At 44.9% G+C, this 69,542-nt stretch overlaps 4 protein-coding genes and 1 long non-coding RNA gene across 13 annotated transcripts in view; 2 read left to right on the plus strand and 3 right to left on the minus strand.

The window, feature by feature from the left end:
• Positions 1–15,557, plus strand: part of LOC146688699 (chloride anion exchanger-like) — a 17,651-nt gene extending 2,094 nt beyond the window's left edge. The window contains exons 2-20 of the mRNA XM_085436270.1: positions 868–1,007; positions 1,497–1,607; positions 1,691–1,851; positions 3,283–3,447; positions 3,520–3,672; positions 3,965–4,047; positions 4,905–5,052; positions 5,135–5,248; positions 5,839–5,916; positions 5,992–6,087; positions 6,195–6,301; positions 6,547–6,616; positions 8,097–8,189; positions 8,373–8,468; positions 13,436–13,663; positions 13,734–13,788; positions 13,910–14,055; positions 14,248–14,307; positions 15,245–15,557. Coding sequence (XP_085292396.1) covers positions 868–1,007; positions 1,497–1,607; positions 1,691–1,851; positions 3,283–3,447; positions 3,520–3,672; positions 3,965–4,047; positions 4,905–5,052; positions 5,135–5,248; positions 5,839–5,916; positions 5,992–6,087; positions 6,195–6,301; positions 6,547–6,616; positions 8,097–8,189; positions 8,373–8,468; positions 13,436–13,663; positions 13,734–13,788; positions 13,910–14,055; positions 14,248–14,307; positions 15,245–15,271 — 2,131 coding nt within the window. The 3' untranslated portion in view covers positions 15,272–15,557. The remainder of the gene's footprint in view (positions 1–867; positions 1,008–1,496; positions 1,608–1,690; positions 1,852–3,282; positions 3,448–3,519; positions 3,673–3,964; positions 4,048–4,904; positions 5,053–5,134; positions 5,249–5,838; positions 5,917–5,991; positions 6,088–6,194; positions 6,302–6,546; positions 6,617–8,096; positions 8,190–8,372; positions 8,469–13,435; positions 13,664–13,733; positions 13,789–13,909; positions 14,056–14,247; positions 14,308–15,244) is intronic.
• LOC146688700 (uncharacterized) lies at positions 4,435–8,100 on the minus strand. The gene is made up of 3 exons (XR_014915932.1): positions 7,861–8,100; positions 6,186–6,588; positions 4,435–6,060 (listed from the first exon to the last, which is right to left on the minus strand). It is a non-coding gene; the product is annotated as an uncharacterized LOC146688700 (long non-coding RNA).
• Positions 15,558–29,657: 14,100 nt separating the features above from the next.
• cbll1 (Cbl proto-oncogene-like 1, E3 ubiquitin protein ligase) lies at positions 29,658–38,697 on the minus strand. Of its 2 annotated transcripts, none has more exons than XM_085435879.1 (7): positions 38,302–38,697; positions 36,737–36,901; positions 34,707–34,739; positions 34,402–34,508; positions 34,153–34,236; positions 33,997–34,070; positions 29,658–31,109 (listed from the first exon to the last, which is right to left on the minus strand). In XM_085435879.1, the coding sequence occupies exons 1-7, from the start codon at positions 38,312–38,314 to the stop codon at positions 30,101–30,103; spliced, it is 1,485 nt and encodes a 494-aa protein (XP_085292005.1). In that variant the 5' UTR covers positions 38,315–38,697; the 3' UTR covers positions 29,658–30,100. The 2 variants fall into 2 exon arrangements, with proteins under 2 accessions (XP_085292005.1, XP_085292004.1); XM_085435878.1 differs by lacking the exon at positions 38,302–38,697 and adding an exon at positions 37,278–37,823.
• Positions 38,698–38,822: 125 nt separating this feature from the next.
• Positions 38,823–60,005, plus strand: ppp6r2a (protein phosphatase 6, regulatory subunit 2a). 4 transcript variants are annotated; one of them, XM_085435876.1, is made up of 25 exons: positions 38,823–38,876; positions 40,431–40,490; positions 44,962–45,131; positions 45,688–45,942; positions 46,508–46,694; positions 47,012–47,149; positions 47,237–47,302; positions 47,409–47,521; positions 47,879–47,992; positions 48,175–48,301; positions 48,765–48,917; positions 49,212–49,436; positions 49,521–49,585; positions 49,678–49,793; positions 49,873–49,958; positions 51,584–51,664; positions 51,770–51,867; positions 52,138–52,195; positions 52,370–52,497; positions 52,598–52,722; positions 52,803–52,947; positions 53,028–53,116; positions 53,254–53,425; positions 53,995–54,102; positions 58,647–60,005. In XM_085435876.1, exons 4-25 carry the CDS (start codon positions 45,716–45,718, stop codon positions 58,693–58,695), a joined length of 2,670 nt encoding a protein of 889 aa, XP_085292002.1. In that variant the 5' UTR covers positions 38,823–38,876; positions 40,431–40,490; positions 44,962–45,131; positions 45,688–45,715; the 3' UTR covers positions 58,696–60,005. The 4 variants fall into 4 exon arrangements, with proteins under 4 accessions (XP_085292002.1, XP_085292001.1, XP_085292000.1 ...); XM_085435875.1 differs by lacking the exon at positions 38,823–38,876 and having other exon boundaries at positions 39,815–40,490; XM_085435874.1 differs by lacking the exons at positions 38,823–38,876; positions 40,431–40,490 and adding an exon at positions 41,226–41,668.
• Positions 60,006–67,321: 7,316 nt separating this feature from the next.
• The window catches only part of sbf1 (SET binding factor 1), a 47,969-nt gene continuing 45,748 nt past the window's right edge, over positions 67,322–69,542 (minus strand). For all 5 annotated transcript variants that reach the window (XM_085435870.1, XM_085435869.1, XM_085435872.1 and 2 more), the window contains 4 exons: positions 68,247–68,452; positions 68,015–68,102; positions 67,806–67,937; positions 67,322–67,429 (listed from right to left, as the gene is read on the minus strand). In XM_085435870.1, coding sequence (XP_085291996.1) covers positions 67,331–67,429; positions 67,806–67,937; positions 68,015–68,102; positions 68,247–68,452 — 525 coding nt within the window. In that variant the 3' untranslated portion in view covers positions 67,322–67,330. The remainder of the gene's footprint in view (positions 67,430–67,805; positions 67,938–68,014; positions 68,103–68,246; positions 68,453–69,542) is intronic.

A 69,542-nucleotide genomic window follows, 5' to 3' on the forward strand; every position in this document is an offset into this window, starting at 1 on the left:
TTTTGAAAAATCCAGATTCTTATTATTTTGACCCTACACGCACACGCACAGGCAGCGTTAGTCCAGTTTCATCACCGACACCGGATTGGCTAATCGAGCCTCTTACCGCAGCCGGGCCCTCCCCTCTGTGCGCACACACGAGAGGCGAGAAAGTTGAGCAGAAAAGCAAAGAGAGAAAAACTAAGTAAAAATAGATAAAGCAGAATGTGTGAGATTACCGGACATGTCAGCTGTCGGTGCTGCTGCACCAGCAACACGCAGCCCTCGCAGCCTCTGGTTGACAGCACGAGTTTTAAACAGAGTTACATCCGTACATGATGCATCCATGACAGTCTCTCACTCCCTTTATATAGAAATACATTATGTGTTTATTGGGTGATCACGTCGGGCCAGTCGGACCAAATATGTCACGGTCGATGTTTTTGTCCCAGTCCAGCCGCGACGCAGATCAGCACTCGTCTGACATTAAGATTGTCACTGATGTCTAAAACGTTAAAAATGAGATGTAGCGGGTGTTTTGGTGAAACGCTGGCAGGCCTGTGCTTTCTACAGGATAATGTGGGTGTAACTATGTGGATGGATTTATCTTAAGACAGCGCAGATCTAAATAAAAATAATGTGTTCACTTTATATAGTTATTAGTATTTCTGTGATATTAACTAATTCAAAAGTCGTAATTGGGCAGGGTGGAGCTCATTGAAGACGTTTCTCCTGCTGTGCAGAATATATTTTTCATATCTTTAAAAAGAACAAACAAACGCAGGACTTAAACTGATCGATGTTTGTACACTTTAATCAGTTTAAATAATCTTGTGAAGCATAAATGTAAAAAGTGGTTGCTCTGGTTTTGGTTCATTATCGTTTCAGATGTGACGCGAAACGAGCCAAGAGCACGGCTCTGTCTCTTCTCCCAGTCATCGGCTGGATGAAAGCGTACCGATTCAAAGAATGGCTGCTGGGTGACATCGTGTCCGGTGTCAGCACTGGACTGGTGGCTGTGCTGCAAGGTGAGTATCACAGAAAGTTACAGCCTCTGAACTCTGTGAAGTAATGATAACAATAATGACTGTGCAGCTTGGGCCCTATCTGACTAACTGTGATAACCTGTGATAACAGACAGCTGTGAGAACCTCTGCGCTCTTATCTGAGCTGTTTAAACGATAGTGAGTGTGCTTAACAGCAGCTTGGAAATGAGGAAATAACCATTTCATCGCTTGATGATTTTGCTCATTTTAATGGAGACACAATATCATCTAAAACATTCAGAAAAAGGAAAACATTAAATTTATAGATCAATTTGCATGTTGGTGCAGCCCTTTGAAACCTTTAGCAGCTTTCTTTTAATTGGCTGCTCCTCAGCAGCAGGTGAGTGGAGGTGACATCGTAACAGTATAGATGTAAAAAGAAATTAGGAGGACGGGTTCTTTAACCTTTGTGTACTTTACTTACTTATTGAGAGCCCAGAGATTTACTCAACTGGTGTTTCTGTCTTGCAGGGCTGGCCTACTGTTTGTTGGCCTCTCTGCCACCCTGGTATGGGCTCTTCTCCGCCTTCTTCCCTGTTATCATCTACTTTTTCCTCGGCACCTCCAGACACATCTCAGTGGGTAAGGCCATCGTCCATTTCTATGTAGCTGCTCTCTAAATGTTAGAGTGTAAGTATATCTGCCATCCTCCTGTCTCCCCGAAGGTCCGTTTCCAGTGCTCTGTCTGATGATTGGCTCGGCGGTCACCAGGCTGGTCCCAGACGAGGGGCCGGCGTTCAACATCACGGGGTTTGAAGGCCTGACCAGAGACGAGCAGAGAGTGCTGGTGGCCTCTTCTGTCACCTTCCTTGCCGGCGTCATGCAGGTGAATCGGCTCGCCACAGCCAATAAGTTGCTCTAGTCGACACTGAGTCACCTTGTCAACAAGCATGCTTTCTGAGGATCAAACACAAACCTGTAGGATCTCAAACATACGTTTGTGATGTGGAAACAACAAAAAGCTTTGTGTCCTTGACAGAAAACAGATGTTGTGTTTCGTCCTTCTTAATAAGGCTCCTTGAGAGCCGTTCATCACAACTTCATTTGTGAGCTCTGGCTTTCAAAGGAGCACACTTCGCTCCATCTTTCCATCAAAAAATACTATTGAGCAGCAAATGTAGCATAATAGTGTTAGCATGAAAACACTGACGGACTGAAAAGTAGGTTGACATTTTAAAAGTCATGAGAATATTGACTGTACTCTCACATTTATCCGTTTAAGGCGAAGGTTAGCTGGACGCACCAAGAAGGCTGTGCTCTTTTTTTGGAATAGGTGAAACAAACCTAAATCCCAGTCAGTGAGCATGAGAGGCGCTCATAGATGGACTTACTACGTTTGGGTTTGTTAGCTTTGGACTGAGGTGGGATAAGATGAGCTCCATACAAGAGCAGTTATTACCTGCAGCGAGAGTCACAGAGCAATGAGGATATATGATCATGTCATATTTGACCTAGAATCTCACTCTTACATTTCACGTCCGCCTTTCTTTCAAGTCTTTAGAGAAAGTGATGGCAGGAACAATAAGCAGCCCAGTTACAGTAGTTAGAAAGTAGTTATGTAATAAACTCAAGTTATTCATGTTACTCCTGCGCAACAATTGTGTAATCAAAGACAGGATCTGTCATGCTACACAAAATCAGATTTTTCACTGCACTACAAACTACAGTTATAAATGAAAAATACAGCATTATTCTCTTGAAAGCAAACTGCCCAGAGAGTGAGCAGGCAGAGGCTCGCACTCCCTCGCTGTTTCCTGCTGTGTGCTCTGACAGCTGTGCTTTAGGGAAAGTTATATGTAAAGTATGATGCTTAGTAGATCACTTCATCAATTATGTGATTTACAGAAAACTGGCAGTTGCTTTTATAACTGTTGAGAGGACTGCAGTTGACAATGTAAACATTCATTGGTCCCACGTGGACTCTTATCGGTACTTTAAGGGTATTTTTGTAATACTAATCACACAGAGAGGTACTTTTACTGTGTTTAGCTATTTATGTTATGGATGTGAATACCAGATCATGACATATATGCTGCTGTCTGCTAATCAAAGCAGCACATTCAGATGAACAGCTGTTGTTAACCTTGATGTAGTCGTACACAGAGGGACGTCACAGGGTTTTCATTCCTAAAAGAAATTCAAAAAACCGTTTTTCTTTTTCTGGTAACTCGCAGTTTAATAATACACTATTTTGTTTATCATGTTGGGTTTTTCAGCCTCAATGACTGAATCTGTTTGTGACTCCTGTCTCTGGCAGCTTGCGATGGGCGTTCTGCAGGTGGGCTTCGTTGTCATGTACCTTTCCGACACACTTGTGTCAGGTTTCACCACAGCTGCTGCGATCCACATTCTGGTGTCGCAGCTCAAGTTTGTGTTGGGGCTGGAAGTTCCAGGGATCAGCGGGCCTCTGTCACTCATATATGTAAGTACAGGCCAGCTTGAAGCTTGCTCTGTTCATCCAACAGGTTGTTCATCTGCTGGTTTCATTCTTCAGACCTTGGAGATCATCTTTAACAAGATCACCTCCACCAATGTGTGTGATGTGGTGATCTCCATCGTGATCATGGTGGTGGTGTTCATCGTAAAGGAGATAAATGAGCGATTTAAATCCAAGCTGCCTGTGCCGATCCCCATAGAGGTCGTCATGGTGAGCAACACTGCACGACTCCTGACATTTTTGCATCTCTTTGAAGGCTTGTTGGTTCCACAAACAACAACACTGATATTTATTAGGCTGGTTTTGGCTCTTCACTGTAACGACTGCACTCAGCAGGTGAATAACACTCATTAAAGTGAGTAATGTTCATTTATGGGCCGGAAAAATATTTCAGCGAGAGATACTGGTCACAGGTTGACACCTGCAGTTAATAAATGCTCTCTGACTTTTGTATTTAAAAGAGTAAATAGCTGTGAATAATCATTTGTCATTTCTTTCACAGACTGTTATTGCATGTGGAGTTTCATATGCATTCGACTTTAAGACAAGATATGGCATTGATGTTGTTGGTTATATACCAAAAGGGTAAGAATACATCAAGCTCACAGTGAAACCTGTCGATTGTTTTATCTTTGCTGGAAAAGAGTCAGAACATCAGCAGCAGGAGTTATCAATGACAAACTTCCCCTGTAATATTATACTGTGGTTTTAATATCCTGACACTGTGCATAACTCACAAGTACATAAGACGTTTATAAGGTGATAATAGCTAAAAGCTAACAGTTTGTTTTGGAGCCTGTAAAAGTGTGAAATCAGAAAGGCAGTCAAAGAGAGGTCAAACCACTTCCACAACATCATAGTTCTAAAATGCAACATGCAAACTTTACACGTGTTATGTCTCTTTCTGCTTTGGCCAAAGTTAAATATGTTTTTGATTTGAGGACCCAAACGCAGACTCGTGGAGGCGAGACAGAAACTCAACAGGTAGCTTTATTGCTGAACATCAGAAAATACAAAAATAACTAAACTTGTAATGGAACTAAACAGGCTTAAACACACAGCACAACGTCCAGAGAAGAGGAAACACACAGTGAACACAGCCGAGACAAGTCAGACATGAACACGAGAGAGAGACACAGAGGACAAAGACACAAGGGGAACCGAATAGTCTGAGAACTAAACAAGAACACTCAGAATAACTACGACCATGAATGACCCTGAACATCAGCCATAATACAAAATATTACCAGAATACAAGAAGGTCAAAATGCTGGGTCACAGTGACCCAGAACCATCAGCCTGTATTTTGAAACAGTAACATAATGTTACGCTTTAGCTAAGGGTTCTGGCTCTGAATTGTTCCTCTTATCACTTGTGGCTGATCCACCTGAGCGTGTCCATGTTTAGAGGCACAATGATCTGACAGACTTGTACCGTTTCAGGTACGAGGCGCCAGTCGCCCCAAACCCGCAGATCTTCCAAGAAACGGCAGTGGAAGCGTTTCCTATAGCCATCGTGGGTTTTGCTGTGGCCTTCTCTGTGGCCAAGGTTTATTCTATAAAACACGATTACACCATAGATGGAAACCAGGTGGGTAACAACTCAGCCACATGTAGGTTAACGTCGCGTCAGGACGTCAGTGTGATTTCTTATCTCTGTGACCCGGCTACAGGAGCTGATAGCCTTTGGAGTCAGCAACATCTTTGGAGCTTCCTTCAGGTCTTTTGCAGCGAGTACAGCTCTTTCTAGGAGTGCAGTTCAGGAGAGCACAGGAGGGAAAACTCAGGTAAACTAAGCTGATCCCGGATCTGTCCATGTCAGGCAGGGTTTTCTGTATTATTGTAGGGTCGACCTTACAGTACAAAGCACCGTGAGGTGACTGTTGTTGTGATTTGGTGCTGTATAAATAAAGCTGTATTGAATAATATTGAAACTGAAGTCCAGTTTCGTGACACAAACGTTTGAAGTATCTTTACAATGAAAATCTTTATAATGAAATCTTTGCTTTTTCACTACAATTCATTTGTTGAATCCCTGGAAAACATTTAAATATGACCAACTGCATGAGATCCGGTCACAGAATCTGTCATTCTCTTCTGTTTATACACGTTCATAGAGACTCTGTGATTAACTGCAAATGAATTGACAGCAGTTCCTGTGACACTGCGGCTCGTCGCTCTGACATACAGTCGCACAAATGCATTAAATTCACAGCGAGTGACCAATAGAAAGGCCAGCCAACAGTGACCTCTAGTGTTTAGAGGAGAAAGTGTATCAATCAACTGATCTGATAAAGTCCTTTTTAAATCAGCACAAACAGAATCTGATTTCCATCATGTTGGTTTTTCAATCCTCTGCCTCTTCTGTCGTTTCCAGGTAGCTGGTTTACTGTCAGCTGTCATAGTGATGATCGTCACATTGGCTATTGGATTCCTACTGGAGCCCCTACCAAAGGTATGTACCCCTCCCTGTGCCTCTGACATGCTGTCTATACTCTGAAAGCCGATCTCTGGCCCTCTGCTTTAACAGTCCGTGCTGGGCGCCGTGATCATCGTCAACCTGAAGGGCAGTCTGATGCAGTTCAGAGAGATCCCATATCTGTGGAGGAGGGACAAAGCCGACTGTGTAAGACCTCACAAACTTTCAGTACTCTTAAAGACCATGTTTATATGTTGTAAGAAAGGACACGTGGCCTCCTTGTTAGTAAACAACATGTTTCTTACCACAACAAGGTGGTGTGGCTGGCTAGCTGCATCGGTGCCTTCTTGCTGGGGCTGGATCTGGGACTGGCTGTCGGCCTCGGTGTGGAGCTGATCAGTGTCATCCTCAGGACTCAGTTGTGAGTATTTGGTGTACAATGTGATCATGTAACTGATTACTGTTGTTCTTTCATCACGCTATTGTCACGAGGTTCAAAGTGATGGCTTTTCTTCTGTCAGCTGTTAGATAAATGACCCCGACAGCGAGTACAAACACGTGACGCTGATTCTTGTAAATGATACAGTAGTTTACATCAAACCTGTCATCGTTGTATCATCATCATTGTGAGCGTGTTAGCATGTCATGTTTGCTTGTTTGCTTCAGTCCTCGCTGCAGTCTGCTGGCCAACATCAGGGGCACCGATATCTACAAAGACCGAAAGGACTACATCAGCGTGAGTTAGCGTGTGGCCCCTCAGGTGGCTTCAGTTTACCTTTCAAATATTTACACAGCTGTTGGGATATTATCTCAGGCATTTGGATTAGTTCTACAGGCCACAACAAAATGTATGGTTTTGTAATTATACAAATTAAAATAATGATCAAACTAGAGGTGAAAACCTGTGACCAGGTCTTTTAAGTAGGCTATTAAAGAATAAAATACAGAGGGTCATGATTTTATGATGAACACAGTGAGTCCTTCCTTACTCTGAATGAATGTTTATGTAAAGGACAAATGCACATTTGTAATGTGCAAAGGCTTTTATTAGAGGCTATGATGCACGTAGAGCAATCAGCTCACTTACAAAATGTACATACTCAGCAAGTTTCATGTGATTTCAAGATCTATAAGAGTCAGAGAAAGCAGTGGCGATTAAAGGTGCTGAGAGAGACTTTACCCTCATTTACACTGTATCTGTGAATGAGTGTTGTTTTTAAATATAACGTAAAGGATACGTAATAACTAAGCACTTGACTGTCTTGAAAATGACCAATACAAAAGCAGCGGTATTACTAATTACAACTAAAAAACAACAAACTTTTCACAGGAAGTGCTTATGCCTTATTATCTCATAGCCAGCCTGCTAGGAGACATTGCAGTTACATTCCCTCAGAGTGTGTCAGGGCCAGGCAGGCCGGCGTGTTTGCGGTGTGGAGCCAAAAGCAGGCACGGGAGAGAGAACGAGCTGTAACAAAAGGCGAGGCTTTTATTGAGGCTGATAGCCAAAACAGAAAACAAGGCAAAGCAAAACTAAACTCAATGAAACACCTGACCTGACAAGATAAACAGACGACCCGACAATGAACACAGAGAGACAGAGGACTTAAATACACAGAAGGGTAATGAGGGAAGTAGAAACACCTGGAAACACAGCTGAACGCCACAGGAAGACTAAACTAAACACACTGAACATGGAACACAAGACTAAATAAAACAGGAACAAGGAAAGGACGTACACCTGACAACACGGAGCACCAGGAGAACCTACATAGACAGTAATGACCCATAAAGGAAACACAAACCTGACTAAAAACTCAACCAAGAGAAACTAATAATCATACTAGAACTTAACACATCTCACAAGTAATACAAAATAAGTCAACTACACCCTTAACTTTAAAATGACACATGAGTTTAACATGAGTTTAACATAGGAAAGCAACCTCACCAAATAAACTCAAAGATGCTGGGACCCACCTGACCGAGTGCAGAGCGCCCCGATCGAAAAATCCATGGAGTCCCCCTTCATCTGCTCTTGCTCTTGAGTATTTCCAAGTTTGGATATTTATGTCCTCCAATAATGCAGAAGCAAGGTCTTTTTGTGGATGCTTTGATACTAAATGTACCTGACAGTTTACCAGCTGATTTTCAAATTGAGATTTGAACAACTAGTCATTGATTTTGATTTTGCAGTACTTTAAAACTCTTTGCAGATATACGAGCCAGAAGGAGTGAAGATCTTCAGGATCCCATCTCCAATCTTCTTTGCCAACATTGAGTTCTTCAGGAACAAGCTGGTGGAAGCTGTAAGTCACATCTGCCTTTAATGGAGCTGTTAAAGAATAAAAGCATCAGTTTGGATAATTTAGTTTTTAAAAAGCATCATATTCTTCACAGGACAATAAAATAGATGGAGTAAAATCTCATCTCTGATACTATCTCCTATGATTACTTGTGATAAATGACACACTTACTGTATGTCTTCCCAGGTCGGCTTTAACCCATTACGGGTGTTGAGAAAGAGAAATAAAGCAGTGAGGATGATACGGAAACTTCTGAAGAAGGGCAAGTTGCAGTGGACATCTGTGAGTATCTGAGCTTGGTTTGATAGTAACGGCACAAATGTTGCCTGTGTCGACACATTAACAAGGCAACGAAGCCTCATTTACTCATTTTTAATATTAACATTTGCTTCTTGCTCATCTCTTTCAACTCAATTTAGGTAAACACTGTAAATCTGCATGTTTAGAAATGTACAGAAAACAGCAGCTCTCATTTCTAGAAATATAGACACATTTATTAAACCCCCCAAAATATGAGTATCCAGAGTTGGGACCAGGAAGCAGAGTTGCAGTCTTACACGCCTCTCTGCAGCTTCTCTCCTCCTGCTACCCCCCCAAAAATCCATCTCCATAGAGACTGTGTCAGCTTCCAAACAGACAAAAAACAAACTAAAAACCAGCAACAAAACGATTTAGAGCAGGAACACGGATTCTGCACAAAGACGTAAACACAAAGTGCGGAGCCAACGCATCCGAATCAGCGAGCTCACCCGACGGCACGGACACGGTCGGGGCTGAAAGCCGACAGCTCGCTGATTCTGAAGCGTCAGTGGGCGCTTTGTGTTTACGTCCTTTTTGCGCTGATTCTGAAGCTGCAGGTTTGATCTCTTTCCAAACAATATTGACCGAACCAGCAGCCAAAGACGATCCAAACTAGCTTCACATTTCGCTTCACATGAACATTGTCACGAATTTCCTCTGACTTTTGCTGTTTTGCTTCCACCACGATAAAAATCACACTTCATGTAGAGCTCTCTCTAAATCAATAATCAAAACCCACCCCTGCTTATTACCCAGCAGTCTACGGTGTCGGCCGCTGTTTTTGTTTTTAGTTTTTTTTTTTACTTACTTCTGACAAGAAAGCCTCATTTCTGCTGTTCAATACTGAACAAATTTAAACTTTTTGAAATTATGCAAAATTGCAAAATGCTGTGTCTCTAATCAAAGCTCAGTAACTTTGCTCTGCTTCACTTCGTTTTTGACTGCACAATATTTTTAAGGTCATCTGCTATAAAAACCCAGACCAGGAAAATCACCGTCACATTTTTCTGTGTTTTATCTTCAGCTACTTTGACACAAAGGCACCTGCTGTGATGCTCACACCTTTGATAAAGTCTCACAAGTGTCAGGTTTCTTTAATAGATATAAAAATATAGATATATGTACTGATAAGTGATCAGAATTATAATATTTCTGACTGTCTGAGGCAAAAATTTCCCCGATTCAAATCTAATCGTAATCAAATCGATTCTAGAAATCAGTGACGATACCCAGCCCTACAATACAGCATCCACATCTGAACCACAGAGTAAAACAGTGAAATGTGGATTATTAAATATTAGGTCTCTCTCCTCCAAGTCTCTGTTAGTACATGACTTAATAATTGATCAACAAATTGATTTACTCTGCCTTACAGAAACCTGGTTGCAGCAGGATGATTATGTTAGTTTAAATGAATCAACACCCCCGAGTCATTCTAACTACCAGAAACCTCGAAGCACAGGCCGAGGGGGAGGTGTGGCAGCCATTTTTCACACCAGCCTATTAATCAACCAAAGACCCAGACAGACTTTTAATTCATTTGAAAGCCTGATGCTTAGCCTCGTCCACCCCAGCTGTAAAACTCAGAAACCAGTCTTACTTGTTATCATCTACCTGACTCCGTGGTATAATTCCCAAACACGTACCCTAAAGCAGATGACTCGTAATCTGGAGAGGAAATGGCGTGTCACAAATTTAGAGGATCATCATTTAGCCTGGAGAAATAGTTTGCTGCTTTATAAGAAAGCCCTCCGCAAAGCCAGAACATCTTACTATTCATCACTGATTGAAGAAAATAAGAACAACCCCAGGTTTCTCTTCAGCTCTGTAGCCAGGCTGACAAACAGTCAGAGCTCTTGTGAGCCAACCATCCCTTTAACGTTAACTAGTAATGACTTCATGAACTTCTTCACAAATAAAATTTTTATCATTAGAGAAAAAATTACCAGTAATCATCCCACAGATGTAATATCAGAGGTGGGACCAAGTCATTGTTTTGCAAGTCTCAAGTAAGTCTCAAGTCTTTATCCTCAAGTCTCAAGTCAAGTCTCAAGTAATGTCAGGCAAGTCAGAGTCGAGTCTCAAGTCACTGGTGTAAAAGTCCGAGTCAAGTCACAAGTCTGAAACTTTGAATTTCAAGTCCTTTCGAGTCTTTAAAAAAAAAAAAACCGAAAAAATAATGTTGCAGTTATGCTAAATGTAAATATTAGACCATGTAATTTTTTAATCTGTGTTTTTCTCAACACATACAAAATAGTGAACTTAGAAAATATACACAAATTGTGAAATTGCACCTCTTTAAAATGCAGCTCAATTAAACCTAGCTCCAAGAATAATTTTCACCGACAGTTCTGAGATAAGCTGCATGTTATTCTTGGATGCGGTTGTAGGACCGGCTTTAAAATCACATGACAAAAATATCATACATATTAAAAAAAACTGCATCACCAACGTAGCCTGGACAACATTTGCTAGTTAGATGAAGTCAGCTATCTCATCGTAGCATATTTATATGCATATTTATAATCATACGGTTCTTGGAGTGAGTGCATACACTCATGAAGTTTAGTAACTTCAGGTCACTGCAACAAGCCCAGGTACAGTTTACCGACGGATGGGTACAGGACCTTGAAATGCACCGTGTAGAACGAAAGACCATCGTACGTATCATAAGTTTACCAGTCTCACAAATCGTCGTCATAAATACAGATTTGTTAACCGTTTATTAATAGGACCTTTGAGCTCAACGGTAATTAATTAGTAGTGGAAATAATTTCTGGTAGCATCACAGAAATGTAGCAGTGACAATAATACTGTATGCTGTAATCGTACTGGGCAATTAGTGATACAAAAAACCTGTTTTATCCTGTGAATAAAAGTATATGTTTTTGTCAATGTACCATAATAACAGAAGCGAAACACAATATTGTGTCAGGACAATTCACTATTTATGCACAATAAACAAAGGAGCATAGCGCGACAATTTCTGTTCAGCGCCAGACTTGCTTGTAACCTATATCACCAATTATGTTATGAAAATGACGCATTAACTACAACAGCAGACTGACCTTCGTGTAAATGCTTGGAGCAGACTAACCTGTGAGCTGGAGTGTTCTGGGACGTTATATTTGATCTTTGAATGGCTGCAATCCAGTCGCCTCTTTGTTACTTCGGAAACATGGCTCGAACAATTTCTGTTCAACGACGTAATCCGATAACAACCGATCTCTTTACTCGTCGGCTTCCCGTGGCTGTCATGCGACCGGCTATTGCAGTTAATAATACAACAGCTTCTTGACATTTTTGTGTTTCTTTTTATTGCTGTATAACTGATTTTAATTGAAAGCCTGCGTGCGCTAGTACCGCTTGCCACGAGTTCCCAGAATCCTTTGCGGTTCTACCCGTGAATGACGTCACATTTTCAATCTCTATATAATATGCATGTTAAATTTTATATTTGGGGTGAAATATCAAGTCTTTTCAAGTAAACCGGTTCAAGTCCAATTCAAGTCCCAAGTCATTGGTGTAAAAGTCCAAGTCAAGTCACAAGTCTTAGAACATTTTTTCAAGTCAAGTCTAAAGTCATAAAATTTATGACTCGAGTCTGACTCGAGTCCAAGTCATGTGACTCGAGTCCACACCTCTGTGTAATATTATCTACAGCTACTCTTAGTACCATTGATGTTAAGTTAGACTCTTTTTCTCCAATTGATCTTTCTGAGTTAACTTCAATAATTACTTCCTCCAAACCATCAACGTGTCTTTTAGACCCCATTCCTACAAAACTGCTCAAAGAAGTCCTGCCATTAATTAATTCTTCGATCTTAAATATGATCAACCTATCTCTAATGATCAGCTATGTACCACAGGCCTTCAAGCTAGCTGTAGTTAAACCTTTACTCAAAAAGCATCTCTAGACCCAGCAGTCTTAGCTAATTATAGGCCAATCTCCAACCTTCCTTTATATCAAACATCCTTGAAAGAGTAGTTGTCAAACAGCTAACAGATCATCTGCAGAGGTTTATTTGAAGAGTTTCAGTCAGGTTTCAGAGCTCAGCACAGCACAGAAACAGCTTTAGTGAAGGTTACAAATGATCTTCTTATGGCCTCTGACAGTGGACTCATCTCTGTGCTTGTCCTGCTAGACCTCAGTGCAGCGTTCGATACTGTCGACCATAATATCCTATTAGAGCGATTAGAACATGCTGTAGGTATTACAGGTACTGCACTGCAGTGGTTTGTATCATATCTATCTAATAGACTCCAGTTTGTGCATGTAAATGGAGAGTCCTCTTCACACACTGAGGTATTAAAGGACTGTTGTATTGGCAGTGGTATGATATAAAATTGGTGGAGAAAAATGACAGTGTCATTTGTACAACAAACAGTACAAGGTCCAGCATCACTTATCTGAGACATGAGCGATTGCATGAATATGATACGAGGTAGAGCCTGGTGATAAAACAATAAAAATGAATATTGTGCAAAAACGTTCCTCGACTGTGATATAAAATATGTTCAATATAAAGTCAGTAAGCTCATTGCATCCATGTTTCGACGGACAACATGAAAGGCAACAACAATTATACTGAACCAATCGTGTGGTTGGAAGGAGCATAGGAGGAGGAGCTGACAGCAGCACATGCTCTTGCTACACACTATACGTAGGAGTGCGAACGAAAGATAAAACGACGACAAAAATTGTTAACGAAAACTCGACAAACAGCATTAACAAACGAAACAGCCCAGTGGACACAGCGTGTTTAATATTTATACGGCTTTGTAATGTGTGAGTTTGTCTCTGGTTTAAAGCGCGTCTACAACTTCGCTCGATCAGTCACAACATGAGAGTCTTGTGCGAGAGCAGAAAGGCTCATTATGGATTCATCATCTGGAATGTGTTCCCGTGTGGTGAAGTCTGACATAGAAAACATATTTCGCTGTTACAGATCGGCCTCCTGAATACCTCGTGTGGACCCATAAATGAATCAGAGGACGAGAGCAACATGGAAGAGCTGGACCAACTGACTGACTTCAAAGACTTTCCTGCCCGGATCGACTGGAACGCCGAGCTTCCGGCCAACATTGCGGTTCCCAGAGTTGAGATTCACAGCCTGGTCCTGGACTTTGCCGCCGTCTCCTTCTTAGACATCTCTGGACTGAAGGGACTCAGAGCAGTGCGTTTGTATTCATGCAGCAGCAGCAGATGTTTCGCTCTGGCTCTGTTTAATTCATTTCTCTTTGCAGCTGCTGAAAGAGCTGATCCGAGTTGAGGTTGAGGTCTACATTGTGGCCTGTGACCGTAAGTACTAGCGTATTGTCTGTATTAGTTTAGTAATCATGTTAGCCTACCATGCTAACCTAAACACCTGCCACATACTCAGCTGTATGTTTGTCTACCATATTTGGACCTTCTGCTGCAGCTTACATCCTGGAGAAACTCCATGATTGTAGCTTCTTTGATGATGAAGTTCAGTCTTCAATGTTCTACCTGACACTGCATGACGCCATGCTGCACATCCTAGAGAAACATCCGGAGCCTATTCCAAAAAAGTCTGATTATGAGAAGGTAAAGAAGAGCAACAAACACAATATTCAGGGAGTATTTGACATCTTACTGTTGGAAATATGTACACAATACTATTACACACATGTAGGGTTTTTACAGCATAAAGCACCTTGAGGCGACTGTGCTGTGACCATAAATACATTTTAAAAAAGAAACTAAATTGAATCTGACGTTCTTTATGTTGTTTTACAGATAATGACAGGAGTCACTATTCATCATCTGCCCGGCAATTTGAGGAGCAGAGACAGAAATGTAGGTATCAGTCTCAAACTGTGCTTTTCAGTGTTTGTGGTTTTTGAGAAATAACTTTCATCTATTTTACTGGTTACAATACAGAAGCCAAAAGCAGAAAAATAAAATCCGATGATTTATTTCCAACTTCTGAAACGAAAAAACCCCCACAGAATTTTATTATTTCTTTAACTCATTCACTGCCAGCCATTGGCAGTGAATGAGTTAAACCCATTGACTCATTCACTGCCATTGACGGCTATAGACGTCAATGGCAGTGAATGAGTTAAACTTGGTCATTTAAAAAATATATATATAAAAACTCATTTCAGCAGCCTGATGACCAAGACAAGTCTTTGATTTAATAACTGATAAGCTTTCTAACACATGCAGTCCCATGAAAAAGAAAGTTTCCACAGGACTATACAACTACTGTGAAAAACTAAGTACGCCCCAAAACTAATACACAGCCCGAAATAATAGGGGTCCTCAATTTGATGCTGCAAGATAAAGAAGAAAAATCATGGAGGACAACGGTCATGTGATCTGTCAGTGGAAACACATGGGGAAACAGCTGACACCAATGAACATAATGACGTCACAGTGGAAGAGAAAAACTAAACACAGGAACACAAGACCTCTCCAAAATAAAACAGGAAACATAATGAGACACAGAGATGACAACATGAACTTGACAACACAAGACATGCAGACACGAAACACATGACGGGCAAGGGAGACGTAACAGAGGGGTGAAGACACAAAGGGAATCTAATAACAAAGAACTAGAATGACAACCTAATGATAGAAATAAACTTCGAAAAATTAAAGGACTTAAACATAAAAATAAACTCAAAACACTGGGTCACAATGGCCCAGGACTGTGACAGGAAGTCGCTTTGATGACAGATGAGATTGACTGAACGTGACTGAACGTCAGCTCCTTCTTCTCCCACAGGCTTCACCCACACAAACAAAGTTATAACTTCAGAGTGACGATGATGAGGACGACCAAAGACGAGGAAGATGAACCTATCAACCGTGTGTGTGTGTGTGTGTGTGTGTGGCTTTTAATGCAATGCATGAAACTGCATTGATTGTATTGCTTTTTTATCGTATACATCATATAGATTTGTAGACAATTACTGTATAATTTATTTGACATGTTTATTTTCATTTTCATGATGGTGAGGATGAATGTCTTTGCAATGGTAACATTACTTTCAAGAGTTAAAACTGACTGAAATGCTGGAATAAATTTTTTACTCTCTAAATAATGCTGTTTGTTGCCTTTTTTAATCCATTAACTTTGTTACATGTTAACATCAAAAGATAACATGCATTAAAAGTGCAGTGGGCATGGTTATAAGTATCTTAACTGTTACTGTTAGCTTTACTGTTATCCAGAAATGATTAAAGCCACAGTATTGCTCTGGACAACATGCTACTTTTGTTACCATGACTACTGCATACTTTGCCTCAATAAACAAACTCTATAATTTAGCTGTAAATTCTTCATATTGTAACAAAACACATCACAGAAAATTCAATTATTTATATATATTGTCTCCAATTATTTCTATACTTTATCCTCTAAGGACTATCAAAGGTTCACGTTGGTCCTTTTAGCTGTTTCACGTTGTTGATGTTAAATTGAGTTCTAAAATAGGAAATGTAAGAAATATTTCTCTCATTCATCGTTTCTAGAATAACTGTGAAAAGTGAATTTCAGCACATGCAGCAAAGGTTTGTATGGGTGTGTCGCTGAATGAGCAAACGTGAGAAATCCTCGTGCCTGTCATCCTGCAATAACTGCAGGTGAATAAAAATCTGTTTGTGTTAATGATTGATTTGAACAAAGATAAAACCAACAGAGTGACGAGACTGATCTCAGATTAGATACAGCAGACAAAGGTTGTTTGAAGAATCTGTTTTGTTTTTCATTTTGTGACTTTGAGTCTCACATCAAAGGTTCTTTTACATTATTTATTTTACAGTATTATGTAATGAAATCATAGCCGCCGTTTTCAATCTGATTATAATTTATGTATGCTCAAAATATTTTAATTATTCCGTTGTTTGACATTTCGAATGCATTTGTCCCAAATTAAAGATTCTGATGGCAAAAAAGACCAATAAAAATATCAGTTTTAAGTATTTGATATATAAAACTAAAATTTCATGGCAGTTATAAATGTTGAAATTTTGCACCATAAAACTTTTATGCAAACTATTGACAGTCAAGCAGTAATTGTTGTACGAACTGGCTGATTTGAGATGGAATAACCCATGAGAAAAATGTTCAACAAATCAAACAAAAAACAATTAAAATACCTTCCCACATTGAGACAAATCAGCACAGCTAATATCAGATGACATTAAAGTCGTGTAGTATAACAGAGTGTTAAGCTGAGTTGACAGGGGAGCACCTGGGAGTCTCTGTGACACAGACGCACTGAGGTATTGTAAAAAGGTATGAATCTTGTTTTTACTCAACATAATGGAAAGTGTTGTCAATCATAAAAAATGATAATGATAATAATGATGACTCATAAAAGATAATACAGACCGACTCGCTGACCTTCACCTCGCCGGTCTTTTCACAGTTTAACCAGAAAATCCTGGAATGGCTTCTTGCCGCATCAAATAAAATCTCTAATTGTCCTGTTGTAATCTGGCACTAGATAAGACTTTTTAAAGTTATTGATCATACATAAGAGTCATAACAACAAGCAACAAGAAAATGTGCGTCAGCATAATAGAACTTACTTTGATAAAGGATGACATAAGCATCTACTAAACAATGTATGGACAATGAGACAGATGTAGGAGAAACCTACACATGCCTCTCAGCTATAGTCTAACCTCTGAGCAGATGCTAGCATGCTAATAGGCTAACATGGCAGTCTTAAAGTTTGGCTCACATTAGCAAGTTCTGGCTAACTTACACACAGCATTCATATCTAAATTAAACTTAGCACTTCACTAGTGCAGTGTGTTTTTCATAATCTCATTCTGAAACCTGCGTCCTTATTTAGGACGTGCCTTCGCTCAGCTGGCAGAGCTTCCTCCAACCTATGAAGCGCCTTGAGGCGATTTTTGTTGTGATTTGGCGCTATATAAATAAAATTGAATTGAATTGAATTGAATGACCTCTACACAGCTTTTCCCCCTATGCTAACGTACCGCTTTCTGGGTGCATGAAGACATATCAGTGTAGGTATGTGGATCTTATCATTTTCACAAGCAGAGATAAGATTGAATGTTATATAGCTTAACAGTTTCTTTCCACCCACTCTCTGCAGGTTTCTTCCTGTCTTGAGCCTGATGGCTGTGGCGATGGGCCTGGTCACAGATCCTGAGGGTCTTAGTGATGACCACAAAAGAGTCCCAGTGGCCTCCTCTGTGACATTCCTCATGGGGACTTTTTTAATAGATTATGAGCTATGTAAGTAATGTTGCAGGTTTATGGAGGTGTCTTCATAGCAAGTTATTTAACTTTAGGTCTATCGGTTTGCATAGAGGTCTGCCCGCCCCTCATTGAGCCTGGTTCTGCTGGAGGTTTCTTCCTGTTTAAAGGGAGTTTTTCCTTCCCGCTGTCGCCAAGGCACTTGTTCATGGGGTGGGGGTCATAAGATTATTGGGCTTTCTCTGTTTCCTTTGTATTATTGTACGGCAATTGTGATTTGCAAGCAAGCAGGCAATTTATTTATATAGCACTTTCAGAACAACTCTCAGCTGAACACAAAGTGCTGGACACTGGACACGCCAGAAATGATACATTAAATAAGTTAAAATAAATAAATAAATAAAATAAAGATAAAGATAAAAATAAATAAGATGCTAATTAAAATGACATTTAAAATAATAAATTAGCACAAATAGCAAAAAATAAAATAGTATAAAATGATAATTAGAATTACATTTAAAACAATAAAATCAGCACATGACATTAAAACAATAAAATGAGGGTCATACTGTGTCAGCTGAGATGGTCTGGACAGGTTCAGAGGGGGAAAGGGGATGTACTGGGGAAAGAGTGTTGAACGTGGAGCTGCCAGGAAGGAGGAAACAGTGCTTAACAAGTTTATTAGAGTACCACCTAATGCAGTGTCTTTACTTCTGCTCCTCTAGTGTTGGACAGACTGGTGGTGGCTACGCTGACTTGCTACCCCATCTTGTGGTACAACATTGTGGCCCAGCCCTCATTTAACTAACTTCATCTCGTCATCACACTTTTCTACAGTTTATTTTAAAGATTTAGTTAAGAGTCGGATTAATAATGCAAACTGTAATTTATTAAATAACATTCAAAAGTTACCCAACAGCACATAGAACATAGTTCAGTAAAGTTCAGTATTCTTGGAAAAGTGGTTGCAGGAGGTGAGCTGGCTTCAAACAAATGACGAACGCACAGAGATGTGGTGCAGAATGTGCCGTTTGCCATTTGTTTGAAGCCAGCTCACCTCCTGCAACCACTTTTCTGAGAATACGTGCTTCTTTTGTGGTTCGGACTCCTCCTGACATTTCTTTGGAGGTGGAGGAACACCAAAGTAAAGGAGCTTCTTCGACATCTTTAAGAGTTCTGAACAAATGTCTGTCCTCCTCCAGAAAATCTTATGTACGCAAACACGCGTTGCAACTTCTTATCTGGTGCGTCTTTTATTTTGACAGCGAATGCGCACCTGCGGACCACTTATGTGCAGCCCTGGCTCTCACACATAAAGCAGTATAAAGCAGCTGTTGTCTTTCTACACGTCTCCATCTACACATCTCCGTGATTCGGAAAACTCTCATCTTATATCCTGATGGGCAGGGCAGCATTTTCATTCCACTTTTCAGGCTAAGGCCAGAGGTGTTTCTATTCTAATTGACCAAAATGTTCCCTTTGAGAAACATAATGTAATTTCTGATACGAGTGGCCGGTATGTTTTTGTTTCGGGTAAACTTTATCATTTAAAAGTAGTGTTGGCCAACATATATGCCCCAATATTGATAATGTAGATTTCTTTCAGCGTGCTTTCTCATTGCTGCCTGATCTGAGCTCATACTCTCTCATACTTGGTGGTGACCTCAACTGCTGGCTGGACCCTGTGTTCGACCGATCCTCCCTGAATCCCTGCACTGTCAGTAAATCTGCTCGTTTCACTCGATCCTTTTTATCTAACTGTGGTGTCTCTGATGTTTGGCGCTGTTTACGCCCCCACAGAAGAGAGCACTCTTTTTTTCCACAGGTACACCACACTTATTCTAGGATTGATTATTTTCTCGTTGATAATCAGCTGACTCCATGGGTCCAATCCTGTGAATATCAGACCATAGTAATATCAGACCAAAGCCCTGTTGTGCTATCAATGAGTTTCCCAGACGTCCCTCAATCCAGACGACACGGGTGTTTTAATTCGACTCTCCTGGCAGATGTAAACTTCCTGGAATTCATGAAAGAACAAATAACCTTGTTTCTTAAAATAAATACCACAGGAGAAACTTCTAGCTTAATAATTTGGGTTTATACTGAAATTCTATACACTGTATTTATATGTTCTATTTCTATTGTATATATTAATCGGCATCTGTGGGTGGACAGCAAAGAAAGATTTCATTGCACAGAGAAATGCCTTTTCCCTTGTGACACATGACAATAAACACTTCTTGAATCTTGAAAGCCTTTCTCAGGGGGCAAGTTATTTCCTACACTGCTAATATGAAGAAAAAGGCCCGTATAGAACGACTCGATTTAGTCAACCGAATCAAAGAAGTAGACCTGCTCTATGCTAAGGTAAAAAGCCCAGATTTATACAATAAGCGCGTGGAGCTTCAGACTAAATTCGATCTCCTCTCAACGCACTCAACTGAACGTCAGCTCCTGAAGAGTAAGAGTTTGTTTTATATTCATAGTGACAAAGCGGGTAGGATGCTTGCCAGCCAGTTAAGGGGCTTCCAGGCAAAACAACACATCACAAAGGTTAGAATGGCTAATGGTAATATCACTTCGGATCCTTCCAAAATTAATGATACGTTTAGGACTTTTTTACTCTCAACTTTACACCTCTGAATCACCGCAGGAAAGCACCTTAATGGATAACTTTTTAAAGCCTTTGAATGTACCTATGCTTTCCTCTGATAGTAAAAACAGATTAGACAAACCCATCACGCCAGAGGAGCTGGGTGCAGCCATTTCTTCACTGCAGCCTGGAAAATCCCCTGGTCCTGACGGCTTTCCTGTAGAATTTTTCAAAGCATTTTCCCCCTTGCTTTTATCTCAATTACATTTAACCCTCTCCTACTCATGGAAGCGTGGTAAACTTCCGCCATCCTTTTACGGGGCAAGTATCGCTCTTGTCCGAAAGAAAGGTAAGGATCCAGTGGAATGCTCATCCTACAGGCCAATCTCTCTATTAACCTCCTAGGACCTGGCATCCACATATGTGGACATCACATTTTGGGATGTCTAGACCAAAATAGTAAATTTTTCTCTACAAGTGCCTGATATCCACTTACAAGGACATTATGCTGCCACTGTTCTATCAAAATTTAAAACGAATGTCCTCATATGTGGATCTCATTTTTCTCAGAAACAAAAATTAGGTAAAAACAAAACAAATTCATCAAAGAAAATTTCAAAATGCGTGCCATGAAAGAGTTCGGGTCTAAGGAGGGTAAATGTCAATGCTCAAATTTTGGCTCGAAGTTTTGGCAATGCAGACTGGAAAATATTTTGCCCTCAATTATATCCGAAGATCAAACAGGCTTCATTAAGAATCGTTACTCTTATTCCAATATCCGCCGACTATTGGATACATTATACACCCCTTCCGGCCAGAGTCCTGAGTGCATTCTCTCCTTAGACGCGGAGAGGGCGTTCGATCGGGTCGAGTGGAAATACTTATTCACAATTCTAGATAAATTCAATTTTGGATCGAAATTTATTTCATGGATAAGGTTATTATATACGTGTATATAGCTGTGCAGCTCGGCTGCTATGTGTGTTAACACAGAGGGGATACGGCTTCAGCGTCCCAGGCGTTCGCTGTTGGCCTGCTTAACACTGTGGGGAATAAACAGCGGGGAATTATGCTACGGTTCGTGCCAGCTAATCGTTAGCCGGCCTGCGAGTAGCATTCCAGCTGGTTGGCCTGTCTGGCGTGTCGCCCGCAGCTTGCGGGTTAACGCGACCAGCAGGGCGCCGCTCGTAGCTCGGCTACATTGGGGAAATGTGTTCCAAGCATATACTTTTACCTGTCAGAATAAAATGTGAAGGGGAATTCAAGTTGCGGCTAGCGCCGGCTACCTGTTAGCACTTCCTGGTTAGCGTGTGCCCCCGCCCCCTTGCTTGGTAGCAGAAGTATGGCAGCCCACATGTCCCAAACATCTGTGTGTATGGCATTTTTGCCTTTTTATGATAGGCACGAGCAGTGTGGCTGTGCCTGGGTGAAAAAGGAAAGATATATGACTACATAAAAGCAGCCTAGAGCATGCTGTGCTGGCTAAAGTAGCTGATGCTTGCATCCACTGCTTTGTTGCCAGCGTGGACTAGGCAGACCGTGCTTGGTTTCTGAAAGCATTAAATGGCCCGCCCCTCCACCTTCTCCTGCCTCCAAAAATAGGAGAGCAGGCTACTATGAGGTACATGGCTGCCACTGCTGTGACTCCAGTTGGGCAGGCCATGGGCTGGGTCCCCTCCCACACCTGTTGCTGATTTACTGCTGGCCCCTCCCACAGTATCCCTCCCATGGCTCCACCTCTGTGAGGCCTGGGCTTGTGGAGGTTGACTGTCAGGTGGCAGATGTTGAAGAAGCTTCCATCCTCTCCTCCAGTGTTGCCCACCTGTCCCTGGACTGCCCCCTGCTGGTCCCCGGGCACAGTGTCGGGCGAGATGGGTCCCTTCAGCTCTTGATTGGAGCATTCCGGGTGTGGGAATTAGCCCTTCCTGAGGTCCCATCTAGCAGAGTAGACCTCAAGGTTGTTGCTATCACGCAGCCTCAGCACCTACTGCCTAAGGTGCCGTTGCTGCCTGGTTGGACTGGTTGCAGGCAGTGAGTGCCCTGCCTCCCAGCATTTATGGTCCCCTGCCCGCAGTTGGTTGCTGCCGTGCATGGCGGGAGTAGTTGCCTTTGGCCCCTCCCCCGTTAGCCCCCCGGTCCCTAGTTGCCTCTTCAGGCCTTCCCTTTGCAGGGCGGCATGCCCTGACAGGGGCGTGAGGGTTACTTATGCCCTGCTGGTGGCCATTTTGTCACTCCCTCTATGGATGGAGCTTGACACGACAGCTGCAGGCGGGCTGGGCATGGAGAGCCTACCCAATCCTGTGCCTCTCAGGCTAAATGAGGATGATGGCTGCAGCGTTCCCTCCCAGGGCCCCGCCTCTGCAAGGCCTGGGCCGGTGGAGGTTGATTATCGTGAGGTGGATGTTGAAGAAGCTTCCATCCCCTCTGGCTGTCACTGGGGTAGGGTCCGAACGGGTGAACCCATGTCTGGGTTCCCTGGTTCTGGGACCCTCCCACAGCATTCCCTCCCATGGCCCCGCCTCCTTGAGGCCTGGGCTGGTGGAGGTTTGATTGTCAGGAGGTTGATGTTTATGATGCTTGGCTCCAGACAGACGACCAGGGTTGCCTGATGGAACTGCCTGTCTACCCTGAGAAGAACTGAGGGATCTATGCCGGCGTGCGGAGACGGCCGTGTTCAGTTGAGGTTGGGAGGACTCGGAGCCTAGGCTCAGCTGTCCTCCAGCCGCCCTCCTCCCTCCTGACACTCTTGAGTTGGGCCTGGTGGCCAGCTCTGCTGCAGGCTGTGTTCCCCTGGCCTGTTGCCCGCGCTTCGCCGGTTTCATACGCCAGTCGGACCTCGCTGCATCTGACCGCTCGGTCAGCAGTTGACAGTTCTCCGGTCTGCGGCGCTGGCTCTCTGTCTGGCACATTGCCCAAATGTTGCGGGTGGCCGGCTGCTGCTGCTGCTGCTGCTACTGCTGCAGCTGCAGGCTGTTTCCCTGGCATATTGCCCGCGCTTTGCCGGTTTACGCGCCAGCTGGACCTTGCTGTGTCTGATGCTCAGCCAGCGAGTGATGTTCTCCAGCCTGCAGCGCCAGGCTCCCTGCAGGTGGTTCACCCATTACACATTAGCCGGGCCTCGCTGTGTCTGATAAGCCAGCCAGCGAGTGTGTTGTGCCGCTTGGCCCTGGGACGACCTGTGGGTCGCATCCCTGGCTTGGAGCTCCTCTCCAGCGGCTTCACTACAGCTGCTTGCTGTGTTCCCCTGGCGTGTTGCCCGCATTCGCCGGCTTACGCCAGTTGGTCCTCGCTGTGTCTGATGCCTCAACCAGCGAGTGAGTTTTCCCCAGCCTGCAGCGATGGGTCCGTCTGGCGTTGCCCGCTTCTTGCAGATAACGAGTAGGGTCTCCTCTCAGCGGCTCAGTGAGCTACACTTCCTCTCCTCTCTCTGTTCCTGGGATTTCAGGTTCGGGTCCTGAAACCGGAGGCTCCAGCTGGAGATCCTTGGGGAGCGTACGCACGGGCTCGTCCTAGCCGACCGCCCGTGCTTCTGGCATTCCGTTGCTCCAACCGCATGAGCTTATCAGACCTTGCTGTGTCTGACAATTCGGCCAATGAGTGAGAGGTCCCCAGCCTGCGATGCTGGCTCCCTGTTGGTGCTTTGCCTGTGTGTCACAGACTTACACGGCCAGCATGGGGACGCCCAGTAGCCGGGACTTTGTGTCTCACCTCGAGTGTCTTGTTGCGAGTTCACTCTTGAGGCTCCTCTGTCTATGGACAGGCACGTGATGACGGTGCTGGGGGTGGACCTTTGGGTCATCGCCTTGCTTTGCCCTCCACTTACGCAGGCTAGGCTGCTCGCTTAAAAGCAGTACAAAAGAACAGCTATGTCTGCAGTGTCGGTGTCTTCAGTGAGAGCCAAAACAACAACTTTTCAGTGTGAAAAAACTCAGCTCGTGTAACCTGAGGAAACGGTCTCTAAATATCTTTTAGCTGTGGTTAGCTGGATGTCAGTCTTATGTTACAGACGCTGTGTCGAGGTCGAGCTGCAAGTCATATTTTCGGCACTACGTTGTAGTGAGATAAGTTTGTGGGTGTTTTGTGCAGCTTCGGCTGTCCTGTTAACTGCTCTCTGGTTAGCCTATAAGCTAACAGCTAGCCTGGTTAATGACGCTAGAGTTCCACGCACATGCAAACAGCTCGTCTCTACTGCTTTAACTGTTAAAACAGAGGCAATACTGCGGCTGGCAGGGTTTATTATGTGAAGCTTGTTCAGTTTAAACAGTCTGCATTAAGCTGGGCAAACACTGTGCGATTTTTTTCAGTCACGTTATTCAGCTCCTGCTCAAACTGTACAGGGTCTCACACTATACGGCCTGATGCTCTGATGCGACCTGATGCTCAAACTGTGCGTTTATAACATGAAGCTTATCATACAAAATCTGTCCCTCGCTCTCCCTCTCTCTGTCTTACAGACACACACACACACCACCATCAACTTTGCTAAATTGCTAATGACAAACATTGACCAGGCAGCTGTGATTGAGCAGGAATGTCCATCCAACTCTTTTCATGGTTGCTGTAGTCGTGATAATTTTGTGAGGCCACATTGAAAAGCCTCGGATACGGAAGTGTAGAGCTGCCACCCAGGCAAAAGAAAAATAGAGCTGAAAAGTTTATTGTTCTAACAATATACCTTTCATGTTGGTACAATATAAATATTATATTGTACGAACGTGATATTATATTGTTCAAACATGAAAGGTATATTGTTAGAACAATAAACGTTTCACGTTATAACGTGACATAGCTCTATTTTTCTTTTGCCTGGGTGGCAGCTCTACACTTACGTACTCAGATGAGCTTGCTTCATCCTACAAGTTGTGCCTCCATCTCTTCTGTGCAGATCACACGCTGCACTGCTGTGCTGCTCCTCCTTTTCTTTCATTTCTGTGTTTGTGCGTGCGCAGTGTGAGAGGCTGCGTTGAGGGGCGACAGGATTTCAAACAGGTTTGATTATCATGCGACCAAACGATTGATGATTGGGAGCTGGTCGTTAACTGCTTTTCGTTACCCCATGTATACGACACGATGCACACACGATTAAGGCAAAACACGGCCGATCCCCAAAACGGTTGCGTGACTGAAAAATCGGCTCAAAATGGGCCAAAAATCACACAGTGTATGGGCAGCTTTTGGAAGCTAGCTCCAAGCAAACATCCACAGCTTGGCAGTGTATACAGCACTATAATGATCAGACCTGATTCTTTTGAAAACCTTACATCTTTCCACAGGTCTCCACTTCATCAGACATCACATAGACTCAGAGCTGGATGAGACCAGCACAAACAGCAGCCTAACCGACGAAGATGATGGATCCATGGGGTCAGGAAAGCCAGAAGCAGGGCTGGAGAGGTACCTTTCATGTCCATTCACTGGAGGTGTGGATCTATTGCATGGCGTTCCTCACATCAAGAAGCTGTCGATCAAAGTCAGTACAGCTCTTCCTGCATCTGGAGCTTGTGAAGGACGTCTCAGTCATGCAGGACTCCTGTTCACTGCTGAACAGTCACAGCTTCACAGAAAGAACCTTGAGAGCAAACTGCTGCTGAAGCTGAACCATCACCTCACTGAGTGAAGAAATGGCACATTTTTGCTGAATATGCAGAAATAGATGCACACCCATACAACTTATGGTAAACTGAGCTGCCTTGTATGAACATACGTTGAAGATGCCTCGTTCTGTTTTCTCTGAGGCTGCTGTGCCATTTGGAGCAAAGATGAATATAAAGTTTACAGCATATCTTGTCACTGGAAATTGTTTGCACTGTTTATATATTTATATTATTTACTGCAGGTATTGGTGAAAAAAGCTTTATGTTGTGAAAAACTGAAACCTGGAAATTAGAATTGTTGTGCCTTATTTTGTTGTTTTTACATGTATTCCTTTTGAAAATACAAAAATTTGTGTATTTATTTATTTTTGTTTGTCTGATAGCATTTATTTAAAAAATAAATCGGACATTTCAAACAGTTACTCACTACTTGAGTAGTAGTACTTTTTTACTCTTACTTGAGTAACTTTTTTGACGACTACTTTTCACTTTTACTTGAGTAATAATGTTTTAAAGTAATGCTACTCTTACTTGAGTACAATTTTTGGATACTCGACCCACCTCTGGTTCTCTTAGTGAGAGACTATCTCTCCACCATCAGGCCGCTCAGCGACGCGTTCCGATCAAACGATCACCGGTGTCCCGTCTGCACAGCTGTTTTATACGTGAGCTGTGGGGCGTAGCCGGGCGTGCCGGAGTGTCTTAAAGAAATCTCCACACGCCATGACCAAAGGGGGTCGTACTGCGTACATATGGAATATGTAACGGTGTGGAGAGATAGTCTCTCACGAAGAGAACCAAGGTTTCACCGTAACCGTACGATCTTCAATAGATTTGATTAAAACAGGCTGGGAACAAGATTTAAATCAGTCATTGTCTATGGATACATGGTAAATGGCCTGTATTTATATAGCGCTTTACTCGTCCCTAAGGACCCCAAAGCGCTTTACATATCCAGTCACCCACCCATTCACGCACACATCCACACACTGGTGATGGCAGCTACATTGTAGCCACAGCCGCCCTGGGGCGCACTGACAGAGGCGAGGCTGCCGGACACTGGCGCCACCGGGCCCTCTGACCACCACCAGTAGGCAACGGGTGAAGTGTCTTGCCCAAGGACACAACGACCGAGACTGTCCAAGCCGGGGCTCGAACCGGCAACCTTCCGATTACAAGGCGAACTCCCAACTCTTGAGCCACGATCGCCCACATGGTACAGTTAACTGCACATCCCTATGTTCCTGCCACTGTCTTTTACAATTTAAGGTTGTGCACCGGGTCCATCTCTCCAAAGTCAAACTATCTCGTATGTATCTGAATGTGGACCCCACTTGTGATAAGTGTGGGAGTGCGGAGGCTTCCCTATCCATATGTTCTGGACGCGCCCTAGCCTTGAAGGATTCTGGAGAGATATATTTCAAACCTTGTCCCTAATTCTTGGATATTATATGGATCCTAATCCATTATTTGTGCTTTTTGGCACCACTGGGGAGGCTGATGCACGCCTGACCGTTGCACGCTCTCTTTCGCCTCCCTTGTAGGGGGCAATTCCTGAAATACTTTTCCAGCCTTCAGGTTGCAAGCCTAACTTCCAGCATTACTCAGTAAATCCTCCCCCTTCTTTTTTTCTTCTTTCTTTAGTTCTTTGTGTTTGTTTTATTTTGTTCTGCTTTGTCCTGTTGTATTTGCAATGGGATTTTTTTGTTGGGTTTTTTCTGTTTTTTGTTTGTTTATTTCTCTACCTGGCCTGAGGGAAAGGGCTACTATGTGGTATGGGTAGGGGGTAAACTGATAAACTGATGTTGTTGAACAATTCTGTGTGTATCTGTTTTTCTTTGTTTTAATTTAATAAAAGTATCTTTGAGAGAAAATATGCTGTCCACAGACAAGCCAATGACCTTTCAAAGTCATGCATCCAAAATATGAAATTAATAATGTAATTTTCACAGTTCTTAAATAGGAAATTCTTCTAACTAGTCCTTTTGATCATTTCAGCATTTCTTGCTTTATCCATCTATCCATTCGCTTCTGCTTCTCCTTTTCAGGGTCGCAGGGGGCGTGGAGCCTATCCCAGCTGTCTTAGGGCGAGAGGCGGGGTCCACCCTGGACAGGTCGCCCGTCTGTCACAGGGCCAACACACAGACACAGACAACCATTCACAACTATGGGCAAGTTAGTGTTTCCAATTATCCAGCCCCACTAGTCAGCTAACCTTTTACATGAAGAACTTTTACTTCTTTCTACACTGTGATATTGATCATGTCCATCAGTGGGAGGAGTCACTAAATAACCAAAAGCTTATGGCTGAGAATATATATCCATGCACTCATTAACCTATTGTTTACTGCTGCTTGTGTCCACAAGTACTCAAAGAGTTTATTCATATTGACAAATAGCATATACAGCATCCTTTTAAAAAGCACGTCATGGAGGTGGACAACGGTGTCCGCATCTTCAAGTAAACTGTAAATTTGAGCTAGAAACTAAAGGCCAGTAATTGTACACAGGTTATTGAGAAGCACAAATACAAATATATATACATCATGCTGTTTACAGCTTACATGTTGGAAAAGCTGCACAGCTGTATGTTCGCAGGGGGCAGGTGCACAGGCCCAACCCTCCATGATGCCACGCTACACGTACTTGAAAAGCACAGACAATACAAGCAGAGGTTGGAAAATAGTCATAAAAAATGTACATCCTGTACAATCAGTAGGTGTCAAAAGATGACTATAACTCAACTAGCCACTCTAATTTGACCACCAGTATAGCCCCAGAGAGGGTCTGTGACAATAAGCTTGGTGATGATGCTTTAATGCTTCGGTTATTTGTTTAGCAAATACAGGAAACTTGGCTCTAGAAGACCGTCTCCTGGATCATCCAATCAAATTACATGAAACCCCGTTTATCACGTTTGTTGTTACAGGCCTTGTTGCGCTGCTGCGGTATCCCCTTGCAAATGCAGCATAGTGAAGGACGCCTTCAAAACTGTAACGACCAGACACTGCAAGAGCTTTTCCCCCCAAGCAGTCAGAGCCCTCAACTCACTACCACCAGACTGATAAACACAAACACCTTACAGTACTCACCAAAAGACTCAAACACAACACAAACTTCCACAAATGCACTACAAACCGGACCTGGGAACAATCTGCTTATTTGCACACTCAGTCACATAGTTACTGAACACATCTCAAATATATTTGCACATTTTGTCTCTTGCACGTCTTCGTCCGTTCTCGTCTAAAATATCCTGACTCATAACTTGAACCTGGTATTTAGTACCTGCTGCACAATCCACTTCATATTGTCTCTGCCCTGTCTGTTTATTCTACATGGATAAAGTTAGTAATAGTACCTTTTTATCAATCATTTGTAATTCCTAGTTTTTATCTCTTGGAGATATATCATTTATACTCTTATAAATGCACCAGGGGGACTCGGGGAGAAACAGCATCTCGATACGCTGTATACTGTGTATATTGTTGTATTGACAATAAAGTTCTTGAATCTGAAAAACTGCAATAAATCACACTGACATCAAAGAGACAACAGCCAATTCTTCACCTTCACCAGCATGCATGGAAATAGATTTATAGAACCTCCAACTAAAAGTGCAACGCCTGCTCTTAATCACAGCCTTCAGGGGAAATGACAGCGCTTTGCTTAAAGTAGCTTGCTGTATGGTCTTTTCATGACGTGACACTGCAGGTACATCGTTCTTCCTAAAAGGGGCCAAACCCAAACAGATCACCAGACAAAGTATAGCTTCATTTTTCCACAATATATTTTTAATGAGAAATACTGAAGACCTCGTCAGTCAGACCAAGTGATAAATGTAGTTTTCAGTAACTTCTGTTAAAGAAACCAGCTGACATTGTACTACATCACATCATGTCAAAGGATAGAAATGTGCTGTTAAAAATTTATTGACTCAACATCTTTAAATGTACATGTGTGGCATCAGCTAACATATATACAGACAGGTTTACCATATGTTGTTTCAAAAACAGGACACTCCTGCTCTCTTCCAAGTCAAAAGTATGTTCAGTGGAAGGTTTAGCACAGTTAACTTGAGTGTGCACCACATACACATTTGCTTTGGGCAGTTTTATGGAAATCAATGTCTACAACCTGGAACCCTGAGGTTTACTATCACATTACTCAGACAAGCAGTATGGAACAGAATGACAGACCCATTTCGGTGGTAGTTTACTGATAATAGGGCCGATACCGGCCCTGATCCGGATGGTGCGGACCAGGCATTTGGCCCTGGGGAGGGGGTCCCTGCATTCGTGGAGGTGGGGGTCCTCTTGGGGCGGGCCACATCCCAGGACTGAGCCCTCCTGGCTGGGTGAAGGGGGGACTGAGGGTACCCTGGTCTTCAGGGAACTGCTGCATGGAGTTCGGGTTATAATGATGAGGTGGTGGGGCATTAACAGGAGGGCCGCTATGCTGTGGTGGAGGTCCTGGGGGTGGGTGATTCATGTAAGGGGGTATCATGTGCGTTGGTGGAGGAGTAATAGGTGGGGGCGCTGTGGACATTGGGGGAGGAGGGGCCTGGTTGTACACCATGTGTGGTGTCCCAGAGGCCTGGGGAGGATGCTGCATTGGGTGGGTAATGGGAGGCGGCGGGGGAGGTGGGGGACCAAAATGCTGTTGAGGTGGTGCCATCATATGGTGAGAGTGCGACACTACGGGAGGCTGGCCAGGATAGTCCCCGGGGTGGTGGTGGGGTGGCTGGCCAGGGCCTGGCCCAGCAGAGAGGGGCTCGCGAGAGGAAGAGGAGTCGTCTTGAATGGGCACAGTGATGAGATTACTGTGCTTACGAGTTGTTACCGTGGCAATGCGGAATGTCTCAGGACCCAGAGAAGGAGTCGGGGGCGGGCCTTCGTGAGCGGAGGGAGGTGGCGGCTGACTGTAAGGATCGTGGCTCCCGTGCTGGAGCGGGTTGGTGAGATGGACATGGTTCTTGGGTAAGTGAGGTGGAGGCAGGCGGAAACGCTCAGATACATCAGAAGCAGGGGGCAGGTGCACGGGCTCCTGGCGGCCTGCAGAAGACTTGGCAGCCCTCATGTGGCGGTGGTTGACGTGGGCCTGGAGGTCACGCTGAGACAGGTAGGTGCGCTTGCATCCTGCTACAATGCTGCACATGTAGAGGGAACCACGTTGGCACTGTTCAATGCGCTGAACCGGGTCTGTGCAGTTATAGAGGGTCAGGCTGAAGAAACACAGACAAAGTCAAACAGCTCAGTTATTTAGTTGGACAAGTTCGCTGTTGATCTAATCAACCTATTTTTGGACTGGGGGACTTCACAGTACTCACAGACAATATGCAAACTCCACACAGCCTGTTCGTGGCTTAAACCGCAGGACCTTTTTTCATGAGACCACAGCTCCAACACCATACCGCCCCAACTGGTCAATGTGGCCCTTTCCACTGGTACCTACTCACCTCGACTCGGTTTTCCATTAGGTGGTTGTACCAGGTGCTTTTTTAGTCCCTGCTCAGCCGGGGTTGCAGTGAGCGGGGTCAATGCAAAAACCTCTGTGACCTCAGCAGATTGCATGCCACTGACTGTCCAGTCTACGGCGTCACTCGCTGAGTTAGAGGAGCAACTCCATCAGAAAAATCAAAGCTGCCATTTTTGAAACCTGCCAACATTATGAAGGCTCGTGAAAACCGACTTCATGGCCCTTAAGCCTGACAAGAAGCCACAGGCTGAGGTATACCATTGCAATTACTGAGCTGTATTTGTGTCTCAAACAAACAAAGTCAGAGTTTCGGACACATTGCTACAACAACCCTATGTACACTGAGGTGCGACTCGGTTGTAATAGAAAAAGACCAAAACACAGTCGAGTTGAGTGGAGCTGAGTAGATACCATCTCTATTAGCCCTGTCCAGGGTGTACTCTGTTCAGCCTATCACAGCCTGCATGGGCTCCAGCCTCCCTACAATCCTGAAGTGGATGCTGTAAGTGCTGCCTTTAGTTTTCCTTGCTATCAGAATGCTCAGTAGGCAGTATTTCTACGAGCTCAGCAAGTAAAATATTGGCCTAACACAAAGAACTGTCTTCAATCTGGTTGAGGAGGTAGGTGGAAAGACTTTAACTGTCAGAGAGAATGATTCAGAGTGCTTCGTGCACCTGGCAGCGTGGGTGTCAATCTACACGACTGCAGGTTTTAACAGATTATTCAGGTTCCCGTTTCACTTTTACAGGACAAAAGACTTCAGATGTTGGCTTCAGATTTTCTTGAGGTCCCATTCCTCACGTCACTAAGGCTACGTCCACACTAGCCTGGATAGATTTCAAAACGCTCCGCGTCCACACTAGTGTTTTCAGTCGTTCTCACAGAGTTGTGCGTCCACATTGAAACGTCTGAAAACGCTTACGTTCCAGTCCTGCGCATGCGTGAAGATTCGACCTGCCTCATTTCCGTCTGCCGCTTATTTACTCTCCGGCTCTTTGAAACGTGGCGGCAGAATGTCGATGAAAAGCAGCGAGTTCTTTAAATAGACTAACGATGACGTGGAGTCGTTGCTGTGAGTAACACAAAAGTACAACGTTGCAAAAGCGAGTGAGAGTTAAAGAATTTGAAGAAAAGCTCTCTGCAGCATCTACAGACTGATATTCATCTTTAACAGGGCTGTCAAACAGAACAGCTGCTGTATAATACCCTCCGCTATCTGTGTTTAATTGGTCACATGACTGCATCACATGACTAACACTACAGCTGGGAAATATAACGATAACGATATGTGTTGCGAAATAACTTTTTCTCGATAGAAAAATTAAACTGTCGCGATAGGCCTCACTGCTCTAGTCCTCTTAAAAAAAAAAAAAAAAGAACAGCCAATCCAAATTACGTAGCGCAGAGCCGAACCAATCACAGCCGCAGCGTCACGTCACGTGACTTGTTACGTACAGCACAAGTGCCAAGCCGCACATGTGTATTTGTTTGGGAAGCAGCCAGCTGCCGTACTGCCCGCGTAATGGAGGAAATGAGTGTGCCGACTAGAAAAATCAACCGAGCGTGACCGAAGAGAAAACAGATGATGGTTCCAACGCCGGAGAGATTGTCGAACGGAAAGGCCAGAGAAGCTCCGCAGTGTGAAGGTATTTCTGCTATTTCAAGTCTGACAAAAACAGAGTAGCTGCACTGTAAATGTGCCGAAAGCAAGTCTGGAAATACAATAAAGCGGTGCAGCTCAGTCTCTGACTGGAAGCGCTGATTCGTCATTTGGCTTTTGTCAGACTAAAGTAACTGTTACAACTGTTTGAAAAGCTCAGCTATACAACAAGGAGAGATTGAGAATTTCCTTTTAGTTCTCAGTTTATTTGATATTGACAAAAGTTAGTCAGTTTTGTCTGTTCTTCTGTAAAACAAACTAAGATTTATTTTTAGAATTAATATTTTGTTTCTAAGTGGAATTGACAGTTTAGTCTGTTTCGTTTGTTCTATTTTGAAACTTAAACGCTTTAGCGGCTGCCTTTTGTGTAGTTTGCAATATTTGCCTTTATTTATCTGAAAAAGTCTCATGTTCCTTAAGTACATCTACCCTGTTGAACTTATTATGGGAAATAAATATTTAAATAAAAACAAGCTGCTGATTATTTCACATTTTACTTGTGAGCAACGGCACATTTAAATCTTACAAATATAGTTATTTGGCTGATATCGTGATAGATATCGTTATCGCCTGAAATGAAAAAAACATATCGTGATATGAAAAAATCTCATATCGCCCAGCTCTAACACGCATCATCGTTTTTGAAAGTCTGTTTTCGCTGTCCACACTGCGACGCAAAAGCACCGTTTTCAAATGTGTGCGTTTTCGAAAGCGTTTTGAATACGCTGCGTTTTCCTTGAGCAAAACCGCCGTTTCAGTGTTGACGGGAGGCCAAAACGGAAAGAAAACGATGCGTTTTCAAACAAAAACACATTAGTGTGGCCGGAGCCTAAATCAGGGACATCTTAGTGGCTTTATACTGTAGTGATTTTATGCCCCTGCTGCTCAAAGTACTTGCAGGAGTCGACTTTTCTGGCATCCAGCCATCCTTATTTTACCCTCATTGCCATGTACCAAAGTTAAATAGTCTCACCCTGGGCACATCTTCTCTCCTTTCTTCTCATGAAGTAGAGCACAGTCATAACAGAAAACATGTTTGCAGGGAATCTGAGGAGTCAAATTGGCAAGAGTTAGACAGTAACATGACTCTGAGATGTTGTGTGCAGAGACACAGCAATAAAACATGTACCATCCGTCCATACAGCTGAATAGGGAGACCGCATTTGTCACAGAAGTGAATCGGAACGTCGTCCTTTTCTCCAATCAAGTTTAACTGTTGAAATAAGAGGACACAAAAATATGACACGCATGTAATGACCACTAAAACCAGATCATTGTATACTTTTTCTTTAATTCCAATACTACACGTCTTACTGGTGTGCCAGATGCTGGTAATGATGCTACATTAATATTGTTTCCCCTCACACAGCAGACGTACCTTATAGTCCCAGAACAACGGTTGTGGAAATCTCCTCTGACTTGCAAACACATCACCAGCTTTAGTTCCACAGTCAAACCTGTCCTCTTGCTTAAAGCCAAAGTTATCTGTAGTAGAAAGAAAAAAACAAGAGTAGCATTAATAAAACAGTATTTAAAAAAACCTGACACTTTTCCCAAAGAGGAGGGCAAGAACATAGCACAGTGTCACTATCCAAAGGAGCTTAAAATATTCTGTGTGTATAAGACAATTACATGTACATGGAAACTAAAATGAAAGGTACAAATAAAATCTAAAACGCTTACTTGATGCTGTCCTCATCATCGACTTCATGATTACTTTGTTAAAAAAAGAAAAAAGAATCAGCATCGGTATGGCAACAACAGAAACTTCACATAAATAACATTTAATAACATCTAAACTGAATTTATGAGGAAAATAATAAAAAGGACATCCATCTTCTGTACTGTGTGCAAGTGCCGCAGTTAATCCTTAAACAGCATGATGACATATGGCAGTAGGCTGTCACAGTGCTACTGTGTGCCAACGTATTATGATTCCAGACTGGATGACTGTAAAAGCATCAATAATACAAGTGTTACACTTTCTGTTAAACTGATACTGTTATGATGTATTGTAATTGATACGCCACGACAGGTCAGGCCAAGAATAAATGACGGCTGTGAGCGACAGAGACAGCTGTACAAAAGTACAACAACATACAAAAATGCTTGAGATCCTTTTTTTGAGTATTTTGGATCAAGTCCAAATAACAAAGATGAGCCAGCAAATATGGATGAACTGTGAGCTCTATCTGCCCAAAGAAACGTTCAAACTACCACTGCAAGTGTCACTGCACAACAACTGGTAAAGAAAGATGCCCACATGTCAACCTGTAAGTCTGTTGCTACCACTGGCACATCATCTCTGTTCAGCCCACGAGTACGTCGCTGATACCTGTGTAACACGTCATCGAGTCTACAATGACTCCTACCACCAGAAGAAAAAATGAACGTTTTTTTCTCCCTCCACAGAGATACTTAATATACTGCATGGTGGCTCCGTTGTGTAATGTTTTTTACATTTGCCTAACTTGTGAAACATTCGTGGTTCAGGGCCAGGAGGAGAGACAAAGCACACTGTGGGCAGCCAAATCAAGTGTGCAGCCCAACCCACTGGAGTGGGGATGAAAGAAACGTCTACTCCATATCCTGCACATATATCCCAGTGAAATGTGACAATGATATGAAAAAGGAACATCTCAAAATAGGGCTGTGCGATATGACCAAAATCTCATCTCCCGATATAAGACATCTATCGTCCGATAACGATATAAATCACAAAAATGTTACATTTTCTGTAAAGTCTGTGAATCTCGGGCAGCTCGACTTGGTGAAGTGTTTCCTGCCTGTTCTAACGTTTGAGTCTAAGGTTTATTTTTTAGCACTTTGGCGGCTCTTTTTTACTTCTCATCCGTAAATACTCTGCATCTTTCACGTGATTCAGTTTATTTTGAAAAGTCTCAACAGGATCTTGAGCTTTATTGTGAAAGGTTTATGTGGAACATAAACAAGCGGACACGCATATAAAAACAGGCGCTTGTCCATCCGTAGTGTGGTTATATTAAATATAAGAGAAATAGAGAACTTTAAGAAATTAATAATAACTACAGCGACCATCAGAACCATGAAAAAATATTGCTGTAAACAGTTTATTTTGCGACACCACGAAACAAACGACAGCGTAAAATGAAACAATAGATGTTTATATATCGTCATATATATCGTTATATCAAACAGCCCTATCTCAAAACTTATATTGCAGAAAAGGAACTCCATTATTTTGAAAAGAGGAAAGGTTGACCTTTACAAACACCAGCTGAAAGACACCAACAACAATGCATTAGCTACTTTAAAAACTAACCAACAAAGAGTTGAATATCATTAAGCATGCTATGTTTATATACTTTACAGGCAAACGTACTAGGCTACCTACATATTATAGCTGCTCAGCTGGTGTGAATGGAACTCTGCATTGGCAATTTTTACAAACCATGCACCTTGGCACTGCTTTGTAGCTTTATGTGGGCTGCAAATGTAAGAAACATTTCATGAATTGACTTATTTCAACTGCCACAATATTTTACAGCTCCACTCTTGAATTCAGTGAATGACCCATGTTTGTAAAGGCAGCCAGCTATTCAAATTTATATACAGTGGCAATAGGATTGAAAAAGTTTTGATTAAGAGGTGTGGCCCAATACTTTTGCCTATACAGTGTGACATCATAAAAACATTAGTGCTAATGAGCATTTTGTACCACATAGTGTGCCTACCATCTTCTCCAGGCTCACTTTTACAAGTTCTGCTGACAGGTCTCTGGGGGCGCTGCTGAGGTTTGCTCCTTATTGGCTGCTTGGACAGAAGTTTGATGGGGATTCGTCTGCGAACATCCGGGCCTCCCAAACTCCCAGAGCCATCGCTTCCTTGAAGATCATTGTCTGTGGAAGAAAAAGAGTATATCAACTGAAACAGACTGCTATATGTTCTGCGCTGTACATTGGACAGTTACAGAGTTAGTGAGGGATACCTCATGTGGTGGACTCAAGAGCCACACCAAAATTTAACAGTTACACATATCCATCTACAAAGAGTTGTTTTTAAAGCCTTTAGGACGTCACTGGATTGTGACAGTGCTTGTAACAGAGTCCCTTGCCTGTTTACATTGGTTACATAGATTACAAATAATTTCATTCTGGAATTAGACTTTATGGTGAAACTCAGTGACTCATAGGTTAAACAGGATGCTTCTTTTTGGGTTCCACAGTAGATCATCTGCCTCCGTCTCATCCAATCCCCATCTTCTATCACACCAACCTCTGCCTGGCAGCTCCATCTTCTGTCCCAGCCTTGCCTTTGTCTCCAAACTGCTCAATATGAGACATCTAATGCTGTACGTGTTGGTCACTCCCAATGAAAATGTTAACATCTTTAGTGGACTACCATCTTGTAACTCTTCCTTTCACTCGCGCCATTATTATTCAGTAACAAATCATCTTTGACACTCATCTCTACCCTGCATGGACTCTTTGCCATTCTTGTGTATTGCCCGTTGCTTTGGATGGCTGACCCCAAATATACAACTCATCCACCTTCATTACGTATACTCATCTTCACCTTTCCACACGCTTCATTCACACACAACCTTTCCAGGCGTGATACCTTCCACCTGCACCCACTCTCACAATGTCGCCTACGACACAGAAACTTGTACCTGTCCCTTAGCAAAGCCACAACAAGCGAGGAGGAGCTCAGAGCCGCAGATATTTATAGTTGGCAATGGTTTATCACTTTAGTGACACTGCAGTAATATAAACAATTGGAAATTAGATTAACAACGTTAGCGTTTCGCCCTTAATACTATCAGCAAAAAAGGGCTCGTGTATGTGGGTTAACAGTCAAGAGACTCGTTATAAGATATAGTTTCTTTATACAGCTAAGTGGTTAGCATATGCTAACAATCAAGCCGCATTCGCGCCCCAACTAAATCGCAGCTAGCCGTAAACCCACTAACATGTGAGAATATATAGTTTGCAGTTGAGTTTAATAATTGCATAAACTCTGGTGGAACATTTCGTGTAACCCTCCAGACCAACTTAGGGCGTAACGTTAACTTTTGGCGAGAAGTACTCAAGCCTTTTTTGGCTAGCCCGCACCATTCAAGCTTTAATGTTCCCCTGGGAGATTACGGGTTAGCTTAGCAAAACCACTTTCCACGAGGGGGCTTTGTAGTCACGTTAGCTCTTAGAGCTGGTATGAAAACGGCTACGCAGGTTAAAAAATATATAGCATGAATAACAAGTTTTGCTAACGTCTCGGCCCTACTTTGCATTTTGCTTACCGCTTTGGTCCATGATCCAACGAGTGATCGCAATGCATTGTGGGATACGAGAAACTGACGAGGAGAGGAGGTGAAGTGAAAGGGAAGGAATGAGGATAGGAAAGAAGGAAGCGAAAGAAGGACGACGCAAACAGGGTTAAAAAATTAAGAGCTAAAAATAAACTGTAGTTAGTTCACGTTAAAACCAACAAAGAAAAACAGCCGCGCGTTTATTATGCCCGTGTACAGTTGGCCTAAATGGCTGGGTAACAATACTGAAAGTAAAGACAGGACGTCGTTGTGATATTTAACAGAAACGATCGTCCATTTGTTTTCTGTATCGACGCAGTTCCTCCTTTACGTTTTACGCTACTACCTGCCACAGGTCACATCCTGTCAGTCATGAGAGTGACTGGAAAATCTGAAGGCTTGGACTTTCTATCATATTTCATAAACATGTTGCTGTAAAGTTCAGGTTATTATTTATCCACTATTTACATTGTTTTAGCAGAAAAAAAGCTAATTGTATCCTTTGCTTAGGCTGCTGCCCCCGCGACCCGGCCCCGGACAAAGCGGATGAAGATGGATGGATGGATGTATCCTTAATAAAAAAATATCTGCTGCCATAGTTTAAACACTTGTTAGATCATCCAACATGTGCTATCCATGCATATTTACTTAGAATGAAGCTTGTTTCACAGCTGAACTAATTCACATTGTTTCATAGAGTTTCTAATACATACTTTGTCTAAAATGAATGTCATCAAACACAGAAAGAAGGTTGCATTTTGACTTTCATTGTAAACTGCTGCACACTCAGGCAAAAGTCCTGAGTGTGCCCATATGGGTTTTATTTTGCTAGTAAGTAAAATAAAAGTAAGTAAAATTGTATTTGTATAGCACCTTTCAAGATAAAATCACAAAGTGTTTCACAGAAGCTAGAACATAAAACAACATCAACCAAAGGCAAGTTTAAAAAGAAGGGTTTTAACTGTTTTTTAAAAGAACTGACAGAGTCTACAGATCTGAGTGGAAGAGAGTCCCAGAGTCTGGGAGCCACAGAAACAAAAGCTCTGTCACCTTTTGTTTTTAATCTAGTGTGCTGGACAACCAGCAAGCCCTCAGGGACCTGCTGGGAATATCAGGATGAGGAAGATCACTGCTGTAAATTGGAGCCAGTCCATGCAGTCCTGAGGGTCAGGATTATATTATGGGGAAACTGGAACCCTTGGTCAACAGCCTTGCAGCAGCATTTTGAACACCCTGCACACGTTCCAAGGAGGCATGAATCTGCTTAACATGAATATCCAAGGACAGAGCTGTAACACCAATCTTCCTAATAGAAGATTAAACAAAAGCGAGGGGGCCTAAATGTTTTAATACCAAAGGTACAAATTTATCAGGAGCAAAGACAAGGACTTCAGATTTCTCAGCATTAAGTTGAAGATAATCTTCTGCATTCCAACCTCTGATAGAATCTAAGCATCTCTGCAAGATTAGAAGTTTAGAAACATCATGTGGCTTAAAGCAGATATATAGCTGAAAATCATCTGCATAGCAATGATACGAAATGTCCTTAAAAGTGCTGAGAAGTTCCTGAAGAGGGAGTAAATATAACAAAAACAGTACAGGTCCCAGGACAGAACCTGTGGCACACCAAGAGAGGTGAGAGAGGACCTGAGCTTGGAGGAAGCCACAGAGAAGGATCACATAGATTTAAACCACTCCAAGGCCGTTCCTGATATACCCACCCAGTGTTTTAGTCTATCTAACAGAATATGATGGTCGACAGTATCGAAGGCAGAGGTCGGGTCCAACAACAGTAGAGCAGTGCACTCAGCATCATAATTCATCAGTATATCACTGGACACTCTAAGAAGTGCAGTTTCAGTGGAATGAGCTCTACGTAAACCAGATTGGAAATGATCAAGAATGTTATGTTGATCAAGAACCGCTGTGAGTTGCTTGGCCACAACATTCTCTAAAATCTTGGCGATAAATGGTAATTTTGAGATAGGTCTATAGTTGATAAACAGAGAAGCATCAAGTTTTACAAAAAACAGGCACCTGACCAGAAAGCAGAGAGGCGTTGATGATTGTAAGCACACTAGGACCAGTGGACTGAAAGACCTTTCTAAACAAAGGTCCAGATAAAACATCAAGAGGGCAGGAGGACGGGTTCATTGGATCAACTAATTTGACCAGCTCAGGTAAGGACACTCAGATAAAGTCAATGGTTAAGCCTAAAGAAAAAACGAGGTGTGTGTCCTTTGGCATGTGTGGGGCCAGACACATGCTGTGTAAAATGAAAGTAGTAGAGAGTACAGATTGTACAATTCTGAAAACCTTGCAAGTCAGTATCAGGTATGAGCACCTTCTTCAGCACAGGCTGTTGCTCTTTTAAGCAGTTTTCTTGTCCAGGAAGATCATGGATCTTATTTTATTTCAGACATAATTAGTCCATGTCATTAAAATAAAGGAAAAGCACTCTTCTGTGAATGTTGGCCACTTTTTGTTCCATTCTCTAACAAGATAGTCTCAGGCTGCTTCGATAATGTTGATTTCTTGGGAGGTAAATCTAACAGTGCCATTGTGCATGTCTCAGGTGCACTGGAAGCAAAACGTAAATAAACGAAGTGAGACTCCGAACTGCAGCCATGGTACACTACAAAGCAGAAAACCCGACTGGTGTCAAGTCTTTATTGTGCATTTTCCACCGATTGTTTTAAAATTACAGAATGATCTTGCCTGTAAATGTTTATTAGTTAAAATGCAATTAAATATAAACGGCACTCTTCAGACAGCAGGTTTATAGCTGCAGGTTTTGAAATAATATGTATCTCATGTGAAAACGAGGACAGTTTGATGTGTGATAGCAGCGTTGCATCACTCAGCGCTTTAAGATGTTTTGGAGAGCTCGGTGCACGGTCTCAAGTCGAGGCACGTCCCCGACGCGCGTGCCCGCAACCATGTCGCCATTTTGATTCGAAAAATATGACTGAGTTTTTCCTGCTTTGCGTGCTAAACTTAGCCCCGCGTTTGAATTACTTTGTGTGCGAGTACGTATCATACACTTTGCATTTGAAATAACTCGGATTGTTATTAACACCACGTAGTCATTCACGCGGGGGAACAGTTTATTTTGTAGTCTTCTTAGCCACATTTGACTATCGTTAGCTAAGTTGAGCTAGCTAACGGCGGTCTGTGCTGTCGCAGACTGACCCCTTCTTCAAAACAAATCACTATTCGCTCACAGGCTAACGTATGTTAGCTCATACGGCTAGCTAACAGTAGCTGGACAGCTAGTGATTTAGTAGCTGGCTGCTTAACGAAAAACAGCAACAACTCGGATCACACGGAATTACTCGCAGCGGACATTCAACCAAAGGTACGTTTTAACCGGGAATTCTTATCGTGAGTTTGAGCGTAGAGCTAATCTTAATCCTGCTGCTGCAGCAGCGACAAAGTTAAACCCAAGTTAGAGAGCTATTTAAGTTGGCCGCTCAGTACACGTTAACCGTTGGTAGCTAATTAGCTTATGTGCTAATCAGAGAAAAGGAGGAACTAACCTTAGCTGAGTTGTTCCCCAACTTTAGAAGTTGGTGTCTAAATATCGTGAATTAACACTGATCGAGATACCAGTGCTGGTCTATCGGCTAACTTCGCACAAGGACTCAGTAATGGCTGTTGGATTACTTAATCGATGTTAATGTAACATAGTCGTTAACTGTTAATGTTTAGTCCCGTCGACGTTAACAGAACTCAATTTCTGACCGATACGTCTCTTTAAATGCTGCATGTGTTTTTTATAGCTCGGTAACTAAAGAGCCAACGTTACTTTAGGGGTGTTCGGAGTCGGCTGAGGCCAGCAACGCAGACTTACTGAGCTGGAAGTAACTACACACTCTGTAGGTGAAGTGGTAGTTTTATCTTTCATGTTGGAGTTACTGGTGACTTCAGCAGTGTATGTGCTGTAGCATCGATCCCATGTTAGTCTGGTATCATTTGGGCATTTGTGCCCTCCTCTGGAGTTAAAGTAAACAGAAATCTGAGCCCCCACCGTCAGTCAGTTGATGTGCATGTTGATCATGCCAGTGCTGTGGAAGCTCAGCTTACATGTCTTCAGTTACACACCAGTGTCTCTTATTGTCAAACAATCTTAAGAAATCACTTCAGTTACAACAGTTTATAAAGTGTGACGCGTTACCAAATCCCCATCATGTGATCAAAGTCTGAAGCCATATCATGGTTGATGGCTGACAAAGGTACTCCATAATGTTAACTTAAAATATTTTGGGACCATCGCCTGTCTTAGATATGTCTGGTCAACGTAAAACATTTTTTACAGCTTCAGTGCTTTAAAATGCAATTAAGCAGCAAACTGCAAAAACTGCAGCTTCTGTTTGCCCTCTGAAGTGTGCGGATTGGTTAATCATTTGGTAGCTGGTGTCACAAGGTTTCTAGTACAACCCAGTGAACACTGGTTCGCTATCAGCTGGACTGTTATTTACATTCACAGTGAGTAAAAGGAGAGTTCATGGCAACAGACAGGTGGGATTCCCTTTCGCTTGATTGTACAGCTTTTTTTAACTCTCCTAATTACAGGCTGCTGTTGGCTCGCATTATCCACATGTGTGCCCTTTGTGTGCCATTGTTCCTTTTTTTTCCATCATCTCTTACATGTGCCAGAAGACTGTTTTTGTTGAGGTTGCCTCTGGTTTGTTCTATTTTGGATGTAAAGTCAAGCATTTGCTTTCCTGCTCGGTGTCCACAGGGAGCATTCAGCGGGTTATTATTGCGCTTGTGTACTCTGTAAATGCATGCCAGATGGACGCTGCTGCTGCATGTGCAAAGATCCTCCTCAGGAAAATGGGAAAAGAAAAAAGGGGAAGCACTTTGATTTCCTCCTGTAGTTTTACTTCCATGGTCAACAGTTAGATCTGTTGCACTGCCCGCTGAGACACTTTGGCTTTGACAAAGTCAGCAGATGTAGCTGTTTCGTGTCTCTGCTGGTGTGTTAGGTTGTCTAGATTAGCTACCACAGTAACTGCATGGGGGAAAAACAAAACAAACAGCCTGGTCACAAAAGCATTTTGTACTTTATTATTACTTTTCTCTTTTTTAACGGATTCTAACAATATGTTACATTGAGCTGTTACACCAGAGAAGAGGGGGAAGTTGACCTAAGCAGTCAATGTGTAGAGTAATGAGCTTGCACATAGCATTTGTACAAGGTGTTACCCTGTCATATATAGAAAGTCAAAGTGGTGGATTGCCAGATAGCCATGGAGAAGTCTTCAAATAACGAGGTCAACTGTGGTACAAGTAGAGCTGGGCGAGATGGAAAATAATCTTATAACAATATCTCACGCTGTTCCCTGTCAGTTGGTATTGATATAAATCACTATTTATGCTCAACGTAAAGCTTAAAGCCTTCTTTTTACTCTTGGTGATAATATAGGATTCATTTTAGTTTAAATATTAGTCATTTTCTCTCAGAAGTTGAACGTAATAACAACTTTATACAGCAATATTTTAGCTAACATAAGTATCTAATAAACTTAATTGTAATTCTCACTGGTCAAAAGCAAAAGAGATACGGTAACTCACTTCTTCAGTTCAAATAAATAATGTCTCGTGTTTATATTGAGAAACGTCTTTACTTGGAAAAAGTCAGTTTTGAGTGAAAAAACACTTTCAGGAAGCTCCAACGTGAAGAAAGGCTAACTTTGTAGCTGCTGCCAGACGCCACAATTTGTTTTACGCAGTCAAAATAAAATATGCAGATGAACTGTTAAATTAGTCTGATATGATGTTTAATTCAGGCAGCTTGTTACCAACCGCCCTGCTTTATATGGCAGTGATACCTGTAACAAGAAGGAGTGAGTATAAAGGGGGGCAAGGGGTGTACTAGACCATATTTATGTCAAGGCTTCAGTGAAACATATTGTATTACATATATATTTGTTTTTTTCTAAGACAGTAAAAGTACACATGGGTGACTGACTTGGGTCTTTTAGGCAGGACACTGAAGTTAATATGTTCTATGATGTGTTAACATCAGTCATTAACATTTTTACCGTTCAGTTGTATTTTATTTATATAGAGCCAACAACAGTTGCTCAAGGTGCGAAAACGCCATCAGAACGTCTGTTTTTTTAGAGCAGGAAATGTTGCATCCAACGTCGGGGCAAACCTCAGAGAATCCTGATATTCTTGCTTTTCTTCATTGCATGTGTTTCTTTCACACATGCACACTCATTCACTAGCCCACTTACACAAAATGCCCTCCAAGAAGGGTAGAGGCAGTTTTACTTCGTGCCTTAGGTTTCAGTAGTTTGTGTGACTTACTTACTGTACTTTTGATTATTTATTCTTTAAAGAGAATACGTTTTTTATGGCAGGTGCGTGCAGTGCGAGCGCTTACCTGCCTGCGCAGACGTTGTGTGCAGTCAGAATATTAAAAACTTTGGTTTCCATTATAAAAAACTACAGTGGGGTTTTTTGTCTTTTGAACACGATACATGATGTAAATTATTATTATGTATTATTTCTCATTAATAAGACAAAAGTATTTCTTATCCAATTAATGGATGTAATAAGCAATAGGTTACCTGATTACTAAAAGAATTGACTCCTGGTACCTTTTGTCAGTTAATAATCAACCTTCATGTTGTGCAGGGTATGGTGAGCCTCTCAGCGACCCGTCTCCTAAAGAGGCCCGCGTTTTAAAAGGAGACCCATGCTGATAAATGCCAGGCCTCGCCACACTCTCTGTCGTCTGCACAAACACAAATGCCTGCCTGCCCGTGGGGGAGGTCTGATTAAAGATATCCACATTTCATCCACTGGTATGTGTGAACACTTTACTGTCAGGCATTTGTGTCTTTTTCTAGTTACACTATGACTGTGTTTACTTGGACCAATGTGCGTTTAAATCATGACAACGTTTTCTGTCTTAACTGATATCACCTCCATGTTACGTTAGAGCGTCAGTTACGGTCCAGGTTTGAACTTCTGCAGCCATCGACACTGCCTGATGTCTCGCAGCTTAGCACGAACACTGACAAGACCATATGTTTCTGTCTCATAAACCTATGAAAAATTCAGTGCAGGCTGTATGATGTGCTCTACATTATTGCAACATTGTGACTACAGTTGGCCAGATCTTACTTTGATCACCCGAGTCACATTAGGCCCGTGAGAGAATGCTGTTTACAGGACAGATTAAAGTTAATCCCAGAATATTACCGTTGCTGTGAACATTGTCTTTGGTATAAAAGGATAGAAGTACTAGTGCTGTACTAATCCTCTTGTTTGTTTACGTCAGCTTGGAGCCCCTGCTTCCTCATCCCAACCTTTCACTCTTAACTGTCCTACTCCTCTCTCCTCGCTCTGTCGGCCCAGGGCTGTGTCCCCCCTCCCAGCGGCCACCATGTTTTGGAAGTTTGACCTGCACACCACCTCCCACATTGACCAGCTGCTGGACAGGGAGGACGTGACGCTGAGAGAGCTGATGGAGGAGGATGACGTCCTGCAGGAGTGCAAGGCCCAAAACCGTCGGCTGCTCCTCTTCCTTTCCCAGGACCACTGCATGCAGGAGCTGGTCAGCCTCATCACCACAGAGCCACCTGCTGATCTGGAGGAGCGAAGCCGCTTTAAGTGAGAGCCCACACTGACTCTTAGAGACTGCTGGGAGAGTGGAGACATTACTTAAGAGTTAGATTAGAAGACTGGGAGCAAGACGAACACGAAGTGGAACATGCACCTATTTCCAAAGACAGATGTTGAGCCTGAGTTGAATTGATTTGCCTTGATGTCAATTAGATACAAGCACCACAATTAACTCACTTGTTCAGTTAATAATTCAGCTCATGGGTCACATAATAAAGAAATCTAACTCTCTCCACATACACAGGATTTATTTAGGATTTATGAACTTTACCAGGAAAATGCTGTTGTTTGATATGCACGCGCTGGTATTTTTAGATTAAATGCTGAAGTTTATATGCACTGTTGTTTGAAAGGAACGCAGCAAAAAGAAACTTCCAGCTTTTTGCATATATCCACGTTTTGCTGCTGTGATTAAATCCTCACACACGTTGAACCTGTAACCCCATCACCTTCATTTTTCCTTCACTCATACTTGCAGTGATACTTTGAAATCTTTAGTTTGACACAGAGATCTGATCTTAACGTCAGTCTGTTGTGTTTTTCCCTCTGCAAGGTTTCCCAATGTTGCTTGTGAGCTTCTGACCTCAGATGTTTCCATTATAAACGATAAGCTGGGTGGAGACGAGTCTCTCCTCGAGATGCTCTACCACTTCCTGGAACAGGACCCACCTCTCAATCCTCTACTAGCCAGCTTCTTCAGCAAAACCATCGGCAATCTCATTGCCAGGAAAACCGAACAGGTAACTAGTAAACAAGATATGAATTCCTCTCAGATTAAGCGAATCATTTAGGAACATTTCCACACACCAAAGTTTCAGAGAGTAATAGCAACTGGAGCAGGGCGTTTTGTGGGGTCTGCTGAGTTTCCTGGGACTCAATAGAAATGCTCGTCCCCACTTTGGAAAGTCAGTCTGTTCCTCCAAAGGTTCCTAGTCCCGGAGGAAGAGTCCAGTGAAAACATGCCTAGAGAGCATAAAAACCCTCAAATGTGAAAATCTAAGATTGACATTAGCTGTCTGTTAAAATCCACAGTCTTTCACATTGTGTCATTTTCCAGGTTATTACCTTTTTAAAGAAAAAAGAAGGCTTTATTGGTCTGGTGCTGAAACACATTGACGCCTCTGCCATGATGGACCTGCTGCTTCGCCTCATCAGTTGTGTGGAGCCTGCCCCTTTGAGACAGGATGTTCTGCATGTAAGCGACCGAAATGGCTCGTATGTCCTGTGAGTAAGCTCGAACCTGTCGCATGCTTTTAAGTGATCTGTTTCTTTTGAATCCTAGTGGTTAAACGAGGAAACGTTGGTTCAGAGACTCACAGAGCTCATCCATGCTGGCAAAGATGAGGAGGTGAGTGGGTGCAGCGCTCGCTGTGCTGGCCGAGTGTCGTCTCGATGTTTCCTAATCATTTTTATTGATGGGTTCCAATAATTTAATTGGATTATTTATTTTTCAGAGACAATCAAATGCGTCCCAAACGCTGTGTGACATCATCCGCCTTAGCCGAGATCAGGCCAGTCAGATGCAGGAGAACGTAGAAGCCGACCCACTATTGGCTGTGCTAGAATCGTAAGTCTGCGGAGCGCTTGTATGTTTGTAGTAACGTACAACTCTCTGTAGGAACTGTGGGGATAGCTTTCCCACATCACTCATGCCTGCTCTTCCTGCTCTGTCCACACCACACACCAGCGTCATTGTTGACTGTTGTTTGCTTAGTTCTTGACCTGAAATGGAGAGGCATTAAAAACCTCAGGTTGTAGCATGTGTACACACAGACCTGCTGGCAGAGCCTGTTTGACTGCAGCTTTGATTTTGTGTGGGTGTGTGTGAGGTTGACTTTGTGCCTTTTGAAAATGCTTCCTTTTGCATCAGAAGCTAAAACATTGTTGCTAGCTGGCCTGTTAATGGTGCATAAATGTGTTCCAGGCAGGAGAGCGTGGCGGGGCTTCTCAAGAACATGTTTGAGGGGGAGAGGAGCGAGGCCTCCATCGTTAATGGAACTCAAGTGCTACTTACCTTACTGGAGACCAGGAGGTCTGGGTGAGTCCCTCCAGTTCTTAATCATTCAGGATGTAAATTGTGCTAATTTTGGTGTCTTCCTGACTCTTAAGTGACATCATGTAGTAAATTTGTATTTTACTCGCCTCTCAGTCGAGACAGTAGAAAAAACCCGTCACAGTCACTGAGCTGATATGCTGATTGTCTCTGCTTGTGTCTGTCAGGTTGGAAGGGCTGATGGATCTGTATTCTCAGGGTTATGAAAGGTCTTACACTGTCAACAGCAGTATTTTAAATGCCATTGAGCCCCATTTAAAGGACTTCCAGCAGCTTCTTCAGGATCCCCCCAAGGTAAAGACTGTAGTCGGAGTGTAAGCATGAGCATGGTGCAGCCTTTGAACACTGGAGTCACTCAGCTGCATGTTTGTAATGGTACTGCACTTTTCAGCGCTGGTCTTATTTTCCAGTATTGTACAGCTGACGCTGCTGTTAAATGTCATGTTATAGTTTTGACTTGATTTGGGGCAGGGATAGCTCAGTAGGTAGAGTGGTTGCCCCGTGATCGGAAGGTTGGGGGTTCGAATCTACCGAACGGCTACCCCCTGGTACGCCTGAGCGAGGTACCGTCCCTACACGCTGCTCCCCGGGCGCCTGCTTAGTGGCTGCCCACTGCTTCACTGAGTGAATGGGTCAAATGCAGAGAGTAATTTCCCCACGGGGATCAATAAAGTATACATCATTATTATTATTATTATTATTATTATTATTATTATTAAAAAACAATGTCCATATGCTACTTTCACTCTTTCCTCAGAAAAGTGCAATATTGACGACCTTTGGCCTTCTAGATCAGCCACTGGGGAATGCTCGCCTTCATGTGGCCCGGCTGGTGGCTGCCCTGCTCCAGACCAATGCACCCAATATCTGCCAGGAGCTCTGTAACCTGGCCACCATGGACCTGCTACTGGTAAGGCTAACCTTTCTAGAAGATGCCGTTTGTATATTGTACAGTGTTTTGGGAAATTGCATGGGATTTGTACGACGTTAGTCAAAAGGTTGGGAAGCACTCTTTACCCATCTGTGAAAGCAGGTTCAAATAACCCTGCCCTGCTGTACTGGTTCACAGTCACTGGTAAGGCTCCAATATTACCAGCACGTGTTAAAGGGCACAGAATCAGCTGTTCATGTTTTTTCTCAGTAACTTGCTAAAATGTTTAAAATGAAATGCACGTACTGGAAATCCTGTGTCTGCCTCCTGTAGGATCTGTTCTTCAAATACTCCTGGAATAACTTTTTGCACTTCCAAGTGGAGCTGTGTGTGGCCTCTATCCTGAACCATCCTTCCTCAGAGGAGCGGCCAGGCCTAGGCCTGCAGAACCACGAAGAGAGCGCTACAGCGTCCAGCCCTCAGGCGCAAGAGGAGGACGCGACAACGGATGGGACGAGCGACCCACAGACCTGCATCCACGGTGCGCTCGTGGCACATGTAAGTGGTTATGCACGTCCCGCACGACATTGAAACATTTCCACAGAATCACAGCGCTCACATGTTGCTGTTTTAAACTCTTAGCTCTTCCAGAAGTGTCGACTGCTTCAAAGGATCCTTGATGCCTGGGAGGAGAACGATAGAATACAGTAAGTCTTCCTTCTGTAGGTTCCTGTGTTTTTTTTCTTACAATCAATCAGTGCTTTGAGTTGAAGGTAATAACTGTGTCTGTGACTGTCAGGGCTGATGGTGGTACCAGGAGAGGCAACATGGGTCACCTGACTAGAATAGCCAACATGGTGGTCCAGAACCTGGAGAAAGGACCAGTACAGACCCAGATCTCTGACCTCATCAGAGGTATTTATACAGTTGTCCAGTGTGACTATTAAATCTTCCATTTTAACTGAAAATCACTGACCAGTGTTTGCTTTTGCAGAGCTGCCAGAAGACTGCAGAGGTCGCTGGGAGAGCTTTGTGGACGAGACCCTGAGAGAAACTAACAGGAGGAATACCGTAGAACTGGTGAGTCCCTCCCACCAAATACCTGGCAGGTACAGCACTGTGCAGAAGTCTGAGGCAGGTGAGAAAATGCTGTAAACAAGGGATGCTTTCAAAACTGGGAGTGTTAACCATTTATTCTCATCAGTCAACAAAATGCAGTGAGTGAACAAAAGAGAAATCTAAATCACATCAACGTTTGGTGTGAGTAGGGATGGGTATCGTTTAGGTTTTATCCGATACCAGTACCAAACTGGTGCTTAAACGGTGCTCGAACCAGTGCTTAAAGAACGGAAAACACAAACTTTGTCCTAAACCTCTCATGTTTAGCTGTTTTCCACTTTTTCTTTGGTCATTTTAGCCTTTTTTGGCCAGGGTGAAGGGAGTATCTGCCATCAAACAAGAAGACAGCCGCATGTAGCTATGATGATGTTTGCTAGTTCACCTTACATGCATTAATGTAATAACGTGGTTAGCCTACTCAACGTAAATTACACACGAACAACATTAAGCTGCTCACGCAGAGAAGAACGGCTGCTGCTGCATCATCATCCTCATCATTTCTGCTACACTGGCAGGGCTAGGGGCCAGGACTCTCCTCTTCGGGTTCTTGGGGGATGTTGCTCCGGGTTGATAACAGGCACCACACCCGCAGTAGATGTGCTCGGTGTGAGGTCTCGCAGCAAGCTATCAAATACGGCGCATTTCTCGGCTTTTAAAAAAAACGCTATACGTCTCCAGGTGTTTCATCGGATTCGAGGTGTTACCTCCTTTGACAGTATCACAGTATCAGCTTAAAGCACTTGTTGCTGCTGAGTTTGCATCTTTTGCTGTGAAGAATTTGACCGGTCCTCCTTGGGCATTTTTAATCTGTAGCTCTGCTCTAAAAGAACTTACGTACCTGGCCCCGCCTACTACGCTCGCAAAGGTAAAATGATTGGCTAGAATCCAAAGTGTCTGACATCTCAGGAAAATAAAGCTACCGTTACTACCGTTTATGTCAGAACCGATACCGGTGCCCATCGCTAGGTGTGAGCAGCCGTTGCCTTCTGCTACGTACACGTGCACACAGTTGTTGAAGGAACTCGGCTGGTAGCTCGTTCCAAACATCTCAGTGAACTAAGCACATCCTTCTGTCTCTTCATGTAATCTCAGACACACTCGATGTTGATCAGGGCTCTGTGGGGGCCGGACCATCACTTCAGTACTTGTTCTTCTTTATGCTGAGGATAGTTCTTCATCACTTTGGCTGTCTGGTCTGGTTGTCCTGCTGCAGAATACATTAGGGGCCAATAAACAGTCATTTATATTTCTGAAACTTTCTGTGTTTGCAGCATTTTTTCCACACCCGCCTAAAACTTTTGCACAGTGCTGTAAGTCTCATTTCCTCTTCTTCCTCTTCTTCCCCCACGTTAAGTCCAGCTCTGCGTCCTGCAGCAGCAGTTAATCAGGACAGGAGCGTGCAGCCCACAGCAGAGCAGACAACCTTTTCAGCAAATTTGGGCTTTGAGATGATTTATCGAATAAATAAAAAATATCAGCAGCAACAACTCCGAAGTGTCTTGACCTACATGACCTATGTACATTCAATACACTGACACACCTCATAGCGCTGTTACACTGAGCTTGTTCTGCACTCTGTCCTGCAGGTAAGCACTCACAATATGCACTCGTCCAGTGAGGACGATGACATGGAGAGCCCCTTCCCCAACGACCTGTCGCTCCAACAGGTATCGCAGCCGCGCTCAGAAGCAAATCTTAACACGCTGCCGCACCACTCACGATGACACCAGGAACAAAAGTATGAGCTCACCAGTTGTGCTTGAACTTCACAGGCTTTCTCAGACTATCAGATCCAACAGATGACTGCCAGCTTTGTGGATCAGTTTGGCTTCAACGACGAGGAGTTTAGCGAACATGATGAAAATATCAAGTAAGTCTTCTAAGGAAAGGAGTTCAGAGTTTTCATCCTGATCTGTAGTTCCCAGGGATTCTTTTGGCATCATGTGTGTAGTGCAACAGCGGCCAGCATGTTTGACTGCTGGCTTACAGCGACATAGGATAGCTTTGGTGTCTTTGTTCAGATAGTTTGGCCCTCCAGGTGTCACAGGAGGAGGCGGCTCGAGCTGTCGCAGAGTTTATCGAAATGTCCCAAACATGTAATGTGTGTGTTGTTGCTTCTGTGTGTGTTCTCCCTCCTCAGCGCTACGTTTGACAGAATCGCCGAAATAAACTTCAATCTAGATGCTGATGATAACAGTGTAAGTGTGTGTGATTCTTTAAAACTCGTCCAGTGATGGGCGTGAGCTGCGTGTTTCTGCTGTGCAGTGAAAGGACCGCATCACTGCTAATTAGTCACAACACGCTCCTTCATAAATATGTCCACGATGTTACGATGTTTAACCCACTGAAAGCTCTCCTTTCATTGTTCACAGGCCAACGCAGCTGCATTTGAAGCCTGCTGCAAAGAGAGGATACGCCAGTTTGATGATGCTGAAGAGGAGGAGGATATCTGGGACGATAAGGAGATCAACTATGCAACTCAAGCTAAATCCAGAACAAGGTCAAGCTGATGCCGTGTTTCATCCTCACTGCACTTTGTTGCATGCCGTGGATTTGTTTCATTAAACCTTTAACTTAATGAGCTTCTCCCTTTCTTCCAGGTTCGGGGTCTCTCAAACCTCAGAGGGAAGCTCCAGGAGCAGCATGGAAAACGGAGGTCGGGAGCGGGACCGTGCATCTGAATCGGATGAGGACGAAGACTCTGAGCAGAACACGTCAGATTCGGGTAGATGGGAATGCAGCCAAATGTCGTACTGACCTGTGAACAGCCTCTCAGGTCTTAAAAGTGTTTGGTGTCATCTCCAGGTCCTGGCTGGACAGCAAATTTCAGGGATTCTGGAGAGAACGCAGCATCCCAAACCTCCCCCGGGTGGGAGAGCTCAGCAGGGAGCGCGACCGAGACACAGCAGACTGGCTGGGCTAACTTCACTGAGTTCCAGCCTTTCTCTGGGTGAGCAGTCACACAGACCGCACTGGTGACGGTTTTCATAGGAACGCAATGCTCAATGCTCTCTTCCTGGTTTCCCACAGTACAAAGACAGATCCCAGGTGCAGCTCTCCTGTGGAAACGGGCAGCAGTGATGTCGATAAACAAGCCAAACAAAACCACGAGAAGAGCGGTGAGTCGCACGTCACCGCTCCGGCCGGCAGATCCTCTCCTAAACTCATGTCCAACTCAGGAACACCGGTTCTTAATTGGAGCAATAAATGAAGAAAAGTGTAATAACAGTATTTTTCTGCACGTGTCTGTCAGCAGATGTTAGTACCTCCCCTGGTCCAGCAGGAGAAGGGAGAAAGGCTCCACTCGTGGCCTCAGACAGCAGCTCCTCCGGAGGCTCTGACAGCGAGGAGGATGACAAAAATGCTGGTGCTCCTCCCACCTTAGAAACAGCCAGTGCCCCGGGCAACAAGACGGCGGACCTCAAAAGGTGTGCGTCGTCACGTCTTTCAGAATGTGTCATATCAGTGAAAGCAGTTGGGCGTTTAAAGCTCAGTGAAACGTATCCGGCGAGTAAAGCATGAGCGCCGAAAAACAAACGTCACTTTGGGGTAACGTCCTGAGACTGTCCACGCTGCACACACACAACCTCTGTGTGTGTGCAAACATCTATATTTGAAACATAATTACCACATTGATGTAATTATAGAGCGCGCTGGAATTTGAAATTGCTGCATGCATTCAGTTGAGCTTCGCCTTTCTAAGTACAGTTCACCCCGGAGCTAAAGTTTGTCATGTTAACACGGAGCCAGCTGAGCTCCACACAGATCATGAGCATTTTGTATGCCACTAGTGGATCTGACCACTCAGCCTTCATTTCCACATGCTCCAAACTAAATGGACAGCTGGCCGTCTTCACGTTCAAAAATGATGCATTCTGCACGAGTGTCCATGAGCGTAGCTGTTCTGAGCTTGTTTCCCTCTGCTGGTCTCCCAGGTTGGTTTTACAACTAAAAGCATAATAAATGTTACATTTATACGTGTGTGTGTGTTCTGCAGTGAGGAGTGTCCGGTGTCTCTGGAGAAGCTCTCCCTGTCAGATCCTCCTACAGCTTCAGAGCAGCAGCCTGCTGAGGATCTACCTGTAAACACGCAGACTGACAGGAAGTAAGTAGCCAGGAAGTAAAGCACCTCGAGGTGCTTTATGTTGTAAGGTAGACCCTACAATAATGCATGCAGACAACAATCATATGACCCCCTGTGAGCAGCACTTTGGTGACAGTGGGAAGGAAAAACTCCCTTTTAACAGGAAGAAACCTCCAGCAGAACCAGGCTCAGGGAGGGGCGGGGCCATCTGCTGTGATTGGTTGGGGTGAGAGAAGGAAGACAGGATAAAGACATGCTGTTGAAGAGAGACAGATTAATAAGCATGTCAGCTCAGCTGGAGAGACATGAGTATTTCCATCCTTCCTGCTGCCTCGAGCATCAGCCTCTCGTCACACTTCCTTCTGCACAGTGTTAGCAGATGTAGTTTGGTAGAAAGATGAAACGGCTCCTAGTGCATTTCTTTGCATGTAAAACTGCACAATTATCCTGCATTTGCAGTGCAATGCATCATGGGTTTGCTAAGAAAATGTGACGCTGCACAACAGTAGTCACGAAGTAAAGCAGGTCAGTAAATATGGTCCATCCATCCATCTTCATCCGCTTTGTCCGGGGCCGGGTCGCGGGGGCAGCAGCCTAAGCAAAGAGGCCCAGACCTCCCTCTCCCCAGCCACCTCCTCCAGCTTATCCGGGGGAATACCAAGGCGTTCCCAGGCCAGCCGAGAGATATAATCTCTCCAGCGTGTCCTGGGTCTGCCCCGGGGCCTCCTCCCGGTGGGACATGCCTGGAACACCTCACCCAGGAGGCGCCCAGGAGGCATCCTTGTCAGATGCCCGAACCACCTCAGCTGGCTCCTTTCAATGTGGAGCAGCAGCTGCTCTACTCTGAGCCCCTCCCGGATAGCCGAACTTCTCACCCTATCTCTAAGGGAGAGGCCAGCCACCCTTTGGAGGAAGCTCATTTCTGCCGCTTGTATCCACGATCTCGTTCTTTCGGTCACTACCCACAGCTCGTGGCCATAGGTGAGGGTAGGGACGTAGATCGACCGGTAAATTGAGAGCTTCGCTTTTACACTCAGCTCCCTCTTCACCACGACGGACCGGTGCAGCGTCCGCATCACTGCAGCTGCAGCCCCAATCCGTCTGTCGATCTCCGGCTCCCTTCTCCCATCACTCGCGAACAAGACCCCGAGATACTTGAACTCCTCCACTTGGGGCAGGAACTCATCCCCGACCCAGAGTGGGCACTCCACCCTTTTCCGGCTGAGAACCATGGCCTCGGATTTGGAGGTGCTGATCCTCATTCCCGCTGCTTCACACTCGCCTGCGAACCGTTCCAGTGCGAGCTGGAGGCCCTCACCCGATGAAGCCAACAGAACCACATCATCTGCAAAAATCAGAGATGAGATTCTGAGGCCACCAAAGCGAAAGCCCTCCGCCACTTGGCTGCGCCTAGAAATCCTGTCATTAAAAATTATGAACAGAACCGGAGACAAAGGGCAGCCCTGGCGGAGCCCATCACCCACCGGGAACGAGTCCGACTTATTGCCGGCAATGCGAACCAAGCTCTTGCAACGGTTATATAGGGATCGAATGGCCCGTAGCAATGGGCCAGACACCCCATATTCCCGCAACACCTCCCACAGGACACCCCGAGCGACACGGTCGAATGCCTTCTCCAAGTCCACAAAACACATGTAGACTGGTTGGGCAAACTCCCATGCACCCTCAAGTATCCTGGAGAGGATAAAGAGCTGGTCCAGTGTTCCGCGACCAGGACGAAAACCGCATTGTTCCTCCTGTATCCGAGGTTCGACTAACGGACGAACTCTCCTTTCCAGCACCCTGGCATAGACTTTCCCAGGGAGGCTGAGGAGTGTGATCCCCCTGTAGTTGGAACACACCCTCCGGTCCCCTTTCTTAAAGATGGGGACCACCACCCCGGTCTGCCAGGCCACAGGTACTGCCCCTGATCTCCACGCAACATTGCAGAGGCGTGTCAACCAGGACAGCCCTACAACGTCCAGAGCCTTCAGGAACTCGGGGCGGACCTCATCAACACCAGGGGCTCTGCCACCAAGGAGTTGTTTAACTGCCTCAGTGACCTCCCCCCCGGAAATTGGCGGGTCATCCCCCTCATCCCCAGACTCTGCTTCCTCCTCGGAAGACGTGTCAGTGGGATTAAGGAGGTCCTCGAAGTATTCCTTCCACCGCCCGACAATTTTCTCAGTCGACGTCAGCAGCGCTCCGCCAGCACTATACACAGTGCAGGTAGAGCACCGCTTTCTCCTCCTGAGACGTCTGACGGTTTGCTAGAATCTCTTCGAGGCAGTCCGAAAGTCTTTTTCCATGGCCTCTCTGAACTCCTCCCACACCCGAGTTTTTGCTTCAGCCACTGCCCGAGCTGCATTCCGCTTGGCCTGTCGATACCTGTCGGCTGCCTCCGGAGTCCCACAGGCTAACCAAGCCCGATAGGACTCCTTCTTCAGCCTGGTGGCTCCCTTCACCTCTGGTGTCCACCATTTGGTTCGGGGATTACCACCACGGCAGGCACCAACCACCTTGCGGCCGCAGCTCAATGCAGCAGCTTCGGCAATGGAGACGCTGAACATGGTCCATTCGGACTCAATGTCCCCAGTCTCCCTCGGAATGCTGTTGAAGCTCTGCCGGAGGTGTGCGTTGAAGATCTCGCGGACTGGGGCCTCTGCTAGACGTTCCCAGCACACCCTCACTACGCGTTTAGGTGCACCAGGTCTGTCCAGCGTCCTCCCCCGCCACCTGATCCAACTCACCACCAGGTGGTGATCAGTTGACAGCTCAGCCCCTCTCTTTACCCGAGTGTCCAGAACATATGGTCGCAGGTCTGCTGATACGATTACAAAATTGATCATCGACCTACGGCCTAGAGCATCCTGGTGCCACGTGCACTTATGGACACTCTTATGTTCGAACAGGGTGTTCGTTGTGGCCAAACTGTGATTAGCACAGAAGTCCAATAACAAAGCACCGCTTGGGTTCAGATCAGGGAGGCCGTTCCTCCCAATCACGCCCCTCCAGGTCTCGCTGTCATTACCCACGTGAGCATTGAAGTCTCCCAGCAGGACAACAGAGTCTCCAGGTGGAGCACCCTCCAGCAACCCCCCCCCCCCCCCCCCCCCCCCAGGGACTCTAAGAAGGCTGGGTACTCTGAACTGCCACTCGGCGCATAAGCGCAGATGACAGTCAGGACCCGTTCAGGGAACAAACCCTCTCGTCCACCGGGAAAAACCCCAACGTACCGGCAGCAAGCCGAGGGGATATTAGAATACCCACCCCAGCCCGCCGCCTCTCACCAGGGGCAACTCCAGACTGAGACAGGTTCCAGAGCCCAAGCCATGTGTAGAGGTGAGCCCGACTATATCTAGCCGGTACCTCTCAACCTCACGCACTAACTCAGGCTCCTTCCCCACCAGAGAGGTGACATTCCATGTCCCTATTGCCAGTCTTGGTCAGTCCGCCAGGGCCTCCGCTCCTGGCCGCCACCCGGCACACAATGCACCCGACCCCTATGGCGCCTCCTGCGGGTGGTGGGCCCATGTCTCCTCTTCGGGCTGTGCCCGGCCGGGCCCCATGGACTAAGGCCCGGCCACCAGACGCTCGCCCTCGGGCACCCTCCCCGGGTCTGGCTCCAGGGCGGAGCCCCGGTAACCCTATCCCGGGCAGGGTAAACTGTTCCCTCGATGTCCTTTTCATAAGGGTCTTATGAATCGCTCTTTGTCTGGTCCCTCACCCAGGGCCAATTTGCCATGGGAGACCCTACCAGGGGGCAAAAGCCCCCAGACAACATAGCCCCTGGGATCCCTGTGACACACAAACCCCTCCACCACGATAAGGTAGCGATTCAAGGAGGGGTAGAAAGATGAAACGGCTCCTAGTGCATTTCTTTGCATGTAATGCAAAGAAATGCAGTAAATATGGTGCTATATGCAATAGTAAATAATGCTTTAGCACACAGCATGATTGTATATGTGAAAGCCAAGTCGCTCATACACGCTCACAGACAAGCTGACGCTGTTCAGCAGTGGGCTGCACACTTTGAATCATGTAGACTCCAGCGGGGGGGGGGGGAGTCTGCTGAGTGCCTGCAGAGGCCACTGCTGCTGCTTGTAACATGTTGTTGTCTAAAGCAGACACATAGCCTTCATAGAATCATGAAATCAGTTAACTCGGGTTACACTTTCTGATTTAAAAACACATCTTTGTTAAGTACGTTTAGTTGTTAAAGTATGTTTGTATACCAGGAGAATATTTAGTTGCTGCATTCACACTAAATGTAAAGCACTGCATTCATGTTAGTGGAGGTGAATGTGTCAAAGTTTGTGCATTTGGGGGAATAATGGGAGACGCCACTCTCAGAAGTGGAGCTCGGGGTTATCGGTTCAGCTTTGTGGTTGAAATGGGAAACGAGGAAATGCTACTCACACAATGAGGCAAAACTTTGTACTTGGAGCAGCAGCAGCCTGTTCCATACGGAGGCAGCAGACAGACTGCAGTCTAACAGCATGTAGTGCTGGACGTGCATCGTGTCTCCTGCACACAGCTGACTGTTTCCTTTGTCGTCCCAACAGAGAGGAAACGCCACCACCCCAGGAAGTGTCGGTCAACGGGCCCGTGTGAGCGCGATGGGCGCCGCAGCCCCTGAGAGACGCAGACTGTCAGCCTCCTCCAGAGTGACTCCCCTAAATAACCTCACTGCAACTACGGTGTTTTTACTGAATCACTCTGCCATGTTATTGGACCTGGACACTGCCAATCGACACCAATAACGAGGCGGCAGGACATGTAAAAAAACAACCCCCCCACACAAAAAAAGAAAAAGCGAGACGGAGCAGAGTGCAGAGGAATCTTCTTCAAAGCCTTTTCCTGATGTTGCACATGATCCCGTGCAGTTTTAATGTAGCAGCGATCTTTGAAACGACAGAGTCCGAGGGGTAACATCGTCACCGCTATTTTTTTATGTCCTCAAACATTACTCTCCCGCTTCCCACCCTTTGGGATTTTACATGGGCACCCCGAATGGATAGCACAGGCCAACTTTAAATGATGCCTCAACAATAAATACGTTGTTTTTCCTTCAAGCTTAAGAAAAAGCACTTATGCAGCCATTTACTGTACATTATAGCACAATGATGTAAGTGTTGTACCTTCATCTCTGCTGGTTGTCTCCTCTGTCCTCACATCAAGGTTTTATCCAGTGTTTGGGTTTTTTTGGTTTTGGTCGCTGTTGATGAAACATCCTCACCATCGTACGTCACCAGGTTTCTGAATGTTTTGAAGTGCTTCAGGACGCTCTGTTGAAGAGGAGGAGAAGCGGGTCAATGAACAGAGCTCTAATAGTATTACTGTCTTTTGCTCATGTGCAATAATGTCAATTAGCCATTTTATTTAAAAAGAAAAAATCTGGCATCAGAGACTCATTGGGTAGTTTCAGATTTGGATATGATCTCAATTTTCTCTTCTTTTACTTTAGTGCATGTATAACCGGTTCTCTGTTGACCTAGCTAGTGAGCTAAGACCTTCTGATTGTATTGACCTTTACGTTCTTGCTATCCCCCTTAAATCAACCAAACTTTATCTACCTATATACAAATATTATCTACATTTATAAGTAATTTTACAAGCAACCTTGAGATTACTATTTTTGTCTGTTCCTTTTCTCTCTTTCCACCAAGCACTTACTCACAGGGGGAGAGTGACATTTGGTAAGAGTGACGCTGTATGCCCCCCACCCCCCTATTATTATTATTATTATTAATTTTTTTTTTAAGGTTAATTTTATTTTGTTTCTGAGCAGCAGAATTGGAGGGAGAGCAGGTGTGAGTTCTGCAGAGCTACAGGCCTCTTTGGTGTACTTAAATCATTTGACAGCGATCAGGTTCTATGATTATTGTTAAAAAATTCAAATTAAAAGTGTCTGGCTGACCACATTAATACCAAAGGCTCTGCTTTGCTGGTCTGGTGTCATCTTTGCACTGGTGCAGTACGTTTTGTTTTCAGAGACCTCGTCCACACGCAGTTCCACACGACACCTCATGATGTTTTATAGTGCAGGGTTAAGACCCCACAAAAAGACCAACCTCTATGAGCAAGCGACAGTGGGACGGAAAAACTCTTTTACCAGGAAGTAACCTCCGGCAGAACCAGGCTCAGGGAGGGGCGGGGCCATCTGCTGCGACCGGTTGGGTTTGAAGGGAAGGACGCGGGACAAAAGACACGCTGTGGGAGAGAGCCAGAGATGAATAATAACTAATGCAGAGTGGTGTAGAAACACCAGCGTGACTTTATGGGGGGAGCACAAACTCCCTCCAATGAGGGGATGTTCAGAAATCATGTGATCAGCTCATCAATGTGGCCAAAATTGCTTCGGAGTCCGCAGCCACTCAGGGCCTGAACACGTTCGGTTTCAGTTTTCCCTCCGACATGTCTGTGCAAACACCACTGCTGCACATGTGGCGTGCACACTTTGCTCCTCCCCCTCTGCTTGGTTTTGTTGGTCTTTTCCTTCCTAAATAACCTGGTCATGAGAGGTGTGTTGGTTTAAGATTTTCATTCATTCTTTTCAGCATGTAAAGTGCAGTGTTGCCCCACTGGGACAGATCCACTCTGAGGGTTCTAATGTGCAGCTGTGATGTTAGAAATCAACAGCAGCACTGAGGTTACTCTGCATGAAAATGATTTTCCAAACAATGCATTTTATCTTTTTTTTTCGTCATCTCTGTTTGGAGTAGGCAACGTTCATCTGTGTTGTTCGGGGCAGAATAGTTTTGTTGGTGAGCAGAGAGGGCGTCTCTGAGGGCTGCAGGTTTAGTCCAACCAGCTAATGCTTAGAAAGCCCGGCTGTGCTTTCAAAATGTCAGGAACTCTCCATCCGTCCATCTTCTTCAGCTTCAGCAGCCCAAGCAGAGAAGCCCAGACCCCCCTCACCCAGGGGGCGCCTCCTGGGTGAGGCTCCTTTCGAACTTCTCACCCTATCTCTAAGGGAGAGGCCAGCCACCCTTTGGAGGAAGTTAATTTCCGCCGCTTGTATCTACGATCTCGTTCTTTCGGTCACTACCCACAGCTCGTGGCCATAGGTGAGGGCAGGGATGTAGATCGTCTGTCGATCTCCGGCTCCCTTCTCCCATCACTCGCGAACAAGACCCCGAGATACTTAAACTCCTCCACTTGGGACAGGGTCTCGTCCCTGACCCGGAGTGGGCACTCCACCCTTTTCCGGCTGAGAACCATGGCCTCAGATTTGGAGGTGCTGATCCTCATTCCCGCTGCTTCACACTCGGCTGCGAACCGTTCCAGTGCGAGCTGGAGGCCCTCACCCGATGAAGCCAACAGAACCACATCATCTGCAAAAATCAGAGATGAGATTCTGAGGCCACCAAAGCGAAAGCCCTCCACCACTTGGCTGCGCCTAGAAATCCTGTCCATAAAAATTATGAACAGAACCGGAGACAAAGGGCAGCCCTGGCGGAGCCCATCACCCACCGGGAACGAGTCCGACTTATTGCCGGCAATGCGAACCAAGCTCTTGCAACGGTTATATAGGGATCGAATGGCCCGTAGCAATGGGCCAGACACCCCATATTCCCGCAACACCTCCCACAGGACACCCCGAGCGACACGGTCGAATGCCTTCTCCAAGTCCACAAAACACATGTAGACTGGTTGGGCAAACTCCCATGCACCCTCAAGTATCCTGGAGAGGATAAAGAGCTGTTCCAGTGTTCCGCGACCAGGACGAAAACCGCATTGTTCCTCCTGTATCCGAGGTTCGACTAACGGACGAACTCTCCTTTCCAGCACCCTGGCATAGACTTTCCCAGGGAGGCTGAGGAGTGTGATCCCCCTGTAGTTGGAACACACCCTCCGGTCCCCCTTCTTAAAGATGGGGACCACCACCCCGGTCTGCCAGGCCACAGGTACTGCCCCTGATCTCCACGCAACATTGCAGAGGCGTGTCAACCAGGACAGCCCTGTCAAGAAATGTTCGTTATGTTCGGTTAACCTTCAGTGGAAATCAACCATCACAGGTGGTCATGAAGATGGATTGTGATTCAGTGAATCCACGATCACCTCAGACCGCGGCACACGGCCCTGTATTTGCTCAGTAATAGTTCACAGCCTCGTTCAGGCTTCTGATGTGTGCAGAGTTCTGCTGCGACTCTTCATCAATCCAGTGTTACACCACGTTTACTTGAGACTAGCATATTACCACAAAATCTACCTTTCACCAGCCCTTGTTTACATAAAGTACACTCTGTTTTTGAGCGGAAATAAAATGAGACAATAAAATATTTAAATGTTTAGATTATTTTGACTATCTGACTGCAGAGTGCTGTATGTTGAACTTTAGTGAGAATTTTTTTTGTTTTGTTTGTTTTCAAGCGTTTATAAATTTTAAATGGCAGCACATAATCACACCCGTGGTCCTCAGGGGTCAAAAATGTCCCCATCTGGTTTGATTGATAATTAATATGAAGTGGATTTTTCCCCACTTTTAATTAAAACTTAATTCAAACATTTTGACACAATTTCTTTTTTCCATTTCAAATTTAAGTCTGATAAAACCTCATAAAAATGAATTTTTTCTTTGTTTTCGGGTAAAAAATAAATCATCAGTTATCGTGAGGATCGTTTCTCAACCAGAGTCGGCTGCTTTAACAGATGATCACGGACGGGTTTATGTCAACGTTAATTTAGAAAGCTGTTTTTAAACTACTTCAAGTTTTTTACTGGCAGCACATAATCACACCTGTTGTCCTCAGGGGTCCAAAATGACCCCGTCTCGTTTGAGTGTTTATATTTATCATTACCTGACAGTTTTCTATATTTTGGCATGGTAGGAACACCAGGGCATGAGTCTGAGTGAAGGCAAACTTTCATGAGGACAAAGGCGTGTCCATATTTGACCCAAGTGCAGGAGGAAGCTCAGGTTTATTCCTCTGCACTGGTCCCATCATGGACAGCTTTCTTTCTGCAGTTGCAGGCCAAGGGGCATATACAGTAAACAAGCTGTTACAGGTGATTGTTTTCTTTTGGAAACCTGCAATGTTAGGGACAACTCGTGTCCTGACTGCAGGACAGACGGTTTGCCATCGCACACGAGCATGTTCCATGTACAGCTGGACCTGCATCACATGCTGCCCATGTTTTTGTCTCAAAGTTCCCTGGTTTACTTGGATGTTCTGTTGGAGGGGACAGAGTCCTCTGAAGGGGACTTGGTGCTCATACAGTCACATCAGTACCAGGATCTTACATCACAGCAGGAGGAACACCCACTTGTGTTTCAAGTCAAGTCAACACCAACACACATCATACACCTCAAATGGGAGCACGTTTGTGTCATGAACGACGATCATCTATTGTGTCTTTATCAAGAAATTATGTCCTTTTTGTGCTTCTATGATTAATCTTGTGTCAGCATGAAAACTTCTCTACCAGACTCAGGATGTCATAAACTGGCCGTAGCGACTCTACTGGATGCACGGCAGTAAGAATCAACACACCCACATATGCCTACAGCTGCATTCGGTCCATTTTTCTTCCTCTCTTGTTGTCCCTCCTTGTTCATCATTGAGTTGGCTGTAGAGCAGGTCATCTGCTAATTGGATGGTTGTTGGTTCAATCTCTGTGTGCTCTAGTCTGGAGTTCTTACCAAGGTGTCCTTGGGCAAGTTACTGAACCCCAACTTGGTCTCTGATGCATCCATCGGCATGTGAACGTTAAAAAGCAGAATACAAGCAGAATACACTGTGTATAATGCTTTCAGTACTCGAGTAGAAAAGCCACTGAAGGAGTATGGGACCTGGCACATGTGCTTGGACTGTGGTAGATCATCTTTCTCTGAGGCACATGAGAGAGTCAGGCATCGTCTGTCACTGGGAAGGTTAGAAGACCAGATCAGTGTTTCCTCACGTTACTGCAAATATTCCTCTGTCTCAGCTGATTCCTCTTTCCTGCTTGATTCTTTGTCTTCATCATAATTGAAATGGATGATGTGTAGTCCTCTGACACATCTTCTATTTCAGTTTCACATTCTGAAAATTCAAGAAACTTCAAGAAGCCCAGTCACTTTCTCTCCAAGCTCCTCAGACTACCATGTCCTGGATGCCTGAGAACCTACTTGAACATAGTTCAGATTCTTCATCACTTTTCTTCACTTCATAGCCTTCTTCCACTTCTGCAGGTGGCTGATGTGCTTTTTCAGAGAAAGGGTAGCATGTGCTCTAAATATTGACAATATTTTCTATATCTTCTAACCCTGGATCTTCCTGAACATTGATTCTCCCTCCTCATTATACTAGGACAGCGGTCCCCAACCCCCGGGCCTCGGACCGGTACCGGGCCGTGAGAGTTGAGGCTCAGGTGTGAAATGTATAGTTTTCAGGGTTTTTATCGGTTTCCAGCGTGATTTTGTTATCGTTTTTATCGTTTACGCGGTTTTCCTGGGTCTTTTCACGTGTGTTATGAATAAATCTTTTTTTCGGTACCGGTACTAGTTTTATTTTGTTGTATTTATCCGCGACACCTTAAAGGCCGGTCCGTGAAAATATTGTCGGCCATAAACCGGCCTGTAGCGCAAAAGAGGTTGGAGAGCGCTGACCTAGAGGACAATATGTGCTTTGTCCTACTGCTCATTGCTTTGCACAACATGGTAAAAAAATTAGCTCACAAGCCTCCAGAGCAGTGGAGGCCTGTGAGCTGCTTTCTGTGTACGTAGGGTCGACCTTACAATACGAAGCACCTTGATGCGACTGTTGTGATTCGGCGCTGTGTAAATACCGTTGAATGTGGAGCGCCTGCCTCCTCTTTGTGCTGCCTGTTGTGGTGGTTATGACCGTTGCTTGACCCCACACATCAGTGATCTGAGATGTTTGACAGCAGTGTGTGAAAATGTGGCCCTTTGCAACACTTTGTGGACGTTTTTGTCCCCGAGGACAACAGACGTTATAAAGTCCAATAAAACCCCATAAATACATCAAATTACTTCAAACTTATTCCAATCATGCACAGCATAGTACTGAACAACTTGTTTTCAGACCATTTGATTAATAAAAACACATTTTTGATAGCAGAAGATTTCTTTAGAGGACAAAAATGTCCCAAGGACAACACAAGGGTAACAGCAGGTATTTGGTTTGCTCTTCTTATAGGAAAACAGGTGATGCAGGTGATGCAGGTTGAGCGCTGCAGAGCAGCTGTTGACTGTGGTGCAGCAGTTTGCAGACAGACACGGACACGTGAACCTTTAAACCCACAGTTTTTTATTTGGATTCTAAAAACTCGATATCGACATGATTGACAACATAACCCGGCTCAGAAGGTAGTTTCTAATTTAATAAAAAACAACAAATAAATAAAAGTGATTATGTCATATTGTTGGGGCGATGCAGCCGTTGAGAGATGAGTAAACGAGAGTGAAAAAGGTGAGCCGGGGCGAGCGTTCTGTTCCTCACCCAAACCATCAGGTTGTTTGACCTTTGACCGTGAGGAGCCTGCAGACGTTTATAGGTTTCATCATGCTCGCACCGCTAATACCAGCAAATCCTACTGAAATGAACTGAGCATCAGAATATTAAGCAAGAAGACGGCAACCAAACAGACTGGATACGAAAAAAAAAAAAAAAAGGATTTTATTAGAATAATTTATTCACAGGATCAGCGTCAATCAGTATGAATATTTCTACGTGTTTGTTATCGTCAATCTCACAACGATGCACCAGGAACACCTGACCTCTGACCTTTGTTAGTCCACATCGTCCCGTCGCTGTGGGCGAGCAGCGCGGTGAAGAGGCTTCCCCTTCCACTCTACTGTTAATGGTTCATGTTTAAGGACAACTGTGTTTACACAAAGAAAAAAGACACTAAGGGTGTACATTTGCAAGAAGCATTAGTCACATTAATACAGAAACAAATGGCACGTTGAATTCCTAATTTCAAAATAAAGTGGTGCTTGAGGAACTTTACTGAGGAGACAAGTTAAATAAATTACTAGCATAAACATTACATACAAATCTGGAGTAGTATGTACAAAAGAGTTATCAGCACAAAAGCCTGTGTTCAAAGACAGCAGGAGGACATATTTTACAGAGCAGGGTTCGGGTGCTCGTGGAGGACAGACACAGATGTTTGAAACCTCCGCCCGCGCTCCCAGGGCCACGCCGCTCGTGCTGCATCGTTCACGTCTAAACACAACAGCGTGGAAACTCGCGAGCAGCGCTCACACACGCCTGTGTGACCTTCACCACCCCGCCGTCGTCGGAGGAAACGACAGTATTTCACTTACAGCTCTTACGGTCTCGTGTCTGCTGACGTTTTAAATTTGGAACTTCTGCCAACAACAACATGGAGAAAAAGTTGTGGTCTTTTAACAATGTTCAGTTGAATCGGTCCTGGCGTACGCCACACGAGTCATTTCAAAGCCTGCACCTGCAGGCGGCGATGTCACCGCGTCTGCATTTACCTGCTTCGCTCAGTCGTAGCGGAGGAAGCTCGATACGTAAACTAGGATGGGAATCAGAGAACAAAGCGACTCATGGCGAAACGAGACCATTTGAGCGGTTAAAGAAATACGGAGTTTTCCTCTCCCACACTCGGTGTGCCTCTACACACCGGGGTCTCCTCCCTGTTTCATACAGCAGTGCCTGTCCTTCAGAGTGTGAATGTTAGCGCACAGCGTAGTGAGGGTCCTCTGTAAACACTGTCGGCGACGAGTCCACCGACACTCTCAACACCTGCTGGGCTCTTTGATCTCTGCGAGCGGTTCATGGCGTTCGCAGTGTGTCGTTGCCACACGTGGAGGAGCGCTGACCTCCTCCTGGAACAAATTTGAGATTTTTAAAAAGCAAAAACAAAAAAAACTGAAAGGAAATCCTTCATGAACCGCTGACGAGCCCCCTCGTTGCAGCCGCTTCCTCTTGAACTTCCTTTGAACGCGCCGTGAGCGCTGCGTCGGGCAGTGGAAGGCAAAGAGGAAGAACGTCTGCCGACCGACGAGCCGTCGGACCCTCGAAGTCTGAACGAGGCCGGGCCGACTGCAGCTCCTCCGTCATTCCTCCCCCGAGTGTGCGGCCGGGCAGTGAGGTTAGTAGGAGGGGAGGAGGGCGGTTTACAGGGCTGGAAGGATCTTCATGCTGCAGCTACGACAGCGACTTTGTGGTTTTTTCTTTTCATAACAAAAACATGGAAACGTTGTGACACAAAGTCATTAGTTCAACACAGAACAGAGCACGGTGGTCACAGGCTCCTCCCTTCGCCTCTACGCGTCTGACAGGCAGCTCTGAACACTGTCCATCCACAGCTGTGCGTTCAGGCTGTCCTGGGCACAGAAGTTGTACACTCGTTTGGTCGTCTTGAGCTGAAAGAAGCAGAGAGACGAATCAGGATCGTTAAACATAGACTGATAACAGCGGGGTCTCGTTCGTGCACGGACTCAGAAAGGCTGCAGGAGCAGGGGGAGGGGCTCTCTGCAGTCGGCGCTCAGCTCGCTGCTATAACCTACAGTTTCATGTAATGCTGAAACTAAGGCCAAGAAGAGAATCGTCTCTGACTCTTTAGCCTTGAAAGCCTCCTGGGAGGAGTGTGTGTCTGTTTAAACTACTGTGCGTGCACCAGCGCTTAGGGAGGGTGTGGTCTCTGCCTCCCCATGAACGCTACGGGGGAGCTTCAGCCAATCCAGGCTCACTTCCTGTCAGAAACGATCCTGGAGCAACGCGGCGAGGGAGCTCACTCACATCAAAGAAGGCTTTCTCGTCAATGTTTTTTGGCGCTCCCATGGTGGGCGTTCCCGCGGTGACAGACTCCACCTCAGCCAGATCGATCACTCCTTTGCACTCCTTGTCCTGCCTGCTCTCGTAGTATCTGAGCTGCAGAGGGAGGGAGAGAGGCGCCATTAAACCAGCAACGGTCTCCTGGAGACAAAGCCTCCTCTGCTCCGTCTTACCTGGTGTTTGGTCTTATCCAGCACAAACCACCGCGGTTTCCATGGTTTCAACAACGCCCCTCTCTTGAAGAGAATGCCTTCAAAACTCCTGGAGGCCAAAACACAAGTAGAGACATGCTTGAGCTGTTCTCTGCCACCACTACGCTGCACAGTTTATCTACAGGCCTGTGACACGGCAGCAGAGCTGGGAGGAGTCGCTGCTCAGTACGACGCCCCGCTGGCAGGTACAGACCTGTTCTCGCTCTCGCTGCTCTGGAACTGGCTGTAGAGGGTGCTGGTGCTCGGCCGACCGGGGACGGGCGTAGACGTGGCGCTGGCTTCGCAGTCCAGAGCCAGGTTGATGGAGGATCCTACACCGCTCTCCTGCAGGTAAACGCCCTGAGAACGCCGCTGATGGCTCAGGTTGGATGACATCAGCAGGGAGCTGGAGAAGGAAGGCTGCAGAGGCAGAAAACATCAGTGCACACACACTGAGCTACCTGTGTGTGTGTGTCTGTGTGTGTGCGTCTGTGTGCGTGTCTGTGTGCGTGCGCGTCTGTGTGTGTGCGTCTGTGTGCGTGTCTGTGTGCGCGCGTCTGTGTGTGTGTCTGTGTGTCTGTGTGTGTGTGCGTCTGTGTGTGCGCGTCTGTGTGTGTGTGTCTGTGTGCGCGCGTCTGTGTGCGCGCGTCTGTGTGTGTGTCTGTGTGTGTGTGCGTCTGTGTGTGCGCGTCTGTGTGTGCGTCTGTGTGTCTGTGTGTGTGTGTGTCTGTGTGTGCGCGTCTGTGTGTGTGCGTCTGTGTGTGTGCGTCTGTGTCTGTGTGTGCGCGTCTGTGTGCGTCTGTGTCTGTGTGTGCGCGTCTGTGTGCGTGCGTCTGTGTGTGTGCGTCTGTGTGTGTGCGTCTGTGTGCGTGTGTGTGCGCGTCTGTGTGCGCGCGTCTGTGTGTGTGTCTGTGTGTGTGTGCGCGTCTGTGTGTGCGTCTGTGTGTGTGCGCGTCTGTGTGTGTGTGCGCGTCTGTGTGTGCGTCTGTGTGTGTGCGTGTCTGTGTGCGTGTGTGTGTGTGTGCGTGTCTGTGTGCGTGCGTGTCTGTGTGCGCGTCTGTGTGTGTGCGCGCGCGTCTGTGCGTCTGTGTGTGCGTCTGTGTGCGTGCGTCTGTGTGCGTGCGTGCGTCTGTGTGCGTGCGTCTGTGTGCGTGCGTGCGTCTGTGTCTGTGTGCGTGTGTGTGTCTGTGTGCGTGTGTGTGCGTCTGTGCGTCTGTCTGTGTGCGTGTGCGCGTCTGTGTGTGTCTGTGTGTTTCTGTGTGCGTGCGTCTGTGTGCGTGCGTGTGTGTGCGTCTGTGTGTGTGCGTCTGTGTGTGTGCGTGTGCGTCTGTGCGTGCGTCTGTGTGCGTGCGTCTGTGCGTGCGTCTGTGTGTGTGTGCGTCTGTGTGTGTGTGCGCGTGTGTGTGTGTGCGTCTGTGCGTGTGTGCGTCTGTGCGTCTGTGTGTGTGCGTCTGTGTGCGTGCGTCTGTGCGTGCGTCTGTGTGTGTGCGTCTGTGTGTGTGCGTCTGTG

This window comes from Copadichromis virginalis, linkage group LG17 (genome assembly GCF_057382275.1).
Source record: "Copadichromis virginalis isolate Kocher_CV1m ecotype Utaka linkage group LG17, C_Virginalis_male_GT1.1, whole genome shotgun sequence".
NCBI lineage: Eukaryota > Metazoa > Chordata > Actinopteri > Cichliformes > Cichlidae > Copadichromis > Copadichromis virginalis.

Excerpts from the sequence above, each read along its gene's own strand:
- ppp6r2a (XM_085435876.1), top strand. The coding sequence starts at position 45,716 with ATGTTTTGGAAGTTTGACCTGCACACCACCTCCCACATTGACCAGCTG. Across the intron at positions 45,943-46,507 it reads GAGGAGCGAAGCCGCTTTAA|GTTTCCCAATGTTGCTTGTG; the intron begins GTGAGAGCCCAC and ends TCCCTCTGCAAG. Across the intron at positions 52,196-52,369 it reads TAGATGCTGATGATAACAGT|GCCAACGCAGCTGCATTTGA; the intron begins GTAAGTGTGTGT and ends CATTGTTCACAG.
- cbll1 (XM_085435878.1), bottom strand. The coding sequence starts at position 37,389 with ATGTTAACATTTTCATTGGGAGTGACCAACACGTACAGCATTAGATGT. Across the intron at positions 34,509-34,706 it reads GATGATGAGGACAGCATCAA|ATAACTTTGGCTTTAAGCAA; the intron begins GTAAGCGTTTTA and ends TTTCTACTACAG. Across the intron at positions 31,110-33,996 it reads GGAGAGAAGATGTGCCCAGG|CCTGACCCTCTATAACTGCA; the intron begins GTGAGACTATTT and ends GTGTTTCTTCAG.